The following is a 57424-nucleotide window of genomic DNA, read 5'->3' as shown; positions in this document are numbered from 1 at the left end:
AAATGTGCAATATGCATGCAAATAAAAACAAGGGTTTCAATTAAACAAGGGTAAAAATGCAGCGTCTACACGATACTCCCCAGTGAGAATCGCAAGAACATGCAGTCCATCATAGTCTACAAACACTTGTGAAGCCATGTGCAACTGAGAGAGCAAACGATGAGCCATTAGTATCACCTGCTGTATGTGTACATAGCGAGCCAGCCGTGGTTCAAACAAGCACAACTAATATTTATTCACCGGTCAGGCTGACTCAGAAGTCTGCACTTCCTTCGCACTCTGCTAATCAACATTAAACCAGGCACAATTTGTGCCTAGGAAGAGGGTGTAACATGCCCACTACACTTCATGTGATTCCGTTGAATATGAATGCGTTCTGACAACCAGACCTGCCCTGTCCTCTTCTCTTCTCTGACAGTGGAGCCCCACAGATAGACACGGCGGCACTGGAACCCAATGAATGGGAAACACAAACCAAATGGCCAGAGTCAGCCACCATTTTGTTTGGGTACACTTTGCCGCACAGGGATTTTAACGGGCGTCAACGTTAAATTGCAGGAGGATGAGGGAACGTTAGAGCTGCTTGGGCACGTCAGGCTGAGGCAGGGTGCCCCGTGCTTTGTACATTGCCGTGTCTCTGCTAATAGCATAAAGATGAACGATGGGAGTTGATTATGTTAATGCTGGCCACACCCTTTTTTCTCCTCCATTCAGAAGAACGCGACAGATACTGACTTCTCTTTTCAGCCTCCTCTACACTATACGATTTAGTATTTAGATCAGATTCAATTCAACTTAATTGTCATTGAACAAGTACAAGTACAGTACAACGAAATATAGTTAGTATCTAACCAGAAGTGCAAATGGAGGAGGGCAGAAAATGTACAAGTATTAGGTATTGTGTACGTTACAAGCAGGATAAATAGCTATGGATTGCAAATGGCAATGGTTAGTGATGGGGTCACGGAGTTCAGCAGGGTTCCTGTGTCCAGCTTCAAATTCCTGTGTGTTTGCATCTCCAAGGATCTCTCCTGGACCCTCAACACCTCAGGCCTGGTATGCTAACAAAGCCGGACCCTATGATGTGATTGAGTGCAGAGAAAAGCTGTTGCATTCTCAGTACAGACCACTTTGTCCAAATTAGAAAATAAAGGTAACATCTGCTCATTAGAGACCAATCAAGCTGAAAGGACACTTGGCTAATCTGATGAAGCCTTAGATGTTCTTGTCAACATGTTGACAACAGGCTCAAAGTCAGGGGCATTGGTTTCATTATACATGAGTGGGACATGTCCCCCCACTTTTTGAAAATGGCATTTTATGCAAAGAAAAGGTGAGTGGTACAGCTAGCTAGCTAGCTATGAGACATTATAAGACATAGCTAACTAACTAGTTTAATAGTTGATCTCTTGAAAAGTTGGCTACCTTTGTAGTTCCATACGTTGCATTTGACATTTCAACCTAACGTGGGTCCTATAGATCAAACATTGCCATCTGGTTCTGTAGGTGTCAATGTAGTTCAAGTTGTTCATGTCATATTATGTCATGCATTTTAGCAGGTTCAGATGGTGACTGTGATAAGGTTCTTGTCATAGCAGGATCAGACAGCCTGGGAGAAAAAGTCAACCATGGAGCTGAGGTGAAATGTTGTCTTTAAAGGTGGATACACTGAACAAAATTATAAACACAACACTTTTGTTTTTGCCCCCATTTTTAACTCAAAGATTTAAGACTTTCTCTACGTACACAAAAGGCCTATTTCATTCAAATATTCTTCACAAGTCTGTCTAAATCTGTGTTAGTGAGCACTTCTCATTTGCTGAGATAATCCATCCACCTTACAGGTGTGGCATATCAAGATGCTGATTAGACAGCATGATTATTGCACAGGTGTGCCTCAGGCTGGCCACAATAAAATGCCACTCTAAAATGTGGAGTTCCATCACATAGTACAATGCTACAGATGTCGCAAGTTTTGAGGGAGTGTGCAATTGCCTGGACCTCCACATCCAGCATCTTCACCTCCAAGATCGTCTGAGACCAGCCACCCGGACTGCTGCTGCAACAATCGGTTTGCATAACCAAAACCAACCTGATCAACTCTATGCGAAGGAGCTGTGTTGCACTGCGTGAGGCAAATGGTGGTCACACTAGATACTGACTGGTTTTCTGACCACCGCGGACCCCCCCAAAACAGTGAAACTGCACATTTTAGAGTGGCCTTTTATTGTGGCCAGCCTAAGGCACACCTGTGCAATAATCATGCTGTCTAATCAGCATTTTGATATGCCACACCTGTGAGGTGGATGGATTATCTCGGCAAAGGAGAAGTGCTCACTAACACAGATTTATATGGATTTGTGACCAATATTTGAGAGAAATAGGCCTTTTGTGTACGTAGAGAAAGTCTTAGAGTTCAGCTCATGATAAATGGGGGCAAAAACAAAAGTGTTCAGTGTAAATAAAAACAGTTATGTTTGAATGTTCATATTTATTAGAACCAGAAGGATGTTGAGTCAACCAGTGTAGTCATGCAAGGGTGTCCATGTAAGAACAGCTTGCACCCCGGCCCGGGGTCACCATGCTGCGCTAGTGTTTGTCCCCCTCACATTTTAAATCAAACCTACGCCCCTGTTCAAAGCTCATCTTATAAACCATGCAGCAAAACAACAAGACCCGTCTGTATTTATTCTACAGAAAAGGTTCAAAGCTAGGCGACTGTATACTATTTTCTGTTGACAAGGTCATTGCAGAATGCTATCAGAGCAAAAGTCCTTTTAAGCACCATGCTGTACTTTTATTGATCAGAAGTTCAGTGGGCAGAATAACATTGTTTATTGTGATGGCTATGACTTCACCATGAAGATCAAACTAGTTCTGCTGAATTGCACAACAGCTGTGTTGAACACATTTCTTCACTAATTGTATTTTTAAGCCTAGATGCTAAATGCCTTTTGCAATATCCCTAGTGACCACTGCTGCTGACTGCATGCCCTATAATGAAAAATAAGTATTTACTTTCACACAGCTGTGTTGTTTAAAAATACTACTTTGTTAAGGTGTACATGTTTTACATATGTAAATCTTACATTGTCACAGTAGTCTGGCTGGTATCACACTGACGTAAGTCGCAGCTCTTGGTGTAGTCAAAAGGGCTGTCAGCCAGGCTAGTATACCAGACCCTGCTTTGTACATACAGTACAACTCATTCTGACGACCATATTAATTAATGTCCAACTGTTTACAGCATTACAACATTAATCTACCTGTATTTGTAATAATTACTGCCTGACTCGCTATGCTCCTGAACAAAAACATCAGTGTGATCAGTAAACACTATCCAAAGACCCTCTTCAAACAGGCTAATACACTAATTCACAGGTGTCAAACCGGTTCCACGGAGGGCCGAGTGTCTGCAGGTTTTCGCTCTCACCTTGTACCTGATTGATTAATGAGTTCACTAATTGGTTAATTTCTACCCCCACCTGGTTGTTCAGGTCTGACCTGGGAACCAATTTAAAGGAAAACCCAAAGACCTGCAGACACTCGGCCCTCCGTGGAACCGGTTTGACACCCCTGCACTAATTCTAAGGTTTGGTAACCAGGGAGAATCAAGTATCTGGAATAAAAAGTTTACAAAAACACCTATTGCAACTGATGTAATTACAACCTGTAGACATACATATACCTTTCTAAACATCTAGGACCGTATGTGTAATGTTGTAGAAGGAGAGAACCAGGTGAAGGATGGTGTAGCACGGTTCCGTGATTTTATGTTCTCAGGGTAGAACGCAACACGCGTGAGTCCCAACAAAGGTAAATGGCATTAAGCAATAATACACCCAGAACGAAACCGGAATCGAACTTAACACAGAAAAATATAACGCTACTCAAAATTAGCAGCTAGAAGGCCGTTGATGTCGACCGCTGGCAGCGCAGCGAACCAGAGGGAGGTGCGGATGCAATAGGAGACGTGACCCTATGAGACGGAAGCACCGAATCCAGACTTAAAAAAAAGGAATTCAACAAAATTAAAATGTAATAAAAATGGTCTTCTAAAATGATATTCTAATATAGTACTGTATTATCAATATTGATTACAACCACATATAGCCTACAACCAGAAGTGCCACGAATCTGGATCCACATAAACTCAGCGTGCAGTATACAGGTAGGCCTGCCCTATCTTGTACCTTAAAGGCCTAAGCCATGGTATATGAGACCGTATACCATGGGTATGAAATTACATCACTTTTTACTGCCCTAATTGTGCTGGTAACTGGTTTGTAAGTGCAATAAGGTATCAATAGCTTGTGATATACTGCTAATATACCATGGCTAAGCGCTGTGTCCAGGTACTCTGCAATGTGTTGTGTCTAAGAACAGCTCATAAGCCATGGTACACTGGCCATATAGCATACCCTCTTGTGCCTTAGTGCCTTCTTATTAACCGGATGGTTTGAACTGTGAATGCTGACTGACTGATAGCCATGGTATATGGACACATCACTTTTCACTGCTCTAATTGCATTGCTGGTTTATAAGAGCAATATGTCATTTTTGGGGTTTGTAATACATTGTCAGTATACCACTGCTAAGAACTGTGTCCAGACACTCCGCAATGCGCTGTAACTAACAGGTCTTAGCTTTGGTATGTTGACCATTTACCAAACCCTCTCATGACTGACTGATTACTTATCTCAGTGGTTGTGTGGCGAATTCGTATGGATGTGGATCCTCGTCACTCACTGCACATTTGCACACTCTCTAACGTTACCTTCCACTGAATCTACATTAACCGCAAAGTTTATGTTTAAGGTTATGATTACAGTGTGGTGTGTGCATAGGCAGATATTCCACACAAAAAATACACAAGCACTACAGACAAGGGGGCATCTTGCTAGAAAACGAGAGCTCCAACAGGTCTACCTGCCTAGTGATCCGCTGGTTGACTTATCGCAATCCGCAGTCCCTGTGGTTACATCCAAGGAGAAGGCGAATTTAGGATCATGAAATCTTGTTTGGATATAGGGCGGGTTGGTTGCTGGCTGGCTGAATGTTGAATGACACTACGAAACCAAACACATTTTTTGCTAAGTAAACTAGATTTCAGCCACCAGTCCACGCCTCTTTGAATCTAAAACGGTGTGCAGCTCTATCCCCACAATCTGGGTACTGTTTATGATAGTTGGGTGGGGTTGCCTTGCCATGCTACTGTTTAGTGACTCCTTGGGTTGGAAGGATGTAGCCTGTCAGCTGAAACATGGTAATTATCTGGAGCGCTCTCCTCCGGGTGTGTTAGTTCCAGCCTACTCACTGGATGAGCAAGCAGGGTAAAATTGGTATTCTGAGAGTCCCAAAAGTGCATGTGTAGATGCTCTACAGATAATCTACTGACTATCAGTAACATTTTAACTATCTACTAACCCTATCCTAAACCAAACCTTAACAAAATGTATTTTAAACATAACCCTAACCTTAGCACGTTGCTTACTAACAGATAGTTTGATGAAAATTTGTTGATAGTACATCAATCTGTAGAACATCTGCAACTGGAAATTGTGATTCTAAAAAGAAAGTATAACTGGAATAATAAAGTATAACGGTTTGGCAGAATGTGCTTTAAAATACAATTTCAGCAAAAGAGACCTTGATTTCTCAATAAAGTGTGTGTAGTGTTAGCTATGGTATGGAAGGTCCTAAAACTGCAATAGCGATTCAACATAACATTTGACATAAAACAAATTCGACAAATAGCAAATCTGTACAGAACAATATTTGCTGGAGAAGTCCATTTTGTACAGATCAGGGAGTTCAGAGGAAGAATTTGCTCCTCTAGTGTCCTTGTACAATACTGCGCATGGCCTTAGATCAGCACATACTATTTATATTTCCTGCACCATACAGATATACAATTCACAACAGTAAGCAGTCCTTTCTCAACCCGTCACCACATGACAAGTGAATATGTCCCTGCTTCCAAAAAGTTAACCGACATGAAGATAACATCAGATACACTCAACCCACCCCGGACATTGAATTTATGTAACTCTTCCTGTTTAGATACACGGAAGGAGCATGCTATAAATTATTATGAAAACAGTTGATTCTGAATCCATCTGGATATTCAGAGATAGGCATTCCTGTCTCTACCCTACTTTAGCACTTCAGGCTAGCAAGTCCTGTGCTGGGCAGCAGATTTCCCTTCAGGATTCAGGCTCTGGGAGTTTTAATATGCCTGCCCAGACATCCCCCTTCGATTGAAGAGGCTTTTATGACCTTCATGTAATCAGCAGTAAATGCTGCCACCATCTGTCTCTTCTTACTCAATTATCTGACCCAATGACTTTTACTGACCAACACTAGTCTGAGAAGTACTGTAAGGCAAGTCCCAGCCATGTCTATGACAATGATACATTCATAAATCGTTCACCATTCACCTTGCTGGTTAATTCTATACACAAGACAGGTTTTTCAGTAAACGCTATGTTTCAGAAAAGTGAAGCAAGCCTATCACTGCTGTTTATGACAGATCGTGTGCATTTTCATGTACATTGTTCCTTTCATGCAGATTATATTTGTCACATTATTATGCCCCATTAAATGTTCATATTAAGTATGTAAATAAGTGAGTTCTATAATGGAAATGTTGGGAAGCTATTCCCATTCATTTGCAAGGCATTGATGACTATAGACTACATTCAGTAATGGGAATTGTATCTTCTGCTCCACTCTGGTGCCCTCTAGTGGTTAACTGAGAAACATGTTTCAGCTTCATTTGGACTCGAAACACACCAAAGCATGGCAGAGCTAACCCCTAGCATCTACAGACAAATGTGCTCGGGGTAACTGTTAATATTTTCTCCTTCTGGAGATGTAATAATGGATATGTGAATTACTATTATGCGCTGAGTATATTTCCACAAGAGAATGTAACTTGGTGGAATGGTGCTGTTAGTGGCAGAAAACATTTAGAACGATAATACACAATATCTACATAAAGTTTACTGACATAAATTATTATTTGGCTGTGTTACGTCACAGCGGTGAGCATGTAAGATGACATAAGATGATATGGATAAGACTATATCATATAACGGGTCAATATAGTGTATCCACTGTAGATGTGGGGAGATACACTATGTTTTCAATAAAGAACAGTTCAACTATTCATTTAACAGTTTAGAGGTGTTTTGCAGTAGTCATCAGATTAATATGAGTGTCTTTGGACAGCATGGATGGTTAGTGAGGGTCACATCGTGGGGAAAGAAACTGTTTAGGTCATGATTCAGTAGTAGTGACTGACAGCCCTCGGCATGTCAAGGGATCATCAGGAACATGGGTGAGCAGGTTGTGAGGGGTCAGCGATGATCTTTTCTTCATACTTCCTTGCTCTAGTGTTGAAGGGGGAGGTGGAAGCCGAAGACCTTCTCTACAGACTGCACAATGACCTGCAGTTCACTCCTGCCCGCCTTTCTGGTTCTCAGCCTGCCACTTTTTTGTATTAGTTCTGGGGTGAAGGCGTTTGTGGTATGAGTTAAAAGTCGATGTTCCACATTCTTGCATAAATCTTTGTGTTTGCGAGGTGTTGGAGGCCCATGTTGATTGTACCATCCAGTGACGGTTTTCATGATGACTGCAGTGAGTGCTACAGTGGATATAAAAAGTCTACACACTCCAGTTCAAATGCCAGGTTCTTGTGATGTAAAAGAATGAGACAAAGATAACTCATGTCAGAACTTTTCCCACCTTTAATGTGACCCATAATGTGAACAATCCAATAACCTCACAATAACCTGGTTGCATAAGTGTGCACACCCTTAAACTAATACATTGTTGAAGCACCTTTTGATTTTATTACAGAACTCAGTCTTTTTGGGTAGGAGTCTAATAGCATGGCACATCTTGACGTGGCAATATTTGCCCACTCTTCTTTGCAAAAGCGTTCCAAATCTGTCAGATTGCGAGGACATCTCCTGGGCACAGCCCTCTTCAGATCACCTCACAGATCAATTGGATTCAGCTCTGGCCTCTGGCTGGGCCATTCCAAAATGTTCATCTGCTTCTGGTGAAGCCATGCTTTTCTGGATTTAGATGTGTTCTTTGGGTCATTGTTGTGCTGAAAGGTGAACTTCCTCTTCATCTTCAGCTTTCTAACGGATGCCTGAAGGTTTTGTGCCAAAATTGCCTAGTATTTGGAACTGTTCATAATTCCCTCCACCCTAACTAAGGCCACGGTTCCAGCTGAAGAAAAACAGCCCCAAAGCATGATGCTGCCACCACCATGCTTCACTGTGGGTATGAGGTTCTTTGGGTGATGTGCAGTGTTGCTTTTGCGCCAAACATACCTTTTGGAATTATGGCCAAAAATTTCAACCATGCTTTTGTGGGACTTGATGTTTGTTTTTGCAAACTTCAGCCGGGCTTGGATGCTTTTCTTTGTAAGAAAAGGCTTCTGTCTTGCCACCCTACCCCATAGCCCATTCATATGAAGAATACGGGAGATTGTTGTCACATGTATCACACAGCCAGTACTTGCCAGAAATTCCTGCAGTTCTTTTAATGTTGCTCTAGGCCTCTTGGAAGCCTCCATTTGCTCTGAGATGCAACTAAGAAAATGCAGAAAAATCCTACTAGAACAGCTGAACTTTATTTGTGATTAATAAGAGTCACTTTAAATGATGGCAGGTGTGTAATGACTTCTATTTAACATGAGTTTGAATGTGATTGGTTAATTCTGAACACAGCCACATCCCCAGTTATAAGAGGGTGTGCACACTTATGAAACCAGATTATTGTAAGGTTTTTCATTTCATTTTCCCCCCTCGAAGATTTCAGTTTGTTTTTCAGTTGAATTGTTCACATTATAGGTCACATTAAAAGTGGAAGAAATTCACAAAAACCTGCCATTTTCACAGGGGTGTGTAGACATTTTATATCCACTGTACATCTGTAATCGTTCAGGCACTACATTGCAATATGTCTGTGCAGTATATTTAGATCTGCTCCACATTGCTTGTTACTTGACGAGGCCCACACACAACCAGGAAGAAGTTACAGATTGACATCAGTAGAGTGTACAGCGTGGGTTTATTGTTGCGGTGTGGAGCGCTAATTGGCAGTCAATAAGTGTGTTTTCCGACATGTTCCGGGATTCCATTTACTTCCCACTGTGGAATGAATTAGTCTGAAGCACTTACATAATACACTGGTGAAAGCCTATCTGATCTGCTTGGTTCTTCTGACAGCATCAAGCTGGGTTCTTCTGACAGTATCAAACTTGAGGCAATTAACTGTACTTCTCTCTCCCACTCCAGTTCTTTAATTCTCTCCACTCTGTGGTACTGCATCTCTCATCCTTTCCTCTCTGTGGTACTGTATCTCTCATCCTCTCTGTGGTACTGCATCTCTCATCCTCTCCTCTCTGTGGTATTGCGTCTCTCATCCTCTCCTCTCTGTGGTACTGTATCTCTCATCCTCTCCTCTCTGTGATATTGAGTCTCTAATCCTCTCCTCTCTGTGGTACTGCATCTGTCATCCTCTCCTCTCTGTGGTACTGTATCTCTCATCCTCTCCTGTCTGTGGTACTGTATCTCTCATCCTCTCCTGTCTGTGGTACTGTATCTCTCATCCTCTACTTTCTGTTGTTACTGCATCTCTCCTCCTCTCCTCCCCGTAGTACTGCATCTCTCATCCTCTCCACCCTGTAGTACTGTAGCTCTCATCCTCTCCACCCTGTGGTACTGTATCTCTCATCCTCTACTCTCTGTGGTACTGTATCTCTCATCCTCTCCTCCATGTGGATCACTGTCATCCTTACAGGGTTCAGTCTCATTGATCAGGATCCCTGTCATCCTTACAGGGTTCAGTCTCATTGATCAGGATCACTGTCATCCTTACAAGGTTCTGTCTCATTGATCAGGATCACTGTCATCCGTACAAGGTTCAGTCTCATTGATCAGGATCCCTGTCATCCTTTCAGGGTTCAGTCTCATTGATCAGGATCACCGTCATCCTTACAGGGTTCAGTCTCATTGATCAGGATCACTGTCATCCTTACAGGGTTCAGTGTCATTGATCAGGATCACTGTCATCCTTACAGGGTTCAGTCTCATTAATCAGGATCACTGTCATCCTTACAGGGTTCAGTCTCATTGATCAGGATCACTGTCATCCTTACAGGGTTCAGTCTCATTGATCTGGATCACTGTCATCTTAACAGAGTTCAGTCTCATTGATCTGGATCACTGTCATCCTTACAGGGTTCAGTCTCATTGATCAGGATCACTGTCATCCTTACAGGGTTCAGTCTCATTAATCTGGATCACTGTCATCCTTACAGGGTTCAGTCTCATTGATCTGGATCACTGTCATCCTTACAGGGTTCAGTCTCATTGATCAGGATCACTGTCATCCTTACAGGGTTCAGTCTCATTGATCTGGATCACTGTCATCCTTACAGGGTTCTGTCTCATTGATCTGGATCACTGTCATCTTAACAGAGTTCAGTCTTATTGATCTGGATCACTGTCATCCTTACAGGGTTCAGTCTCATTGATCAGGATCACTGTCATCCTTACAGGGTTCAGTCTCATTGGTCATTAGCATGCCACACCATCAACAGCAAGCACCAGTTGCCCTGCAGCTCTTCCACATCCACATCCAGTTCATGGAAAGAATCTTGACTGGTTTTGCTCAACTCCTTGCATCTCTGTCTACAAAGGAATTGTGTGTGGGGGCGGGACTAGTGCTTTTTGAGGAAGGATGCTATGGAGGTGTGGGGGGGACTCCCCTGTTTATATTACTTATAGCAACCATGTCTTAGCCGTGCGGGTAATGGAGTCGAGGACAAACTTCTGCCTGGTTGAAAAGTCCCCATGCCACGATTGTGAGAGTTTTTCCACTTAAGTGTAGAAGTGAGAACCAGGGGGAAACGTGATCCTATTGCACTAGTTAAAGTATTCCAGTGCCAGGTAATCTGTCATTACCTCACAATTTAAATAAGGGACAAATGCATTTCAGTATTGTCTCATGACATGCATCTGTTTTACCTATTGTGTAAAAGAACATACAAGGAGCCGTCTTGCTCCACTTAAGAACCAAACATGCAATTCATCCACATGTCATATACATTAGACACTATATTTTGAGTCTTGGTATGTCTCCGCAGTGCCTCTTACAGTAGCTCATGTATCAGTCATGACCTGAATGGGCTAATGGTTTACCTTGGCCAGCCATATCTGAGGCTGGGAAGGCCACGTTCACGAACAATGTACTGGTTGAAGACCATTGTTGTATCTAAAGGAGGTGAGTGATGACCATTGCCTGGTGGCATTTGTCCTGTGACAGATCACTCTTTGCCCTCTAGAAGAGACAAATGGACCACAGTCCACTAACCAACCAGAGCCAAGCGCTAACAAGACAGACCTGCAGGTTATGGATGTCTTCATCCTTCCATGGGCCTCCCACCTCCCGCCATCCTTCATTCCCCCTCTCCATACCACCCAGACACCCCTTCCAAGCTGCTGGATTTGTCAGGTTCCTCCCAGTTAGTGTGTCCGAGTGGAAATATAATGACGGGATATGGGAGTCTTTCACTGGGAAAGTGAAGACCTCTGGTTTGTGCAACGTGAGTGGATCAGGACTGAATAGAACAGATACAGCAAGCAGAGCCTGCCAGGACTGACAGGTGTCCGCCCCTGGGAGAATACCACAGAGAATCCCAACTCAAATCAATCAGCTACAGTATGAAATCCAACAATGTGGCCTTATCAACTCCAATTCTTCTCCTCTCAGTGAGTCTAACTGTGACACAGAAATCGGCGCTGTGTATTTGACCTTAAGCAGTTGGGCCAATGTCAACATCCTCTGCCAGGGGAACGTTGGATGTAAACCACAGTGGCTTTTTTGCTTATCAGAACAAACAGCGGTCACATTACTGTCACATTACATCTCTTAACTGCAACTGTTAAGCAGATTTTTTACAATTATTATTGAAATATATTATCTCAAACCCTATTATTTTTTACCTAAGTGCATACCGTTTGTTAAATGACTCTTAGGTATGAGGTGTCAAATTAAAAAAATTGTTATGATAAATCTGCTTCTTGAATCTGCTTTCATGCACGTAAGAGGATTTGGATTGCAGTGGGAATTAAGCCTCAGAGCAATTGCTCTCAAATAAATGGATCTGTTTAATGACAGAATCCCTGCACACTAGAACAGAGCTGTGCTATTGTTTTTACGTTTGACATCGGCTGTCAAATTCTCATTTGTAAAATTAACCAAAATATGTTTTCCCTTTATATTCTTTTCCATCGTGTACTGAATCCATTAAATCTGTATATTCCCAGCATACATTCTGTAAATCACTTAAATCCTGGTAATGTACTAACATCTGTTTTTATTTATTAAAATCTCTTTAGCATTAAGATATGTATCGACTTTGACTGAACAAAAGGCAGACAGTGTTCATTTTCACCTTGACCTCTCTATTTCAGCTGTGGGTTAAAATCCGATGGTGACAATAGAACTCATGGATGTATTTGACAAACAAAGCTTGGTGCACCGCTGATAGAGCAGAATAGTGGCTGATATTACATGGCCCAGGTCACTATATCCTGGCTACTGCCTTGCAGAACACCCCCTTTCCATTGGGGTTAGTCAAACATAATATTTTCATGAAGGATACTGTAGCCTGAGTCCAAACAGGAACAGTCAGTCTGCCAGATACAGTGAGGGAGACCTGTGGGGAAAAGGTTAAGCGTTGCCTCACCCCACCTCAGTGAATCATAGACATGACCGTGACCGTGCATTGCTGTTGCCTCAGGACCTATGTGGTCAGAGTCATGGTCAATCAACCACTGATACAGGATTTAGAGAGAAACGGGCCTGGCTTTATGGTAACTCAATAACGAGGAGATTATCGAAGGCTAGTGGCTAGCAGAGACACCATGCAGTTAGTGTTTATGTGTTACTCATCCTCCAAGCTTTCCTTTTCCCCCTCCCAAGTCCATCATAACAGGTTTATACCCTCCTCCTCAATCCAGGGATGAGGGGCAGTTAAATTTAATCGGCTAGAAAATTTGGTCTGGTTTTATTTTTTGAATGGTTACAACTGTAACCTACTTAACACTCCTTGAAACTTGCTGCTATTCTCCAACTGAGCGGTTTTGAGAGTGTGAGAGATTGGCTCATCGTTCGATAGAGCTGTGAGGTTTCTGCTGATGACATTTCCATTAACAACCACACATAATATGTTTATTGATCGCATTTGCTTTGGCCTTTAATTTCTCCCATTCTAACATGGGTTCCTACTGGCATGGAGACATGGGGGAAGGGATTTATAGATTGCCCTTACACTGGATGCGCTGGGGCAGTAAATTGCGCTGACAAAGCATGAGATTGTGGCAGATCATGACAACATCTCACAAAGATTCACATAGGATATACTTTGGGTCATTACTTTGAGATAATACAGCATGTTGTACATTATCATCGTAAAGAAGAGCAATACACAGTCGTTTATTGAGGTTTTATAAAATGGGGAAATGCTCTTATTGCTTGATGTACATTATCTGTGGGATGAATATAAAGACCTTTATTTGTTGAAACCATCTGGTCCATCCCTGCACACAGTAAACATTGCAGTAAGGAAATCTGGCAACATTCCTATTCCTTGTTCGCTTAAAGGCCAATTTGGGGCATGAAAACAATCAAATGTCCTCAATTCTAACAGGTGTACATTTGGTGGTTCATTGATGATGCAGATAAATGACTCCCCTCGCCAGACACTGCTACTATTCACTGTAACAGGGTGCAGACTGATGTTATTCACTCTTTCAGTAATTTGTATATGTCATTTTAACAGAATAATCTCTGGGATGGAAGGTGTAGTGTTTGTTAAGAAACTGCAATTCTGTAGCTAAAATTCTTATTGGTTCATTTATTTTTATTTTTAATAGGGTTTCTGTACTTTCATTCTTTGCTGACAAATTATCATTAAGAAATCCTGAAGACAATTCCAAACGGTCACCTACGTTGTTCAGGGCTACAGTACAGTGAACGTTTTGTTCACATGGAAGTTGAACTAAAGCCATTTATTTGGGTAGGAAGGATTTATGTGTTAATTTGTTTATATATGTACAGCTCCGGAAAAAATTAAGAGACCACTGCACCTTTTTCTTTCCTTTCCAAAAAAGGTCAAAAATTAAGGTTTTGAGTGAGGAACAGAAGTGTTAAAATTAAGAGACCACTGCAAATGGAATGCTTCTGTTCCTCACTCAGAACTTTCCTCTTCAACCTTTTTGGAAAGGAAAGAAAAAGGTGCAGTGGTCTCTTAATTTTTTCCAGAGCTGTATATATGTGTGTGTGTGTAGCATTATATAATATTAATAATATTTATATATATATATATATATATATATATATATATATATATATATACACTTTACAGGAACCAAAAAAGTACAATTAATCCTAAGATCCTTTTAAAGTATCTAAGTTGTTTAGATAAGAAATTAACATTCTTGTAGTTACCTTACAATCAGATACCAGAACAACATGATGTGTAGACAGGAGCAGCTCTGATCACAGAGGTAACAAAATGGTGTTTACAGAGAGCCAAAAACATTTAACAAAGGAATAATTATATACAGTTGATTAAGGGGGCTGTGCAGGCCATAGATTCTTTCACCAAAAGCTAGCTAGTTAGCTACTATAGAAACTAACATTATTATGAGTTTTCATATCTTTTCATGAAACAGCTGTACTGCCTGTTCAGCTGCAAATTTCTAATCAGCTGCTATTGAGCTTAACTGACTTGGGTAAAAGCATGCTAAACTATGACCTGATTTCTGATAAGCTCTTAGTTTTAGCATGCATGTCTACAACTTGAGGGTTACTAAACAAGCCTAGCAATCTGTTTATGTCAGTAAGATAAACTGGCGTACAGAGGATATCAAAAGGTATCCTCTGTAGGATATCACCACAACCTTTAAAAAAAGGTCTGACATTATTTGTCTTGATGTCAACCTTTATTTAAGTAAAATATACGTATTCAATTTGTGTTTCTAGAAGTTTTATATCTACTGTGGTTTTAGCAGGAATCCACAGTTTTTCTCACAATTGCAAATGATTCAGTTTGCTAGCTATTCTGTTTCATTATCAAAAAATCTATATTTTCATATTTGAATTAGTAATATACAGGAATAATGAAAAAATTAATTCCACACCAGATGAATGGCTCCTGAAAACTGTACAATATTTTGTCTAGTTCCTAGTTGTTCCCAGGAATGTCCCCAAAACATTTTCAGGACACTTTTGGGACATGGTCTTCTGGAGGTTTGGTCTAGTTACACATTGGGATATACCTGAGAAAGGTTTTAGAATGTCATAGGGATATGATATCATTATCCCCCCCTCCGAGGCAACAATGCAAGACCAGCTTTCACATTTTCTGTGACTGTGCTCAACCAGATGGTCTGGTGTTAATAAAACAAGTATGCTAATTGATGGTGAATTAGAACAAATAGTGAAATTGTGTATGGCACTACACAAGAAAACTACAGGGATTAATGGAGATGAAATCAGATGATAAGTTAGCTCTACTTCTCTTAACCAAGTCAGTTTATTGACAAAGATATTCCAGTCGCTCCACTGTCTAGCAATGGAGCAAAATAACCTTCTGACTTAGTTGTTGCAAAACAGATTTACATACTTTGGGATTACAGGCATGAAAAGTAACACAACACATGATAGTACTGACTGTCAACTGTGTGAAGCACACTGGGTAGGACATGTGATGCCCCATTACTGATGGGTCCCACACACCCTGTCCATACCCACTATCCACACACCCTATCCACACACCCTGTCCACACCCCCTATCCACACACCCTATCCACAAACCCTATCCACACACCCTATCCACACCCCCTATCCACACACCCTATCCACACACCCTATCCACACCCCCTGTCCACACACCCTATCCACACACCCTATCCACACCCCCTGTCCACAAACCCTATCCACACACCCTATCCACACCCCCTATCCACACACCCTATCCACACACCCTGTCCACAAACCCTATCCACACACCCTATCCACACCCCCTATCCACACACCCTATCCACACACCCTATCCACACCCCCTGTCCACAAACCCTATCCACACACCCTATCCACACCCCCTATCCACACCCCCTATCCACACACCCTATCCACACACCCTATCCACACCCCCTGTCCACACACCCTATCCACACACCGTGTCCACACCCCCTATCCACACCCCCTATCCACACACCCTATCCACACAACCTGTCCACAAACCCTATCCACACACCCTATCCACACCCCCTATCCACACACCCTATCCACACACCCTATCCACACCCCCTGTCCACAAACCCTATCCACACACCCTATCCACACCCCCTATCCACACACCCTGTCCATACACACCCTATCCACACACCCTATCCACACCCCCTGTCCACACACCCTATCCACACACCGTGTCCACACCCCCTGTCCACACACCCTATCCACACACCCTGTCCACACACCCTGTCCACACACCCTGTCCACACAACCTGTCCACAAACCCTATCCACACACCCTGTCCATAGACCTTGTTCACACACCCTGTCCATACCCCCTGTCCACACACCCTGTCCACATACTCTGTCCACACACCCTGTCCACATACTCTGTCCACACACCCTGTCCATACACACCCTGTCCATACACACCCTGTATGGAGAGGGTGTCCTATGACAGAATTTTTTTTTTGAGTTTTTTTCTGTCCTAGGACTCTCTGAATAGGCCCTTGGACCATAGATTAGAACAAGCCATACAAGGGTATTTTGTAGGATAAACCTTTCTTATGATAGACAATGTAATGGTTGGCTATGACCTCTGACCACCTCCTATATATACTGGCATAAAATAATGTTTACATTGTAATTATTGGAGATCAACATCCTGGACTCATGGTAATAAATAAAGTCCTCCCCTGATTTATGGTTTTGGGATTTTATTCATGGATCAAAAGTGGACAGAAGCTAACACTACCAATTTATGGAACTGTGAAGTCTTCTAGCTTGCTAGCTAAATATAATCTTCAGTTACTTTTCTGCAGTATCCGTTACAATGCCGTGATAGGTATTTGATCGCTCTCTGATTGTCAGGGAATTCTGCAGATTTTTCACATTGTATTTGGTCAGGTTTGTGTTGTAGTAGTATATATAGAGAGTCAAAGACAGTACTTCAAAGTTTAGTAGTTCGTTAAATTGTCTAGTGTGATTTAACATGTAATATTCAGGTGCAGAAAAAGTTTTGCCCTCCCAGTTAACTCAGAAATATTAAATAGATAGTTAGGGTTAGCTGTTTGAGTGCTTTGGTCAACAATCGAGTCTGATTTCAGCCAGCCCTGACAAATATGAATCTGAAAAACTTTGGCCTTTACCATCAGACTAAAGTTGTCAGCACACAGGTTCTAGAGGCACACCATGACATGAACAAAATCAAGTCCTGAAGACCTCAGGAAAAAAACGAATTGTGCAAATGGAGAAAGTTTAGGACAGTAATTCATCTTCCTAGGAGTGGTCATCTTGCCAAATTCTGTCCAAGAACAAGGTGTAAAATTGTCCAAGAATTCACAAAGAAACCTAGAAAAACATTTAGGGATCTATGCGCCTCTCTCGTCTCAGTGAGGGTCAGTGTTCAGAACCGACAAGGTCAGTGTTCTGTCTGTCTCCAGGTCATGGTCATTCAGTACCAGAGGACCAAGATGTTTAACTCTGTCTACCGTGCCAGTAGATCTTCAAACCTGGATCTAATGTAGGCCATGACAAAGGTGGACACAGTTGAGAAAGACACAGTCTGACTCATAAAAGCATCAATCTGCAGTTGCTTCATTCATTTTTGTACCTTGTTTCACTTAATAATAACACTAGATAGACTGAGGACCAACATAGTTAAAACTACAATATAAAAAGAATAATGGATTGCAGGGGATTCCATACACAGCTCCGTCTATTCAATTGATAGAGGTTCCATTTCTCCAGCCCAAATAGACAATCCAACAACTCACATCCCTTTGCTGTGTACTATTTGACTGTATATGTGGCAGTTAATGACCTTTCCTTCAGTACCTTCGGACCACTGACTGCCGTGTAGATCTTTGATTACAGAGTATTAATTATGATGGTCACACAGACGATAGGTGTGTACCGCTGCTACTGGGAGCTCCGTGGATGGGTTATTTACGAAGTCGTCAAGCTCTGGACAATTTCATCATGGGAAATAAACAACCAGGGTCACTTCTCCTCTGGTGAAATATTTCATGTTGTCTGTGAGTCACCATGTTAGTAAAACACTTGGACAGAAAGACATAAAAATCAAGCAGGAACTGCAGAGTAAACAACTTGATTTAACTTGGAGCTTGGATGCTAAATTGCAAACCAATAATTGTGCAGGTTTTTATATTTTCTAAATGAAATACCTAATGAGTCAGAATTTAATCATAAATTAAATCATAAACTAATCTATGGACGTTTAAAAGTTAACATACATAAAACATTTCAAAAGATTATTCTTTCAAGTAAATATCAATATAAGTGCTCGGAAGGTTCCACATGCAGAGTGGAGAAACTTGACTTGGATTTATAATAAGAGCTATTGAAAATTAGATAGTAAATTCAAAAGAATAGTTAACTTGTTATGAATCCAATGCTGTATTTGTGGTCACTCTATATTTATACTTTAAACCACACCCTCCACTGTGTCACATTAGATTCACACACATTAGAAATAAAAGTTCTATCACAGCATTTTGATGTTCTTTTGATAACATAATCCTCTTCCCTGTACTTCCTGATGCAATGGTTGATGAATGAATCAGGATTAAAGATTAAAGTAAATTTGCGCATATTAGTTTGTCCGTGAAATGGATAACAACAGGTTATTCAACAGAATGAAGGGCATGATCGGCCAGGCGATTTATGGGATGTCCTTTCGTTCTGTGCTAATAATTTAGCTGTGTCTAAGTCCCACACACACCTATTTAAAAATGATCTTTTAACTGTTTTCATCTGGGACAGTTGCCCGTAAAGCATGACCAGTGAGGACATGGTGTAGGGCCTAGCAGCTCTCTTGGGAAATCTAGCAGTTTGTAAACAAACGAAAGCCCAGGCTGGATTTACCACTTCCTAATCGATACATCTCTTTGGTCCTACGCCGCTCCCAACCGGGGCTCACCCTGGCAGGACACACCACACCGGGAATCAAAGAGACTAACCTGCAGGAGCACCACCACCTCAGCTCCTGGGAACACTTGGCTATCTGGCGTTGGGAATGGACATTTAATATGGTCACACTACCTGTATTCATTTAGTGATTTAGGTAATGTGTGTTTAAGCAATGGGGCACTAGCGCTCATTTCATATACTGTAGTTCTTATTACTTTCACTTAAGAGTTACTGAAATGTTGGAAATATGAGGGCGATATTAGGATAGGGTCAATGGGATCCTCACTCATGCTAGCATTGACCTACATGTGTAGGCCTTTGCCTACACATAGCCAATGAAGGCTATGTCGTGTTCATTGACGACTATGTAATGTCTTTATGTCTATTGAAGTGTTTTGGTCCTCTGTAACTCGGTTGATCATGGTGCCTACCACCCTAGGATACTGTTTGCAAATATTGTAATGAATCAATAAGGAGGTGAGGTATATGGCCAATATACCATGTCTAAGAGCCTGGCTAAGGAACGCATCGCTCAGTGCTTGGGCACAGTGCTTAGCTGTGCCCCAAGATGCCTTATTGCCATTATAAAGTGGTTACCAATGCAGTTAGAGCAGTAAAAAGTGGTATGATGTGATACCCATGGTATACGGTCTCTCATCAGAGTTCAGGATTCAAAGGAACCCGTTAATAATAATTGTTATATCATGATATCTAATGAACGTGCAATCATCAGAAACACTATGAAAACATTGGATCATAACAGTGAACAGTTTGTTAAAAATACCAGGCTGAAAGACAAGAAGGATTGGTTTGTGGATAAATCCTGAATCCCCCATTTCCCAGCTTATCTACAGTATATACTTTCCCATAAGGCCGGTCTTTCAAACCTTGCCCAATACGTGGAGGACCATTACATCGCCTATGGGGATCTATTAATTTATGATTTAATTTGCTACATACCCCATACTGACATGTGGACTCAACCACACAGGACTACGGGTATCATGTCATAACATGAGACATTTGCATCTTCAAATAAGTCCTATCCAATTGGATGGCTGTAGCCTTCACTTGTACTGTAATAAATAATATACAGTTAGGTCTGGAAATAATTGGACACTGACACAAGTTTTGTTATTTTGGCTGTTAAACAAAATATATTCAAGTTACAATTAAATAATGAATATGGGCTTAAAGTGCAGCCTCTCAGTTATAATTTGAGGGTATTCACATCCAAATTGGAGGGAGGGTTTAGAATTTACAGCGCTTTAATATGTAGCCCCCTCTTTTTCCAGGGACCAAATGTAATTGGGCAATTGACTCAAAAGCTTTTTCATGGACAGATGTGGGCTATTTCTTCGTTATTTCTTCATCAGTTAAGCAGGTAAAAGGTCTGGAGTTGATTCCAGGTGTGGCATTTGCATTTGGAAGCTGTCAAAGGAGCGCTCAATGCAAGTGAAACAGGCCATCCTAAGGCTTCAAAAAAAAGTCCATGAGAGAGATAGCAGGAACATTAGGAGTGGCCAAATCAACAGTTTGGTACATTCTGAGAAAAAAAGAACTCACTGGTGAGCTCTGCAACACAAAAAGGCCTGGACGTCCATGGAAGACAACAGTGGTGGATGATCGTAGGATCCTTTCCATGGTAAAGAAAAACCCGTTCACAACATCCAGCCAAGTGAAGAACACTCTCCAGGAGGTAGGCATATCATTATCCAAGTCTACCACAAAGAGAAGACTTCTCAAGAACAAATACAGAGGGTTCACCACAAGGTGCAAACCATTCATTGGCCTCAAGAATATAAAGGCCAGATTTTGCCAAAAAAACATCTAAAAAAGCCCAGCCCAGTTCTGGAATAGCATTCTTTAGACAGATGAAACGAAGATCAACCTCTACCACAATGATGGGAAGAAAAAAGTATGGAGAAGGCTTGAAACGGCTCATGATCCCAAGCATACCACATAATTTGTAAAACATGGTGGAGGCAGTGTGATGGCATGGCAATGCATGGCATCCAATGGAACTGAGTCAGTAGGGTTTATTGATGATGTGACAGAAAACAGAAGCAGCCGGATTAATTCTGAAATGTATAGGGATCAATTGTCTGTTCAGAGTCAGCCAAATTCAGTGAAGTTGATTGGTCGGTGCTTCACTTTACAGATGGACAATGATGCCAAACATACTGCGAAAGCAACCTAGAAGTTTTTAAGGCAAATAAGTGGAATATTCTGCAATGGTCGAGTCAATCACCTGATAACAACTCGATCACGCATGCATTTCACTTGCTGAAGACAAAACTTAAGGCCGAAAGACCCACAAACAAACAACTACTGAAGACAGCTGCAAGTAAAGGCCTGAGGAAACCCAGCGTTTGGTGATGTCCATGCATTCCAGATTTCAAGCAGTCATTGCCTGCAAAGGATTTCTCGAGTATTAAAAATTAAATTTTATTCATGATTGTGTTAATTTGTCCAATTGGAGCCCCTGAAATAATTTGTGTTAATTTGTCCAATTTGTCCAATTGGAGCCCCTGAAATAATGGGAATGTGTATGAAAATGGTTGCCATTCCTAAATGTTTCACACAACATTTTTGTTCAACGCCATGAATTAAAGCTGAAAGTCTTCATCTCGTTTGTTTCATTTCAAATCCATTGTGGTGAAGTACAGAGCCAAATATATCCAGACCTAACTGTAACGTTTTATGTTATTATGAAAATAAATATGGCAAAATAAACATAAAATATTTGTAAAAACTTAACCTCATGCCTTTCTCATTCTGATTTAATACACCATGTCCAAAATAAAAAGCAGCCATACACCATTGCATGGTTTCAAATAAACAGACTACCTTGATTTTTCCCCATGCTGTGCATTAGTATGCCACCACTCAAGCGTTCATTTTATATATTATGGGTTCCTTTGACTATAAAGCTGGGCTATTGCTTTAATTTCCCAATTTTAAGCGTCTATTTTACTGTCTGCTAATAAAAGTTATTCTGTAAACGGTTGACAGTTTCCCCTCGAGGAGAAATGTGGTCAGCATATTGTAAAAAGCCAGGATAATTATCCTGCAATATTAGTTTTATCACTGGAGGATGTATCCCAAACACATACTGCTTTCTGGTCCAATTTTATACTGTACCAAGCATAAGGGTAAATACAACCATGAAACAAACACACAAAACAAACATCCATCATCCTATGTACACGAAGCTTTCAGCTAACACCATCTTAAGCATATCTGACTGAGTGTCAGGCCTTTTCTTGTATTTACCATTGAGTCAATTCAATGGAATCTTCCTAAACACATTGATCCCATTGGATGTGGATAACTGTTTGAGTGGAGGGACAGTTTCTTTGGAGAATGCTTCTTGATTCATTTTTCGCCAATGACTCCTGTAATGGCTTTATGGACCGAAATAAACCCAAGCATTTATTTTCCCAGCTTCTACTACCGCTACCACGCAGCTTAATACATGAGTGGGATGGATCTCACTTCAGTAATTATTGGAGGTGGTATGTTTGATGGGCCTGCGAGATCCACATCTGGACCTGACGTGGGGAGGGTCATCATGAAAAGGGTCCTGTAACTTGCGCTCTAGTCAATGCTGCTTTTCTAAAAGAAAGCCAATAATTAGAAGTCAGCTTCAATTATTGTATGCATTTGTTGAATCCAATCAATGTATGTAGGTTGTTGGGGGTGGCAAAATACACACAATTCTTCTGGTAGACGAAGTGTGAATTGCGTTCACCTGACTGCTGCAATTCTGCAGTGACTGACTAATGTAGCTAATTAGTTTCATGACAATTAAGGAAAATGAGCAAACAAAGTATGCTAGCGTTGCACAGAAATGCTGAAAAAATTCTTTAACAAACACAATGCTGCAGTCTAAAACAGCAGAGGAGTGCTTGGATGCAGCCGGAGTGACAAAGTCAATGGAAAGCTTTGAGTTTGTCTTAATGACAGTGATTCAACTAAAGGTTCTAGACACCACAGACATTGTTTTCAAAGTCCTACAGAATAAGGGTTTACACTTTTGAAGTGACTAAGTTGCACGTAACACATTATTGAATTCGGGAATCAATTCAATGACATTAAAGCAACCACACAATTGCAGCCTCAATGGGTATCACCTGCTCTTTTTCCCAGAAACGCATTTGATGCACAAAGAAACATTTTGATCGACTCAGTCAGGATCAGTACCTCAGTAATTCTGAGGAACTATACACACATGCTGTGTTCTGTGCAAACATTGACACTTCTGTTTCTCAGCTGAAACATAGGTTCCATAGCATGGACGATATTATAAAGGGATTTTATTTCAAAAGCCACCATAAACTTTTATGCTTCAGTGAGTCACTGTCATCAATCTACAAGGAATATCTTTCACCTGACTTTCAACTGCAGTTATTCTCTTTTAGAAAATTTGCTTTGAGAGCAGAAATCCAAGCAATTGAAAGCAATACAATGACCGATCTGACAATTCTACTGCTTGTGACTTGGCAGAATAGAAATAGTTATATTTAGCCAAGTATCGAAGGTTAAGCAGAAGATGTCTTAGTTAAAACGTAGGCCTAAACCAGAATTTATTTACAACCCTGTTTCTAAAAACATTGTGACACTGCGTAAAATGTACATTTTATAAAACAGAAACAACAAATGTTGAAACTGAGACATTTTATTGTTTCTTGAAAAAGATATGCTCACTTTGATGCCAGCAGCATGTTTCAAAAGAGTTAGGACAGGAGCATGTTTACCACTGTGTTGCATCTCCTCTTCTTTTAACAATACTCTGTAACTGGGGGGATCAAATGCTGTAGTTTTGAAAGTGAAATGCTGTCTGAACTGCTCACTTCAGCAGCGACACAACAATGCAGGTGTAATGCAAGCAGCCAATGGCTGCGTGGCATTCAAGCAGCACAATGTTCAGGCAATCTCACTGGATTCATTCTTTGACCATCACAAGATGATCCCCGTCCACTCCAAAGGAAGATAGCGCTGACAAAACCCAAGGATCCATCTTGCCATGCTACTTCACACTCACTGCTCCCAAACCAACCATCTGGGACTGGGATGGAGGTGACTTGATCAACTCCTTGTCAGAAGGGGATGGAGTATCACGTTGAAACATCCTTCCCTTATGTTACTTGTCAGTGAACAATCCCCTGTCCGTTCTCTTGTATGGAGATCCTCTGTAAAGGAACTTCACAGGTGGCCGTATGAAGTCATGACTCATTATGAACAGACACTATTGCTCTGGGCCCTTGAATCATATGCATTTATATTGGTGCCCTGTCTGTGTGTAATCCTGACTCAGATGAGTGGAGATAATGCTAACCTCCTCCCATAACTTTAGATCAGATTCAGAAGGCTGTTTAAAGGGCAAACTGATTCATTTGTTTTTGTCATGACGGTGTGATGGGACCTCGGACTGTGTGCTTAAGAGGGGAGAACATTTGAGGGGAGCATTGCATGTGTTCATTTGTAACGTTTTCTCTCTGATTTGACAGCCATTAGCCATCCGTTTTTGTACTCCGTTGTGTGATGATGTCACCCTGTAAATTAAATCATGAAGAGGTAAGTGTTCAGTGCTGCATGTGTGGGGCTGCTCTTTGGCCTGCTAAAAGTGCTGCCCAATAGGGTATTAGGTCTTCCATAATTGCATCCATTCTCTGAGATCATTTGAGGCCACTGAGTGTTGGGTCGGATGTGTGTAGCAGATCACAGTGCATCATCAATGCAAGTCCCAGACCAAATGGATACCTGGAATGAGTTGCTTTTGGCAGTGCTTCTCTGGTAGAATAAGGCTTGTACAATCTTGTGTCAGCTCCAGTAGAGATGGACACCACAGTGGTGTGGAATGGAACATTTTTAAGGGCTCACTACAGAGTCCCCGGAGAGTCAAACCCCATGGATTGGAATTGCCATGTTGGAAATGCATATGGGCAACCAAACACAGACACAGACACATGGGGAGATTCCTTTGATTAAGTTGATAAAATGCTGGTGAGGAAATTTGGGCAAATTAAAAGGAATCTGATTGCAAACAAGATACTCCCTAGTCTCCCAAGAGGAAGGTTTGAACGCAGAAGGGAAGTGTCCTTGAGGATCTGCTTTAAATATTACTGTACTGATATTTGTGTTTGATGATTAGACCTGAAGAGGGCAGACGAGACTTCATTTGAACACAGACTCAGGGCTCTCTGAAACAAATCTGTTTTACAGACTGTAGAATACACAGAAGAGCCATGAATCATTTGGTTAGTGATCTGGAACAAAGACGCATAAACATTTGAAGTTTATTCATCCTTGACTGTACTGAATTAAAATTCCTTAAGGAAATTAAAACTCTTCAACAATGTTGCCACAGTATTATTCTAAAACACAACATCATGAAATATTAAGGATTAAAAAGTAATTTGTATTAACAACCAACACATTTCTACAATAACACACAGAATGCAATGATATGCAAATCATTTAAACCCCAAATTCAATAGAAAACAGTACCAAGACAACATATCAAATTTTGAAACTGAGAAATGTTATTGTTTCCTGGAAAATGCATGCTCTCTTTGAATTTGAAGCCAGCAACATGTTTTTAAAAAGCTGGGACCGGGGCAACAAAAGACTGGAAATGTTGTGTAACGCAAAGAAACTAAACCTGGTGGAATATCACACAACTAATTTAGTAAATTGGCAACAGGTCAGTAACATGATTGGGTATTAAAAGATCATTCCTGAGAGGATGGGTCTGTCAGAAATGAGGATGGGATCACCACTCTGAAAGACAGTGCGGGCAAATAGTGCCACAATTCAAGAATAACGTAAAAATGCAAAGAGTTTGGATCTTATCATTACGGTACATAATATCATTAAAAGATTCAGAGATTCTGGAGTGATCTCTGTACACAAGGAATGTGGTGAATTCTTTAAGGTTTATTTCCTTTAGTATTATCTACTGCTTATTCTATATGTTTTAAGCGTCTATCATGTAGAACACTTAGTATATGGAAGTATTTAGTATGCAATCTCATTGGATGCTGTTTTGGCGTAAGTGACGCGTTCTCCATTATGCATACAGACCTGTCAGGATATGACGTATTTTTCCACCAGTGCAGCATCTCTAAGTGCAGGACAAAAGTTATTGACAAAGTGAGTTTATTACCTAACTTTATGTTCGTAATACTGAATAGTAATGCCGCTGATATTATATTTATTTTGTCGGGTTACACGCACGTGAAAGTGCCGCTAGCATCGTGGCTTATCTTGCTAACATTGATAATACATCGTTAAACTATGTGTATACATCTGTATAAGGATATTCTATATTGTTATACTTTAATGACATAACGAGGACGCTGTATGATGTAGTTTAAGTCGTTTATATGCTCTGTTATATTCTGTTTGCTTGATTATTATTTGGCTAAACACTTTGGGAGAGCTGTTGAAATAGTTTAATTAGTAATGTACTGTTTATTACAACAGTGTGTGAGCATGTTTGTTTAACATTTAGTTATTTACTTCTGTTTATTTGTTTATTGCAGAAACTACCTCCAATGTATAATTTTTATTTGGTGAAACCCTGCACAAATAAAAGGTGGAAAAGATATGATGATTCCTACTCTCTGATCGGAGTACTGAAGTGGTTAAGCACATTAAAGAACTGGCATCCAGTGGGGCAATCCCCAACAAGGAACAAGCACAAAAAACGATATTGGATGGCTGTGATCTTCGGGCCCTCAGACAGCAATGCAATAAAAACAGACACAATTAGTGGACATCACTGCATGTGCTCAGCTGTGTGAACACAGTATGTCATAGCATCCAAAGTTAAAACTGTCTTCTCTGGGCCCGTGCTCATTTTAGATGGACAGAGGTGAAGTGGAAAACTCTCCTGTGTTCTAATAAATCAAAATCCTGCTTCTTATCAGCGCACAGTTCAAAGGCTAGCACCTGTGATGGTATGGGGGTGCATTAGTGCACATGGCATGGGTGACTTGCACTTCTGTGAAGGCAAATGCTGAGCAATATACATGTACAGAGGTTTTGGCGCAAGGTTTTTTGTCATTGGTAACCCATCATCCATCCATCCATCCATCTTCTTCCGCTTATCTGGGGCCAGGTCGCAGGGGCAGCAGTCTAAGCAGAGATGCCCAGACTTCCCTCTCCCTAGACACTTCCTCTAGCTCTTCCGGGGGGACACCGAGGCGTTCCCAGGCCAGCAGGGAGACATAGTCCCTCCAGCGTGTCCTAGGTCTTCCCCAGGGTCTCCTCCCGGTGGGACGGGCCCGGAACACCTTCCCAGGAAGGCATTCAAGAGACATCCGGAACAGATGCCCAAGCCACCTCAGCTGATCCCTCTCGATGTGGAGAGCAGCGGCACTACTCTGAGCTCCTCCCGGGTGACCGAATTTCTCACCCTATCTCTAAGGGATCGCCCAGCCACCCTGCGGAGAAAGCTCATTTCGGCTTTTTCATTTTCGGCAAAGCTCATGACCATAGGTGAGAGTAGGAACGTAGATTGACCGGTAAATCGAGAGCTTCGACTTGCGGCTCAGCTCTTTCTTCACGACGACAGACCGATACATTGACTGCATTACTGCAGAAGCTGCACCGATCCGTCTGTCAATCTCCCGTTTGTAACCCAACCTGTCATTGGTAACCCAACCTGTCAATTTTGTACTCCTCTTTGATATTATATCCTGTAGGTTGGTATATTTGTAGATTTAAGAAACAAAGCCACTGATTGCCTAAAGAACTGATGACTGTGTCCAGAACCTGTTGTCAATGACAAAACCATTTTTTTAAACGTATATATTTACTCAGTGAAGAACGCATAAAGCTGAAATGTTTGTGTCTACATTTCTGATACACAAAAAAGCATCCTACAACTTTCTTTGAGTGCGAACTTAATGCATCTAAAATCAATATTCTAATGAAACCCAATACCCTCATGCACAACAAGTTAATTTTTAAAAAGACAAATATAGACTACATTTATTAGACAGTATATTTACTAGAATGTTTTTGTCAAAATGACTCCTGTTGCCAGAAAGGGGCATCCAAAAAGTCCCCCCCTTCCTAGTGTTAAATGCTCACATGACGAAGACACAGCTTTGGCAGAAACTCTTCTCCAGATCCATTAGTTACACCAATAAAACAATGGCATTGTATGCATGCCCAGCAGGCAACACCAATCAGTTAGAATAGTAGTGTATTTCTCTATGACACAGGCTATAAAACGCCATACATCCTCTGTTGTGAATTCAGACAACAGGCTCACCGGGCGCCCAAAGAATGGAGACCTGAGAGCCTGTCTTATCTTTATGATGAGGCTGGCTCGGCATCACTAGGTCCAGGCTTTTATTACAGCTGGACGTCCTCTCTCTTTAGTTACGTAAACTACTGTATAAACTTCCTGTTTGTCTATCCAGGACTATGTCTGCTATAGGTATTGTTTATAGACTCATTCAAATGGAAATGACTGGTTTGTTTGAGTGGATGGCTTCCAATTTGAGAGTATGTATCTAAAGACATGAATATCAAAGTGATATTCTCTTCTTTGTCCGGAATGGAGCTGCATAATTTACAAAGAATTTCCATATTCACAGAGTTGTAGTTTTTAAAATTAGTGGTTACTGTGCTGATACATATCACAGAAAAATCTATATTACCAGAAAAGTACATGGTATTGCTGCTACTCAATGTAAAGGAGTGACCTGTAAATGAACTGCCTGTGATAGAAAGGAGAGGAATAATGAAACTGCTGCTAGGAATACAGTCATTCTGAACATGATGTCATAATGTAGCATTTGAATATTTATAGAGATCTAACCTGGGCTGTCAATAGAACCATACTAAAACAGACACAGAACTTAACCTATGAAATAGGCACTGATGAAAATGGGGATATTATGTGGAACAATATTTCTGATTTCTCTGAACGGTTATGGCAAAGAAATAAACAGTTCCCCCTCCTTAATCACATTTATGTAACATGAAACCATTGCTAAAGTGTTGTGGATATATGGATGTCACTGTGGCATTGTTTAATAGTCCATAAACCCTAATGCAATCATCTTTCTTGGTACAGTGAAGAGACACTCCTAAGTGTTTATTTTCCTTCCTCTCCTATCCAGCATTGGTTAGATGTATGTGTCTCGGACGGAAAAATGACCAGACACCTATACCTTTCCCTTGTGAAGAAGAGATTAATATAAATAAGGTAAAAAATAAAAGCCAAACGACTTGTTCAATCGATACTACAGCTAAATAGACAGTCAGATTATTCATCACTGAACAAAGTGAGGTGGTCTGCTTTAAAAAAAAAATCCTTACAGTGAAGTAGGGCATTGCTTGGTTTTAACAGAGTTCAGGTGGGGTTGGTGTGCTAGTGATACTTCAGATATATAGAAAAAAGGTAGTGAGGGGGAGTATTTTACCATGCCAGATTTGCACTGACTCCATGAAATCTACTCCCTTTCTCTCTGAGGGGACTGATGGTGGCCCTTTGACTGTCTGCAGCTCTGCTTGGCATTGATACAGTGACTTATAATCTGTGAGCAAGTCTAGCATCAGCATTTCGCAGCAGGCGTTTGCTGTCTCCTGGGCTGGTGACCTAATCGCTGGAGCTAGCAATGAGAGTACTAATCCATCAAAGTGACAGGATCAATCCCCCTGTGCCCACCACCTTTAGCTAGTGCATGTTTCCACAGACACAGCCCCCACACCCAACAGCCTCTACACCCAACAGCCTCCACACCCAACAGCCTCCACACCAAGCAGCCTCCACACCCAACAGCCTCCACACCCAACAGCCTCCACACCCAACATCCTCCACAACCAACAGCCTCCACACTAAACAGCCTCCACACCCAACAGCCTCCACACACACTCAAAAGCTATGTTGTTATAATTCCCAAATAAATCAAATTATCTTTGAAAGCAGAAACACAGGAACACAGCGGGCAGAGTAGCCATAAGAAATAAGAGAGCTGAAGTCAAGGGAGTGTCAGGGTCAAAAGGCTCAAGAAGAAACATGAGGACTGGTATGCTTTCCTGGTGCATTATGGGAGAGAGCAGAACCAACACAGAGGACATTCATTCTCCTCAGATAGACAGAGATGAAGTCATGGAGTTTTAAAAGTTGCAGTGTCCTTTTCCCCTAATCTGATCACAGTGTCTGGCGTGTGAGGTCCTGCAGACCAGGGTAATCTCATTACCGTCTCCCATGTAGAGGGGCTGCCACCCGCGGGGTCCCGAACCATGGCACACACACCTGCTCCCTCACATCAGCCCTGCACAAACACACATCTTCCCCCTCACATCAGCCCCACGCACACACACATCTTCCCCCTCACATCAGCCCCGCACACACACACATCTTCCCCCTCACATCAGCCCTGCACACACATCTGCCCCCTCACATCAGCCCCACACACACACATCTTCCCCCTCACATCAGCCCCGCACACACACACATCTTCCCCCTCACATCAGCCCCGCACACACACACATCTTTCCCCTCACATCAGCCCCGCACACACACATTTTCCCCCTCACATCAGCCCCGCACACACACATTTTCCCCCTCACATCAGCCCCGCACACACACATCTTCCCCCTCACATCAGCCCCACACACACACACCTGCCCCCTCACAGCAGCCCCACACACACACATCTGCCCCCTCACATCAGCCCTGCACACACACCTGCCCCCTCACAGCAGCCCCACGCACACACATATGCCCCCTCACAGCAGGCCCACACACACACACCTACCCCCTCACATCAGCCCCACACATCTTTCCCCTCACATCAGCCCCGCACACACACATTTTCCCCCTCACATTAGCCCCGCACACACACAATTTCCCCCTCACATCAGCCCTGCACACACACCTGCCCCCTCACAGCAGCCCCACACACACACACCTGCCCCCTCACAGCAGCCCCACACACACACATCTGCCCCCTCACATCAGCCCTGCACACACACACATCCGCCCCCTCACATCAGCCCTTCACATATCCGCAGATCTAATCAAGTGATAAGCAAGACATTGATTTCCAGCTCTATAACAATATGGTTTTGAATTGGATTTCTATTGATGTGATCAGGCCGACGGGGCCATGAGGAGAGGACAGCTGACACATTGGAGAGATTAAGACAGGTGAGCTGGAGATGTGTCCCTGTATTCCCCAGGGCCACAGCCACATCAGGCATGGCTGGAATTCAGCCTAATGCAAGTTAACCATCCAAAACTAAGAAGGTATGTGCCAAATGTTGCAGTTAAACACATCACTTTGTAACATTCTACCCTTTTCAAAATGCATGTTTTTATTTTTATGTCATGTTTTTTTGTTGTGTTTTTAAGTTTGTATGTGATTTTCAATTGCCACATTTTATATTCAGTAATGCCACATTTTATATTCAGTAACTCACACCATGAACTAAGAATATATTTTCAATTCATTGTGTGTTACAATATAATACAATACTTTCGGTTTTAGTAATGTGAAGGACATTTTTTCTTAACTCCCCATTAAAACTGACTATATTTCTGTTGTGGCTGGTGACATATCTATTGTTTAACTGGTTGCATAAACACACAGGCTTTGTTTGAAGACCACTATCAAAAAACAAAAACAGCAGAGACCCAAGCCAGCTCCCTTTTGGAATACCACATGCTAAAGATCTTTGGAACAATACATTATTTGTTCTGCTAGATGAATAGATTTAAACCCACAGTTAAATTTAACAGAACAACTCCTACCATCTTCCAATATCTGCCAACCATCAGTCATATGTGTCAGTGCAGTACTTGTCGAATATTAATCTCTATAAGCGTGCTAGAAATCTGTTGTACAAATAACACTGAAGTAAGTCACAGAAAATGTTTTCCAAAGATTTTGTAGCTTGCAGAAGGCTGATCAGTCAGCTGTTAGAGTTGACCGCTATTTTTAACCAGTGGAATGACCTTTGCTTCCCATGAATGGTGACAAACACAGATCAACAGAACACCATAGCAATGGCAATGTTATTTGCTACCTTCTTCATTCATTTTATCTTTATTGTCAGCACCGTGTGGTTTTCTCATTGATGATACACATTGTCCTAGCTCCCATATTATCTCTACATAAATTCTAAATTGCATGGCTTTGTTGCTTTCCTTTCAAGATTATATTTTTTGTACGGATATATTTTGTGTCCACTTTATCAGTGAAATATGAATTGAAATGACTGGCTACATCATAAGGTTTTGTAATAAATGAGCCATCTTCTTCAATGAAAAAGCATTAAATATCTTTCTGCACATTATTTCCTATCATGCTTCATGTCATTTAACTTAGTTTCATAATGCAGTTTCGTCTTGTTTTTGTTAATAGTTTCAAACTACAGTACATTTGCTGCCACAGTTACGGTATCAGCCACTCCCTTTGTTTCCCTTTCATGAAGTGTTTTAGTTCTTCATCAATCCCAGGCACTTTAAGATGTGAATAAATAAGATCAGACTTCTTGAATATCTCACAGTACACCAGAAACAACAGGCCCTCAAGAAGAGAGAAAGTAGCTGCCATTCTGGCAGGAACCATGTAAAGGTACTGAAAATAAGAGATATATTGTGTGTGCACTATGTGAGAGAGGGAGTAAGTTTGTGTGCGTGAGATAAGGTCAATGAAAAGAGAGACAAATTATTTAATTGACACCCAAGTCAAATGCATACTAATTTGGATACTTTCTGGCATAAAGGGTCAGACAAGACACTGATATGATTTCTATGTCTCTGCATGCGGCCTAATGGACGTTGAAGGTAGTTATTAGATTAGATTCAACGTTATTGTCACAGAACAAGTACAAGTGCAGTACAGTACAACGAAATGCAGTTAGCATCTAACCAGGAGTGCAAATAGAAGAGGGCAGAAAATGTACAAATATATGTATATGTATATTACAAGAGCAATATATAAATATGCAGTGAGGCAAATGCAGTGCAAATGGCAATATTAAATGTGCAATTAAGGCATATAGAGGAGGGCAGAACATGTACAAGTATTAAGTATAGTGCAATAAACAGTTGTGCGTGTGCAAATGGCAATTCTAAATGGAATTCTAGATGTGCAATCGAGGCAAACTGAATGAGTAAGATAGTATGTGCAACCAGGATGTAGAGACAGCAGCAATGAGGTCCCTGAGGTAGACATGCGAATGTAACAATGGAGTGGCTCAATGGCAGGAAGTCTTTAGTGGGTAATAGCCAGCTTCTATCAAAGGTACTGTAGGGAAATAGAATGTGGATGTTAGATGGAAGTCTTATAAAGCCATAGATAGTAATGTACAATGTAAAGGGAGTCTAGTATATGACGTGGTTGTTTGTTGTTGCCTGTGACTTGAACTTGCTTCATCAGATCAGATTTCAACACAGGACTGAATTTATTTTTTTGCTTTGTATTCTAACACTTTGGATTTTAAATTATACAGTCAGTTTTGATTTGGTGGTATCGTACGAAAAGGATTATCCATTTTGTAATTACAGCATCCATTTTAGGGTACCACAGAAGAATGTACACTTTTGCTGGAGCTTTTAGTCCTGGCCATTCAGCCTCTCACCCAGGCCTCGGGTCTCAGGACCATGGGTTTCAAAGTCTCATGGAGCAATAAACAGTTATAATATTAAAGACTAATATAATAATTGTCTATGTACAGTGGATATAAAAAGTCTACACACCCCTGTTAAAATGCCAGGTTCTTGTGATGTAAAAGAATGAGACAAAGATAAATCATGTCAGAACGTTTTCCACCTTTAATGTGACCTATAATGTGAACAATTCAATTGAAAAAAAAACAGACCAATAAAAAATAAATAACTCACAATAACCTGGTTGCATAAGTGTGCACACCATTAAACTAATACTTTGTTGAAGCACCTTTTGATTTTATTACAGCACTCAGTCTTTTTGGGTAGGAGTCTATTAGCATGGCACATCTTGACGTGGAGGCAGTGATGTACAGCTGCCTCTAAATTGGGTAAAACTATAAGCTACTGCGCAGAGATGTGAAGAGGCACCTATTCTCTGCCAGGTCCTGACTATGGCCCCCAGGCCAGCACAGAGATGGCTAGGGGTATCCTCATAGCCAGGACCTGACAGTGGCAAATAATTCTCAGTTTAAATGATGGCCTGATCAAAGGGATTCAATTGAAAGAGGACCAAACACACACAGAACTGAAAATATGAAAATGAATATAGATAAACAAATAAACATAATATAGCATATACAAGGGATAAACAAACACTAAATGCAGCAGGACACATATACAGACAGGTTGATGGATTCAGGAGGAGCATTGATCAGATAGTGGTTTCTTTAATTTGTTTTTGAATAAGTCAGGTGTGATGACAGTGTCAAGCTAAAAGGTATTTTGCAATTCGTTCCAGTCACCGGCGGCAACAAACTGAAATGAATGACAATCAAAGTATATGGTTTGGTAGTGAGATATCTACCGGAGTGCAGGGTACTACTGGAATAAAACATGTTCAAAAGTAAGCTAAGGTAAAAGGGGCTTTCCCCCCAAAAGGGGACTTGTGAATAAGTTGGTACCAGAGATTTCAAAATGTGGAAGTAGTAGACATTTGTACTGGTCCAATATTGCTCCGATACCGCACCATTCTTTAGATTTGTTGAATGCTTCTTCTTAGATAGACTACTTCTAAAACCAAAACCAATCCTACATAATCACAAACACAAAAGTCCTAATGATGAGGGTTGCTGGTGTCAGAGAGGACGGCTGTGTGATATTTCAGCTGGCTTAATAAAGAAAGTGAGTACTGCAACGTCTTAGTCAGTACAGTCATAAGAAAACCCTTTATAATCATAATCCCATTACACATAATGGATCTTTAGTAAAATACATACAAGTGTACTGATGTGTTTAGGCGGGCCAGCCAACCAGTGCAGCCCTCACGACAAACTCATTCATTTTTGTGTCCCCCATCCCCTATCAGTTTCCCTTCCTGATTTAGAATGTATACTTGACATACAGCATGTTGTTATACAACTGTTTTGATTGGCAGGAACGGTCTCGTGTATCGACTGTTGCTGATGATCTAATGTTGCAACCCACAACTTCTGCTGCAACACTCCGAAAAGGGAGAGCTAAATTATTGACGTAAAAATGTATTGAAAGATGAAAATATGCCTGCTCATTCTATTGTCAATTTTCACGAGTGTTGGGTGATGGTAATGGATGGTCTAGCCTCAGTTCAAGTGTTTTAAAATATCTGATAAAAAGGACATTCCAGTTGTTAAAAACAGGTGTGGATTAATGTGAAATCCCCTTTACAAAAAATAGTATTTAAGGAAATAAAATAAATAAAATAGGAGGAGGAATATTAACATAAAAAATACTGTACATATTTATGCCATACAGAATCACTGGAGTGAAACAAAGCAAATAAACCATATTCAATGACTAGCCTTCCACAGGACCCCGAGACTCTCCTGCATGCAGAGTTTGATCTCTGGACTGGCAATGACACAGCTAAATGATACAGCAATGTGCAAGGCTCTGACGTAGTGTGGCACATACCAGCTTTTTGATAACGCCATCACCAATTATAACTAAGGGAGGGGGGAACATTACAAACCTTATGCTTACAGGTATACTTACAGTTTTTTACAGTCGCTAGGACACATTTCCCAATACTTAGGTCACTTTTTCTAAACTCTTCACACAGTGAGCACAACAGAAGTATAAGTGGGCTAAACTGAGGATCAATTATCATTGCTTTGGCACAAAATGCATTCAATGACTACATCTTTCAAATTACATTAATTATTTTCTCACTTCGACACAACAACCGCCATAACTCTGTGTACTTACAGGCCAATTTGCACATGCTTACATACTGTTTTCAAAACTGTTAAACTTAAGTTCAAAACAATAACATAATACAAAACTGAATAAGACAACAATTTGCTACAATTCTACAGTAATATGTTAATGAAATATATTTTAAATCTTAAAATTAGATGCTATAAAAACAATTGGACAATTGGACCAACCACAGCTGATTCTCATTGTAGATGAACATCTACACAGTTGTTACTCTTTCAATTTCATTGCAAAAGGAGACAACTGCTGAGTAGTTTTGCATTGTGATGTGGACCCAGCCAGAAAATGGACCCAGCCAGAAATAGACAAGTGGCTGAAAGAGGAAGAAGAGTGGCTGGGAGGGGGCGAGGAATACGTATGCGTGGTGCAGGAAACTGCCATTGTTGATATGGTCATCAGAAACAATGGCATAAAACTCACTGAGATTCGAGACAGAATCTTGGCAGACAACGTTGCTTTTGCAAATATTCACAGTGTTAGCATAACAACTATTTCTAGAGTCCTGAAAAAACATCAGGTAATGATGAAACAGTTGTACACTGTGCCTTTTGCGAGGAACTCTGAACATGACCGGGAAGAGGACCACAGTGGATGTCCCGGGCCAGAGGGGTGCCAACATCACAATGTGCGCAGCAATATCCACTGATGGACTGCTGTGACACAAACCACTAATTGGGCCATACAACACTGAACGTCTCCTTGCATTCCTGCATGACCTCTATGGAAGGGTTGTGCCAGGTGAGGAAAGGGATGGAGAGAAGAAATCAGCCAACATTTATAATTGTATGGGACAATGTTGCATTTCACCACTCCAGTGTAGTCACCGAGTGGTTTGCAGCCCATCCCAGAATGGTGTCACTTTTCCTCCCACCTTACTCTCCATTCCTCAACCCCATAGAGGAATTATTTTCCTCATGGAGGTGGAAGGTTTATGACCACCATCCACATGATAAAATATCCCTCATGGACGCAAGGAATGCTGGATGCCTGGACATATCAGCAGAAGATTGTCAGGGATGGATCAGGCATGCCAGAAGATTCTTTCCTAGGTATATTGCCCTAGATGACATAAGATGTGATGTGGATGAGAACCTGTGGCCAAATGTATCTGTATCAGTGGATGGTGTGTATACAAATTCTTGTATTTTGGAATTACTCAGTGCAAAAAAATTAATATGTATAAAAGACATAAAACATATTGTGGCTTTCTGCATCATGTCTGATTCGTTCCAGTAACATATATTGCAGTGAATTATAAACAGAGATGTGTCCTTGTTTTACACAAGAAAACATTGTAAAATGCTACCTGTTATTAGTGTTTTTTTAGATCATTGTTTTGTGGGTGACAAAGTGTGTTTGTTGTCTGTCAACCTTTGACAGATCTGTCAACCTTTGCTAGTGTTCTGGAAGAATGAGTTGATTTGAGACATGTTTGAAGTGATTTGGTAGTTTTAGTGCATTTTGAAAGTGAAATGAACTGCTGTGCCGAGTTGAAAGTTGGTTTGGAGAACTGTGTGAAGAGTTTTGAAAAGGTGACCTAAGTATTGGGAAATGTGTCCTAGCGACTGTAAAAAAACTGTAATAAACACTAAACAGTCAGTGTGTGGGAAAATTGCCATTACAGGCAGGTTTGTTATATGAAGATAAAATCAGAATATAACAATATAAATAGAAATATCTGATAAAAGAAGGGGTACAAGATAAAAGAAAGCGTGCACCAGAGCAGGGTGATTGATCAAGCACAAGGAAGGAATGCAAATTAATATAGTAGAGGTGCATGCAGGCACCTACAAACCTACACCTGCAACCAAAAGATCTGAGTGAATTCCACTCTACCAGCACCTGTTTTCCAGTGAACACCCCAGACATGGTACAGAGAATTCTGAAATACGGAAGAAAAGTGAATAAGAAAAGTTATCATACGATCGATCAGTGCTCTTCTTGTGAAGCAAACATTTATCCTGAGCGCTTTCATTAAAAAAAAACTAATGCTAAAGAGATTGATGTTTAATTGATTATTATTTACATACCTTGGGGCACAGCCTTACCTTACACATCAAAACATAAGCAATTAAAACCATTAATTTACATACCAATAGTTTCAGCAAAGGTGGATGAGGACTAGCAGGTCAACTGTTCCCAAGATTAACCTGTGCATACCTTGGCTACTACCTTACACATGCTGTGTTGTTTACTCTGAATCTACTGGGTCCTAATGTCCCACCCATTACAGTCAACTCATGTTCATACCATAGAATGATTCCTTTATTACAGTTCCACTATCCAGTTGCCATTAACACGGTAGTCATAGATATCATGTAACCCACTCCTGGTCTCCCCCGCGGAATTCAAGTTTCAGGTTGGAAAAGAAAGCAAAGGCTTAATATTGATTGATTGTTGTGTTTGTGAATGCAAGCGGCTAATCAAAGAAATAATGTATGAAAATCAAAGCAAAAAAAAACACAAACGTGACTCATCGTTAGTTCTTTCCCTTGTGGGTTGAGAAACATCAGTATTTTCCGTGAGACTTGTGATCCTTTCATTTTGGTTATCCCTATTGATTATGTGACAGAGGCGATGTGGTGGAATTGGGAGTAATATTCGCTTCCCAGCCTCTACCGTCTGTGATTCGTCTCCTGATCATTTCCATAATGCTAATCTCATTACCAAGACTGAATGGCCATCAAGGTTCTAAGCACCAATCAACTGACACTTAAATGGAAATTAAATGATGATTCAATTTTAAACCACAGCATGATTTTGAAAATAAAAAGGCTCACTTTTCAACCACAAACTCAATTCTGTTAGGGATAACATCAAACAATTTCTCAGAGATAAAAAGCTTTTGTTGTTTGTATGGATCCATTTAAAAAAATATATATTGCACACATACAGTATCTCACGAAAGTGAGTACACCCCTCACATTTTTGCTAATATTTGATTATATCTTTTCATGTGACAACACTGAAGAAATGACACTTTAAAGTAGTGAGTGGACAGCTTGTATAACATTGTACATTTTCTGTCCCCTCAAAGTAACACAACACACAGCCGTTAATGTCTAAACCGCTGGCAACAAAAGTGAGTACACCCTTAAGTGAAAATGTCCAAATTTGGCCCAATTAGCCATTTTCCCTCCCCGGTGTCATGTGACTCGTTAGTGTTACAAGGTCTCAGGTGTGAATGGGAAGCAGGTGTGTTACATTTGGTGTCATCGCTCTCACACTCCCTCATACTGGTCACTGGAAGTTCAACGTGGCACCTCATGGCAAAGAACTCTCTGAGGATCTGAAAAAAAGAATTGTTGCTCTACATAAAGATGGCCTAGGCTATAAGAAGATTGCCAAGACTGAAACTGAGCTGCAGCACGGTTCCTGTCCTGTATGGTCAGGAACCTGTCCTGTCCTGTTAACAGACCTGCTCCCCATTCACACCTGAGACCTTGTAATATTAATGAATCACATGGCACAACCAATTGGGCCCATTTTGAACATTTTCACTTAGGGGTGTACTCACTTTTGTTTCCAGTGGTTTAGACATTAATGGCTGTGTGTTGAGTTATTTTGAGGGGACAAAAAAATTTACACTGTTATACAAGCTGTACACTCACTAGTATACATTGTATCAAAGTGTCATTTCTTCAGTGTTGTGACATAAAAAGATATACTAAAAGATTTACAAAAGTGTGAGTGGTGTACTCAATTTTGTGCGATGCTGTACATGCACATGCGGTTTTAATTAAAATAAAAGTGTCTAAATAACAAAATGTTACAACTGGAATGCTGTGTGTGATGTTCTGCACCAGAGAAGAAAGGCTGAGGCAGTGATTGATGTCGTCCTTTCAACAGTCTAATTTATAGGTCCCCAGTGAGTGATAGTTAGACTTACATGTCTAGTACACTGTGGCGTCATATTTTCATTAGGAATCCTCAGATCTCCTCCAGATTCCAACAAATTTCATACACATCCATCTGCCCTGGTCCACTGAGACCTGCTGAAACTCTAGGCGGAAGGGCAGAGCCTTTTGTCCGTCTCAGAACAGAGGCTGGGAGTGGTATGGTAACCAAAGAGTCCTCCCCTCCCTTTCCTAAAATCAGGGAATGAAACTGCAGGGCCCTGTTCTAGATAATTAAAAGTGAGTTATAAATCAGTGTGTAAGCAGTAATCACACAAGCACCTTCCAGCTACAGAACTTCAAAATGATTTTAAATCTCCCAGAAAGCAAAGCACCCACCCTATCAAAGAACCTGCAACAATATCTGATCAGAAAACTGATAAGAACCACCTCTTTGCTCTCAGTTTATTAATGTTTACATAAAAAAAAATTATATGGCTGAAGGAGGCGTAGGAATCTACCGATGACATCATACTTGTGTCTTTTCACCAAGCCTTTTGTGGCACTGGTCCAGTTTCACATAATATCTGTGAAATACAGTCTGTGATATATTCACGATTTTACACGGTAACTTTACTAGGGTCAACAATATCTAATATAATACCTAATATAATGCAACCTTTTGACCAGACAGGAAAGGGTTGCATTAAGGCCGTAATATTAAACATCGAGAAGCTGACCACCACCACCCATCCCGAGCAGCAGGCTTGCAGGCTGGGAGAATCTGGTGGGGCCTGGAGGTGGGGGAGGATCTGGTGGGGCCTGGAGGTGGGGGAGGATCTGGTGGGGCCTGGAGGTGGGTGGGAGGGGATCTGGTGGGGCCTGGAGGCGGGGGAGGATCTGGTGGGGCCTGGAGGCGGGGGAGGATCTGGTGGGGCCTGGAGGTGGGTGGGAGGGGATCTGGTGGGGCCTAGAGGTGGGGGGGATCTGGTGGGGCCTGGAGGTGGGGGGATCTGGTGGGGCCTAGAGGTGGGGGGGATCTGGTGGGGCCTGGAGGTGGGGGGGATCTGGTGGGGCCTGGAGGTGGGTGGGAGGGGGATCTGGTGGGGCCTAGAGGTGGGGGGGATCTGGTGGGGCCTGGAGGTGGGGGGATCTGGTGGGGCCTGGAGGTGGGGGGGGGGGGGGTCTGGTGGGGCCTGGAGGTGGGGGGGATCTGGTGGGGCCTGGAGGTGGGTGGGAGGGGATCTGGTGGGGCCTAGAGGTGGGGGGGATCTGGTGGGGCCTGGAGGTGGGGGGATCTGGTGGGGCCTGGAGGTGGGGGGGGGGTCTGGTGGGGCCTGGAGGTGGGGGGGATCTGGTGGGGCCTGGAGGTGGGGGGGGGTCTGGTGGGACCTTGAGGTGGGGGAGGAGGTGATGCAACACATCAAGGACTTCATTGATTTGCAATAGAATATTTGTGAAAAGTGTGAGATGTGAAAATAACTTATTGATCGGTTTCGAAAACATGTTTATTAAAATTGGAAAGGAGAGAGTATTGACAAGCTCCATAATGACTATGAAATGGCCCATGTGAACAAATACAGCACTGAGGGAAGTTCTGGTGATCCACTTGGTAACCCATTAGCAGTAACACAGAGTGTTAGAATCCATTTTTATATTGTGCTGCATTCTCAATGTCTTTGATAGCGCTTTGTGATTTCCACTTCAGACACCCTCGTATTCCTCTCCCATCGGCCAAGGCTGAATCCTTCTCTGAAGTCACCTTTTATATACTCTCTCTTCAGTTCTACCCTGTTGTTCAGGCAGAGTCGAGGACAATGACCCTGAAGGTGAGGACGCTTGCCTTCAGCACTGGGTGGTCAGATATAAGACAGGAGGATCAGGACTTAGGATCCAGGCTTATCTTGAAGAGGTTATTCCATGGTCTGCACTGCTGTATAGAGCAGAACAGATTATGAAAAAACCCAGTGGTGCAATTTGGAGTGTGAGATGTCTATGGGTTTCATTTCTTGTCATTCAGCAAACCATTACCATGTGATATGATACAATAGTATGAGTTAGAAACATCTAGCGCATGTCCATGGGGCAACGTCTAAATCAGTCCAAACAGACGTAAGTAGGGTTGAAAGAAATGTTGTGTTGTGGAAGACATGTAAAGACATCAAGCCTGGAAGACAGTGGCAACACAACACAACCTAGACAGATTAGACCTCGTTAAAGGTACTAAACCACACATGCAGTTTACTTATCCATTTACTTATCCACCTTGATCACAGGTCATTACTGAGATTACCTACTAATCAGTACACTCTGTGTGTCTGTGTGTGTGTGTCTGCATGCGCATATGTGAATAGCTCCCCTTTAATCAATAAGCTTGTAAGTTGTGTGTTTAAATCACCTTGCCCTCTGTTCTTAGGTAAACATGAATGTGAATGACAAAGACGGCTATAGTTTTATAGTCAGTGTTTTCTCAGTCGGGCCCTGATTCTAAACAATAATGACTTTTTAATGTGGACCTGTGATTACATTGTCATGGTGAAATATGGGGGCCATTGACTGCTTAGGAAATGAAGGGCCAAACATGAATTACTACAACAGCATAAATTACCTCAGTGAGCCAGGTGAGGCAATCTTCATAAATTCAAATATAATCTTAACAGACACAACCAGTAGCAGGAAACAGTGAGGAGGTTGGGTGTTGGGGGACAACACTATGGTTGCCGGAGGAGCTGTCAGGTCAGTGGTTGGAAGCTACTGAGTATCACTTTAACTGACTTATGCTTGAAGGAGAAAGCGATAGATAGGAAGGCCTAGGGTCCGGAAGTTGGTGAGTGTCACGAGAGCATCCGATATAAGACAAATTGTTTGTATTTCCCCAGGGCCGATGTCCAGTTTTCTTTGTTCCCTCACACTGGCATGACAACAAGGCGTCAGCGATGTCGCAAATCAGAGCCGAGTCTCCCAGCGCCGTGCGGTTGGGCGAGGAGAGGTGGTGTATGTCACAGACTTGTCAGGGGGTCCTGCCATTCTACTGTATTCTCTGCGGTGGACCATAAGTGATCACAGTAAGATGGTCAAAACCCTGCTCGCACAAGACATTTTGTTATTCATGTCACAATAGCTGTCACATAGGATTCAGGACTAGCAATGGGCTGAAACCATGGCAGCACATCTTGTTAGCAGTACGCTGAGCCCATTAGTTACTACAGGACTTTCTATACCTCAGTACTATCCACCTCCCAGTTTCCGATTATTTGCCGGAGCCTCATATAACATGAGAAGAATATATATTGGGGAGAGCTTACCGTGGGTGAGCTCCTGTTTACCCACGGCGCATCACTAGTGTGAGGGAAATACCAAGCTCACATTCAAATCACACCTGTTACGGTTGGCTGCCGCTGCTAATCGAATATGAAATCTAAATATGCCTCTTTTCTCCCAAGAAGATATATACATTATACATTAACCTTTGCACAGTTGATGCATCATACATTGACCTTTGCACAGCTGACAAGTCTTTGCGCATGCTTGTTAAGTCAGATCAGCTGCATCTGAGGTTGACTCAACCAAATTCATTCATTCATTCGTTTGAAATGTATATTTCCGAGAGAGTCTCACTCAGACTGTTGGCCACTGATAACGCAAACCCACATTCTACAATAAGAGCAGGTGTCAAGTTAGGTGCTCAAAGCGTGTGTATAGTCTATCTCACACCAGGGCAGCGACATGGTAGGAGGGCCCTGCATGTCCCCCATGTTGTGTTGCGCTGGCTGAGAAATTAACTCCCTGCTGAAACCTGCAACAACCAACCACCCGGCTTTCACACTTCGATGCGTCCATTTCTCTGCAAGAGCAAACAAATAAGTTAGCATTTCATTCACGCTCCACAGATGGGCCCTGCATCACACACAAGAATCATACAGCAGGAGCAGGGTTAACTACAGCACTGTGTATGTTTTTTCTATGTGTGTATTTGTGTGTATCTGTGTCTGTGTTTCTGTGTCTATGAGCATATTACGTTGAAACTAATCAAAGACAAAAGAGAAAGTGAAACTTTCTAAAATCGTGCAAATCTGAAAATGCTTATCCGCCATGTGAAATTAGACCCGTTAAATAATTTTCAGTCCATTTGGGAATCAGATGAAAATCTTTTTTGAATAAAGCTCTGGATCAGAAATGCCTTCCTGTTCAATCGCTGAAGCTCATGAGCAACAACTATCCATCCAATCCTACCTGATTCTCAGATGCATGCCGCATAAACCAAATTACGATGTTTAATTGAAGACCATTCTTTCATACACAGAACTAAAACCTTCTCAATCTTTTACAATTTGGTCAGCTACGCGGTTTAACTTTTCGGCCAATAGGTGTAAGAAGCTGACATATCCCATTCTGTCCCTTGCATAAAGGACATCAGAACAAAGTCACCCTCCCTGCTGATATTTCACCTCCGTCTGTGTTCCGTGTGGATGGGAAGTAGCAGTCAACACAAACCCAATCTGTTCTCAACACACATTTAACACATCATTGGCCAGAAGGAGAGCAGGAATGGGTTTTGCACACTTAAGGACATAGTAGTATGTCAGACCGTGTGTTGACGGGTGATAAGGACTGATAAACGTAGTCATGTTTTGTTCCATTTCGTGAAGTTGCCATGTCATGCCTATCGCGCTACTAGTGGTTTTGTGGGCAGTCACAGATGTCTGCAGATATCTCGATAAATGTACAAAGTCTCAATATTTTTCCCAACTAACTTTACATTATACAACACAATGACATGCCATGATCTTACAGTACATGGTGATATTGAACCTTAGCCTACATGTCTGAACTGGAGTAGTCTACTGTATAATGGATTTGAGAGACAATGGTAGCTGGATATTAGGATATTCTGTATCCACTAGTTTGTCATGCATTTAAATACGGATTAAAGAATGAATTCACTAATCACATTTGGACCACAACAGTTCATTATATTGATTTCTGCCTTGCTTCTTGATAGAGGCTGTGGCAATTAACTTATTTCTTCTAGGTTAAGAAGATAACTATTAACTATTCACAATCTTCACTTTAACATGTACGGTTTTTATGTATAGGCTAACTGACACAAAAATATCAATTGATGTAAACTTTGCTTAAAACAGTGCCTGTGGGAATGAATTATTGAGGTTTGTGGCTAGCAATCTTGAATGTATACTCTATACAGTAGATATGGCTACCGTTGTTAAAATGGCAAGATTACTGCAACATTTCCTTGCCAACCATGACTGAACTAAATTAGAATCTGTCTACATGTCTACTGCATATTGTACATCAGCAAAAGTGTTTTTAGCAGTTTTTGAACAGCTTAAACACAGATATTTTGCTGTTATTCTGACTATTGAATATTTAGTACAACAAACGGTGGCATCACAAAGATAACTAATAACTTATCTACTTTTGGATGATCCCAAACGTACTACTCTAAACCGAGTCTGTTATAGAATGAGTTCCTTATTACAATTCATTTTGTACTGAAATCTCTGGATGCAGTCTGTCAGTCAGCCATGAAAAAACACTCTTTAAGATGGGCTAATCCTGAAGAAAACACAGTCTTATTCAGAACTGGGTTCTGAATAAACTGGTAAAACTGCTTTTGTGATGTCCTACACTCATAGAATACCATTCAGAGTGACCTTAAGCTACACATTTTAATATCTGTAAGATAATTTAGCTGTCTGATGAATAAACTTTCTGTAGTTCATTTCCATTTTGTATTTTATTGTTAAATACCAATTACTCCCCAGATAAGATAATCCGCTTTGAACAACTTTCTTAGGTGGCATAATACTTTGCACAGTACAGTAAATGTATTAACACTGTAGTATTTACAGCATAATAAGCTTAATCCTTTTTATAATATAGTTTGAGCTTTCTAGCTGTGTCTTATTACAAACTAATGCACAACACCTTTTTAGTAAATAGTGCAAAGGACATACCAAGTCCAAGTTGGCCTCCAAAGAGCTCATGAAACAGATTTTACAGACGGTTCATACAGTCATCTGGGTTATGCTGATCTCATCCGGTTTTCTCAAAGTTTATGCAGGGGAATAAAGCTATGTTATTACTGTGGTAATGTATCTGGGATGAAGGTAGTGTTTTGCAAATAATTGGTAATTTGAAGAGTGATATTGGGCTAGAGATAACATCCTGCATAGCCTTAGGACACCAAATTCATTTAAGTAAATGTGAGTCTTTGTTTTCATCCTAATGTTTTTGTCGTTTCCTGATAATGTGACTCATCATAGAACATTGCACATTATTGAAACTGACTCACATTTCATCCTCTAAATGGCCGCCATTGGGAGAGAGAAAAATAACAGGTTACTTTGAGTTAGTGGAATATAAAGCCAAAATGCCCAACGCAGCAAGAGGGGAGGAGAGAGACCTGTGGTGCATGTTCAGAGACGGACCAAACAGACCATCTAAATGGAGGCAGAGGAAGCCACTCCCTGGATGTTCACCTGCTACAGTCATTTCCCATAGCTGAATAAACATTTACCACCTTGTTAGTGGAATCTGTCTTCTCCCCTTGGTGTAACCTAGGTCTGAGTTTCTCCTATAATACCTCTGAATCCCAGTCAGCCCACATCCTTTTTGGCTTTACCCACAATAGATTAGTGATGGGGCCATGACTGCTTCCTCTACATCTTATTCCCCTATCTATTATTGATCTGATGTGCTGTTTGTGTGTTCGTGTGTGTGCGTGTGTGTGTGTGTGCGTGCGTGCGTGTGTGTGTGCGTACGCATGCATGCGCGGGTCTGCAGAATGAATTGGATGATGTCACCCTTTCCAGCACCACAACGCTCTGCATCATGGGAAGCAGACACACAACGTCTCCTCTCTTTCCAGGACAGTGCCTTAACATGGCGCGTAAGGAGCATCCTTTAGTCACTTGGCACAGGCACTGCGGATCTCTTGGTAATGGCTCATTGGCCTGAATATTCCATCATACGGTAAGTGTTCGAGTGTCAACTCACATCACACTCCCCAAGCATGATGAGTGCTTTCTCTGTCTGTGTGTGTGTGTGTGTGTGTGTGTATTTCTGTGTGTGTGTTTGTGTATACAGTAGAATGTGGCAGGGAAGGTAAAACACATTTGAAACCCCATCTCTATGAAGACACACATTACAGTCCCATAAAAAAAAAAAGATGGTCACATCAATAAAGGACTACGGAAAAATGTCCATATGATCAGCTTTATAATAACACATGAGAAGGCAATGGAAATTCAACAGCGGGGAGAGTAGTGGACAGTATCAGTAGTGCCAATACCATCCCTTGTTATTCTGGTTGGTTGGTTGGTTGCTGTATGAAGAGCATAGGTTCCCTGAAAGGCACCTTGTCCCTCCCTGAACCACTGAGATTACCATATTAGCATGGTGCTTCCTGGCCCTGCCATTCAGAGCTGTGACAAGGACAGAGCAGAGCAGTTCTGTACCAGTGCCTGGCTGCCTCAACCTGATAAAGGCACATAATTACACCCAAGCATTTATCTCCGCCCGGCAACAAACCCAAACTCCACCTGATGACATTAAGCCAAACCGTGACCAACCGCCTCCTCCCCCAACCCCCCGACCCAGACATCCTAGTTCAATTTCAGATAACATTGTCTCCCACATTCCATTCAGCAGTTTCCTCAAAAGTTTATTCATAATCTCTTACTGAACCTGCACATATTCAAACTGATGATAATGACCTGCTATCGTCAGTGGGATGACAGATAGCTCACGGGAACACAGCGCACACCTCCTGAAATATTCTACACTGAGATAAGAAGAAGTAGGTGGTCGGCCTCATAAGCGAGGTCATTTTAGGCTCAGTGTTGGACTCCATAGTACGCATTACAGAACGTGTTTAGTGTTTGTCAGCAGTGAAACACTAATGAGAGCCTAACATAAGTCGACTGGATAATTGAGCAAGACTAATAAAGTATTGATCCCGTCCTGGGGTGGAGAAGGTAGAATGGACTGGTCTTTACACACCACCAACCAATGACAGAAGAATACCACAGCTTGCACTATTCCCAGAGATCCCACTAGTTCTGCTATGGACCATGAACAATCAAATTCCCTACTATTCCCTAAATGTCCAGTGGCATTTCCCTCTGCCTCCCTGGAACAGGGACTTCATGGGGGTCTTCGGGGGAATCACTGAGAAGAGCCAGGATATATGCTTTGCCGTGTAGGCCTTTGCTGCTCTCTAAATGCCATGGAAGGAGATGGAAATACTATAAACCAGCATACACACAGCTAATTCTGCTAGCTCGGTAAATCAGCATGAGAGGCTGTTACATTGCAGGGATGCTCAGCTGCTGTAGTCCTGGAGAGCGAGTTTTTGCTACTGCTTTTCATGGCAACATTTCAATCAACAGTGGATTAATACCTTGTCTCATAGGTGTTTTTTGGCCAATCATTTCACTTCCAGTAGTAAATTATTTTCTGTCAAACATCTTGGTAAAGCTTGTATCTTACAGACGGGCCATGCTCATTATATGATATTTAGAAAGACATTAATGTACTAAAGACATGCTATGTTATAGACATGACAGGTACACAGATGACATTTAGCAGGCGTCTGCCAGGCCCATCTTTCTGTTCTTGTTGAGTACTTAACGTGTATAGATCAATGCCAATCCTTACATTTGATTTCAATGTGATGTGGTGTCCTGACCGAAAACACATGCTAATTCCTTCACTAGAAGTGTTGAGTGGGTTCATAAGATGTTGTTCAAATATGTATTATTATGTAGCAAGTAATTTTTTTCATTATAAAGAAAAAACTTAATATACTGTATATGGTAAAGGGGTAAAGGGACAAAATATAAATCCAGAAAAAAATAGAACAACCCTGCCCTAATAATATAAGAATAAATAACCCCCCCCCCCAAAAAAAAAACATAATCAAAACAAATTTCATCCCTGGAATTAATTTTGATTTCAAATATTATACCCCAGAATGTTCCTAACCGGAGTTGAGATGTTGCCAGATTTGTTTATGATTTGATGATGTTTTGCTATATTGACATATTTCTAAATGTAGGGTGTCAATTTGCTGAGAAGAATTGAGACAAATCCGTTGATGTAGTCTCCGTCTTCAAAACCAAAATGTTACAGTACAGGCTGAGTTGTCGTTGAGCATTGGTCAATCACCCCACAGTCTCGTAGGATAATTAGTTTCACGAGATGTCAACCAAACAAGCACAATAGCGTTGACTGTACAATACACCCAGTGGAGCTGTGTCTAGGAAACTGACAGCCTAGTTAGCGTTAGACATTTTGAACTTGAGTTCTCTTAATCAGTTGTATGCTGTCCAGGGGCAGTACTAGCTGAGTAGCTCACGATGTAAGTCTGATACCATGTTTTATGCAACAAAGATGGCCTCTTGCTTCCCACTTCAATCACAGAAATGAACGCCAAGTTCAGCACAGCTTGTGTGCCCTGAGACTGTGTGTGTGTGTAGGTGCGAATACAGCTGTTCAATGCCATTTCAATTATGCTTAGTGTGGATTAGTAATTATTTTACATGTTTCTCTTCATTAACTAACACACACATACAAATCCCATTGGATATTAGCATTCTTTGTTAATTCTAGAGAACTGGATATGTCTAGATCTTGCCACAGCAACATTTCAAACAAGCCACAAGTCATTGTTAAAGTGTAATCATCTCCTCCTCCCTGAGACCAGAGAGCAGCAGAGAGGCTGGGTTGTTGTACAGGTGCAGAGAGACACAGAGGACTTGTAAGTGTGGGTATTTCACCCATGATGGGCAAAGTTGTAAGATATAACTAGCTGTGCAAAGAAAACATGGCAAAACTCTCCTTAACCTTTTCACGCGTGCGTTTAAAATATTTGTGAGTTTTTTTGCACGTGAGTTCAGTACTCACTCAGAGTTCCAGAATTTGAACAGTCGCCTTGCCAGGTAAGGAACACTACATACATTGTATTGCAAGCTTCTCTCGTTGACTCGAAATCAAAGAGCTGCAAAAGCTGGTTGATGTGTAACTGTAGCTAGCTAGCAAACATCAGTTAACCGCTAGCTAACAAAGCGTGACCTGTAATTCAGTGCAGTGAAAATAAATAAACTATATAAAAAGCATAGCAGCGCCCACAACAGGTAACGTAACTTCTAGAAGGTTTTTACAATGACTTTGATCGGTTGTCAGGAAATGTTAAGGTGCTCTATAGTAGTCGCTAATATAATTTGTTTTTGTGTATTAGTGTTGGCTGTCGGTTGGTACGTAAGTAACACTTCTGCTTGCTACCTGGTTAATATCATAGTGTGGTCTTAAACAATTACAATCAGGAAATAAAGTTATGAACACTGTTTGAGCTAAATGTGAGTAAATAACAGCGCGGTCTGACCAGCCATTGTTACATTGCTCTTACCTAGGAGTTCTAATGGTGCGTTCTAATCACACCGGTGTGATCGTACGCTTCAGGGACCACTCTAGACTGATCACACTGGTGTGACCGTATGCGTCAAAGGGTTAATCGTTATCCAGTCTACCATCTACTGCTGACATTACAGTACATCACTACAAATGGCGCCTACCACTAGCCCACACACACAGACACCATACCTGAAGAAGCTACTAACAGGTGTACTGAAACGTACTGCAGGCTTTTGTATGGGATAAATGAAAGTGGGAAAGCACATTCCGCCCATGGGTGGAATAGTGTTGAACAATAGTGAATAGTAGTGTTGTACTATTCAGTAGATTAAAGCTGACATCCTTCGTTTCTACATACATTTTCTGACTGACAGATTAATGATATACTGTACCCATTGATTCTTGAAGAATATACTGTACTTACAATATACCAACAATATTATTTGATTTATTGAATTTCCAATTCTTTCTTCCAAAGCGCTGTTTTTGAATTTAGGATGCAATTCTCCAGACTTTCAATTTTCAAACAGAGTTGGACTGAGGACTTTGTTGTTGTTAAAATTCAGAAACTCAGCTTTAAAAGGAGAGGTTTTTGGACTACGGAAGTCAAGGTTGTGTGTGGTCCAATGGGAAAAGAAGTGACAGACATGATACAAGACGTGATAATATGGATCCTGGATCCACTGCTTGTATCATTAATGAGAACACTGTTTGTCTGTGTGAAGCAGAGCTAGGTAAAATACTTTAAGAGCACTGAGTGGGATAAGAAAAATATGAACTATCATATACTGTCTCAAGTTTTACATACACAAACATAAATTAGACCAAGTATTCAAGGGAAACAGGAACATGGGTATTTCAATACCCAGAACTATTTATTGGTATAGCATTTAGTTAACGGTTCACTGGGATAGTCAGGTAAGAGGTTTAAGGAAAGCTGATACCCAGTTAAGAAAGAAAGCAACATCATTTTGGTCCAACTAGTTGTTCCATCCTGAAATCTCAGACGGTAAAGAAACAAACAAGGGGGGATGGAATCCTATATGGATTATAGATGCCCCAACACATTCTCCTCAAACCATCCCCCACGCGTGTGGTCCACTGGGGGAAAATGCAGAAAATAATGAATTATTGAGAGGAATTTTCACGGGCTGAAGGTCAGAATGGGAAAGGAAAACCCATCCATGATTAAAAATGTATGTTTTCTTATTGTCTACCATGCCGAGAGCTGAAATAGAAAGAAATGGGGAATGATTATTCTCAGTGCCTAAGCTATCAAAAGCAGAACTCTTCACAAATATACCCATGCATTGATGTGTACTGACCAGCTGTACAGAAACTCATTTCAGATGAGTGGTAACAATACCTGTATGATACAGAGCACTGGTTGATAACACTCCCTAAAAATATATGAAGGTTTATTATTTTCATGACTATTGCACTCCATTATAAAATCATAATTCATTTTCAAGGAGCTTTTCAGATTTAGTATGTTATACTTTAGCGTGATGCATCTTTGACCACAAATGATTCCAGCCAGGGAATTTAAGTCCAAAAATGGCTAATTAAATTAAAGCAATGTGATGGCTTGTACAATAGGACTGGCACTCTTAACAAGCTCCCTTAATCATAAAGTAACACTGGCTCTCTTACGCCCTAATTGATATTTAATTTGAACATTTCTATTTATGATTTGACTGTCTGTTCATTCCATAGTGCTCAGAAGAGTCGTTAAGATTCAGGACTAGCCTGGGGTTCGTGTGGGATATATAGCTGAGCTCAATGTGCTTCACTTGTGCTCTAATAAAGAGTGGGGATTTATGCTTCTACCCTTTGGTTACAGGTTTACTGGAATACACACTCATTAAATCCCGAGATGTTCTCCATAACACATACAGACACAGACAGGCCGACCCAAATCCCACATACACAGAAACACAGAGCAAATTCACAGGGATAAACACAAAAGTACGGTATTAATGTTCCTCCCTTAAAAGGAGTTTTCTGTGATGCTCCCACCTCCTCTGTCAGTATAAACAACTGGTCAGTTACACCTCAACTCACTTCCCTGGCTTTGGGTAATGCACCAGGCCTTTTTTCACTGGCTTTGGATAAAGCAGCAGGCCCCCCACATATCTCCTATGACAAAAAGATGTTCATCCATACCCAGCCCTGCCTCATCACTGTCCCATTAGCTGTGGTGTATCCTGTCCCTCATTAGGAGGGAGATGGAGAGGTTCTGAGGGTGCAGGTGAGTGATCGCTCTACGTGCCAAACACGGCGCCAGCCCCAGCTGCTAACAGAAGGTCATTTCTTCTCTACAGCCTGAAGAATGCTAATAGTGGCACCAGACCTCGGACAGTGGTGGTGCTGGTTCTGGTGTGTACACTACACAGCCAGGGAAATCTGTAAGAATGGCTAAGAGATCCATCCCACCAGTGAGGGATCTCCTTGCTCCTCCCCCTGCACCTGTCCAGGACCGTCGGGCCATTTGTCACAATCCTCCTTTCTTCCTCTCACTCTCATTCTCTCAATGGACACTCAGGAGCTGGTTAATGACTATAGAACAATTTGGAGAGGACAGATGCATCACAAGCTCATTGAACTGATGGCTGTGGGTGGCTAATGGCTTTCCATGTGGGTTCTCTGTGTACAACACCTTACTGAACCTAAGGTGTTGTTGTTAAATAACCACCCTGGAAAGCCATTCTCAGTACCTGAACCCCACCACGGTTGGAATCGATTCCTTCATGATGATGTTCTGTCTGAAGAGCAATCAGGTGAATAATGGAACCACAATCCATAATGAAAACAGCTAACATAATTTTTGGTCTGTCCAACAGTTTTTATAACTGTACCATACTTGCAGAACATCACACTAGAACAAGCTTAATATTCAAAATTCTTGACGTTGTGATGGCGGATCATGGGGCAGAGCAGGAAGAGGTCTGTGCTGTAATGACATTGTGCTTATACAGCAGGAGTATTTAGTATTGTTTTTCCCATGAAGAGTTATGAGTGTATAGGGAGTGGCTGCGGAACAACACCAAGGGAGCACAGGACTAGGCATGGCAGAATGAATTTGCTTTGATCAAAGGGAATGGACTTTGATGAATGCTGTTCATTAGCCACACCACAGTGAGTTTACTAGAAATAACTTAGGGACGAAGAGGCAGAGAAGAAGAGGGAGAGAGAAAGTGAGAGAGTGGGGGGGGGGGCAGAGGAGGGAGACAAAGACAGAGTGAACAACACGTTCCTCTCAACTCAACACTAATGACAGCATACAAGGTTTGAGGAGGTCACACACCGATACAATACAACACATTGCCTCAGCTTTGACCATTTTCCATAGCTGACGACATCACATGGAAGTCCTGCATGAGCTCATCATGATCACCATTCATATTCTATGATCCGTGCGACACATTACTAGCACCTTTCATTTCCGACAGCCACCACTAAGGGGAGACAACCCCTCTGATAGAAATAGCCTCAGCCCGTTCGTGCCTTTATCTCAGACAGCTGCCTCCACCTTTCTAGCTGTATGGCCTGTAGCTGTTTTGAGTTTTATTCTTAAATAAACGGGTAGTTTATCAATGGGAGAAAATAGAGTGTCTCAAACCAGGGGCATGAATCATGTGTGGTCATTAAACAGAATCACTTGGTGGGCATACAGAGCAGCCCCACTGACTGATGGATGGCTGTCTGCATGGGCCTGACAGACACGGAGCGGGAAATGAGAGATGAATTTACCTTCCCCTCATTAATATCACAGACCAGATTAGAAGAGTCAACTAGCGATACCTCTGCCTTTATGTGAGCCTGTTCACACTCCCCCCCCCTCAGGAGTCTGCACACGGAGACTGTGTATACAACATGTACTACACGTATGGCATGGGAAACTCTTCACGCTTTATTGCTACGGCTTAACAGAGTCCAAAAGCAGATTTGCTGTGACTGTATGGAATGCCAAACACCAATATGTCTCCTGTGTCTGCAGCAGAAGTGTGCGAATTGATTTGCTATGCAGGCTGCCTACATCTTTGCTGAGGAATAAGGTATGTGGAAGGAGAAGCAGATGTCAGCATCTGTTTTCTGAAATACCTGAGATTCAATTCCAAAGATATGAAAACCATTTCAGGGAACTGGGTTTGGGTTATGAAGAGGAGAGATTACAGTGTGGAGAGCCTGAACTTGGTGTTTTCCATTCCTATTCATTTATAAAGCAGGTCTCACAGATGATACATTAAAGCCCTCAGACTGTAATGACAAGGACGTTTCTCTTAACTCTCTTGCTGTTAATTGTCTTTCCATTGCTGAAAAACACACAAAACACCTACAGAACAATATAAAAACAATAAAGTGTTTACATTCTCGGATAAGCAGGGCTTAGTTGTGGCCTTGTACGACTAGTTAAGGTTTTTTATGCACCAATGAGAATTATTTTGGAAAGCTAGAAGGGTTTTCTACATTCGATGCTGCGCTTAGCTAGCCACTCAACCCGTTTTTCATGTAAAACGAAAGAGATGGTGTTAATTGGTGCAGCACACGCAGGTTAAATGTCTTTCAGCAACAAGCTGATATTATGAGATTTCACAAAGCCCAAGCAAGCTAGCTAGTCAAGAAGGATTTGTTGACTAATTAAAGTGGTATGAAATGCTTGCTAGAAGTGAGATATGGTTCACAATCAAGTATTTCAAATACATCAACATTTCCTTGTATATCAATAGCAATTAGATCAGCCATCTTAGTGCGACTTGCCATCTTTGTGCGACAACAGTAGAACCCTATAAGGTTGGGCAAGAATGCTCTGTCCTTACGATGGCGGACACAACAAAATAGAATGCAAATGTGATGTCACCATGTAGAAAACAGAGCGAAAGGCATTTAAAATTCCTTGGACTGATCATAAATGATTAATTATCAGTTTAGCCCTCTGTTAGCACTTTTTCCAGGAGGATTTGTAGTGATCAATCAGAGAAAGAGAGATTCCAGTGGACAGGCCATGTTCAGTAGCCACAGACACGACAGCAGAATCTGAATCGGCAGTACAACCGTGTAGACTGGTGACAGAGTACGATAGCCGTCGGCAGAAGAGCCAAAACTGGATCAGCAACACTATCTAAGCCATAGTATAACCAAACCAACTTTGCCAAAGCACAGCCCCTACATCACTAAAGGGTATCAACTGACCACTTACTTACTACCCTGAGACAAAACCAAATAAAGCCCACAAAATCTGTGTCAGAGAGAGCCCAAAACAGGTAGAAAATAACCCATATGACGTAAAGAATTTGATTATAGAAAGTAATAAGTTGTTTGAAAATAACAAAACTGCATTTACATATAGCCATTATGTAATAAATTAGCATTATTTACTCCCTATCTATCCAGCTATATTCTAAGGAACCACTCGAATAATAATTTGAACCAGCCCCATCTCCCAGCAACTTTTAAAATAGTGTTCTCCTAAAGACTTACTCATTTATAATTGATTTCATCTAGAATATTAAACACTAGGCAGGGATTTTTTAGCCTCCTGATGTAAACAGAGACATTGCTCTGTACATAACAAATGCATTATTTATTGAAAGTATAGGTTAAAGAAGTAGGTGGATTTAGTTAGGTGTAGGTATTTCAATATTTTGAGCTGGCTTTGTTTTCTCATATTTTTCTACATTGCTATTTAATAAAAAATCTAAATGTTTCTAACCCACGGCATCCCAGTTTGTTTGACTGAAAGGCTCCGTTTAGGACCTCTATGCTACTACTGTATGGAAAGATAACTCAGTGTACCTCTCTATTCTTTCTTACACTTGCAATTAAGGGACTATCTTCTCAGCATAAGTCTAGTCTTTTCACCCATTGTTCTTAAAGGGCATCTCTTGAGTGATAAAACTGCGAAAGCAGAGTGGTTTTGAAACCATCTCAAGTGGTTTGAGATATGGAGAATGGCAGGAGGGGGGATCATATAGGGGGAATAATCAAATAGAGGAAGAAAGATAGAAAAATGATTGTCTCTTTTAAACATCCTCATCCAGTTTAGATCCCCTCTAATCATCAGAATTCCACCTTGAGCATGAGGGTGGCGATGGCAGGCTAGCCATTCTTTCACTGGTGCTTCTCTGGAACATCATGTATTCAACAAATCATACTATTCAACTGCACTCTCCGTGTTCATACAATTAGGAGTCACATCATTTTGTGACCTTCATCCAGTATCACAACTTCATTTTCCATAGACTTTCCTCCCACCACATTAAGTCGAGCCACCCGCTCATGCCCATTACCATGTTAATATGCCATTATAATATTCTCAGACTAGCACTGAAATCTTATTTTGCTCTGCAACTGTAGAACGCCTTCCCCTTTTGGTCAGGGCAGCTTAAATGCACAGGCTTACCTGTGTTTTGGATGTGAACCTAGGCTACAATTTTTTTTGTTTATTTAATCAAATTAGGGGCCCAGGAAATGTTATTTTTGGCAGTTACTTCTGATATTCTTTACGTCCACTCTAGCTATTAGCCTGTAAAAAATTCAGAACAAAAGTATTAGAGTGGTGACAAAAAAAGAAAACCACAGAGACTGAAAAGACTGTTGAAACCAAGATATGCTAAAAAAAGATGCCAACACTTATGGCGTATTCCTGGATCATATGGACCAGCTCCAAGTCACACTGCTCTAGCATCTGATGTCACAGGAGAGTAGCAAGATGAGTCCATTTTTTCCGGTTTAATATGAGGTATGATGGGAGCAAATTGGATGCTATTCAGAATTACTGTTCAATCAAATGGGCAGTAAATAGGCGCTAACTTTATTTACCCTAGCCTGAGAGACAGGGTGCATGTTTGCCTACTGTACAATTCAGAGTAACTTTGTCCTGTTTCTATGCAATACAGAATGTCATATCCCTAATAATGTTTAGGTGTAGGTTGCTTCATTTATGTAAGAGTTTTGAACTGAGGCTGTTGGAAGTGGTGAGTTATCAC

General features: G+C 41.4%; 1 protein-coding gene across 1 annotated transcript; it reads right to left on the bottom strand.

Moving 5' to 3' along the window:
• Nucleotides 1–3886: 3886 nt before the first annotated feature.
• Nucleotides 3887–41422, bottom strand: LOC117595609 (proline-rich receptor-like protein kinase PERK9). The gene is made up of 2 exons (XM_034297431.1): nucleotides 40739–41422; nucleotides 3887–3979 (listed from the first exon to the last, which is right to left on the bottom strand). The coding sequence occupies exons 1-2, from the start codon at nucleotides 41420–41422 to the stop codon at nucleotides 3887–3889; spliced, it is 777 nt and encodes a 258-aa protein (XP_034153322.1).
• Nucleotides 41423–57424: the final 16002 nt, after the last annotated feature.

Source organism: Esox lucius, chromosome 15 (assembly GCF_011004845.1).
Source record: "Esox lucius isolate fEsoLuc1 chromosome 15, fEsoLuc1.pri, whole genome shotgun sequence".
Taxonomy (NCBI): Eukaryota; Metazoa; Chordata; class Actinopteri; order Esociformes; family Esocidae; genus Esox; species Esox lucius.
Note: the sequence above shows the minus strand (reverse complement) of the source record. Positions and strands in the feature narration are given on the sequence as shown.

Excerpts from the sequence above, each read along its gene's own strand:
- LOC117595609 (XM_034297431.1), bottom strand. The coding sequence starts at position 41,422 with ATGTGTTGCATCACCTCCTCCCCCACCTCAAGGTCCCACCAGACCCCC. Across the intron at positions 3,980-40,738 it reads GCTCGGGATGGGTGGTGGTG|GGTCACGTCTCCTATTGCAT; the intron begins GTCAGCTTCTCG and ends TCCGTCTCATAG.